At 45.7% G+C, this 60,948-nt stretch overlaps 1 protein-coding gene and 1 long non-coding RNA gene across 2 annotated transcripts in view; both read right to left on the bottom strand.

Annotated features, from left to right (window-relative positions):
* Positions 1 to 391: 391 nt before the first annotated feature.
* Positions 392 to 46,162, bottom strand: tspan18b (tetraspanin 18b). The gene is made up of 9 exons (XM_035416928.1): positions 45,840 to 46,162; positions 22,639 to 22,723; positions 9,772 to 9,867; positions 4,763 to 4,957; positions 4,474 to 4,548; positions 4,259 to 4,357; positions 3,788 to 3,964; positions 2,171 to 2,254; positions 392 to 1,636 (listed from the first exon to the last, which is right to left on the bottom strand). Exons 2-9 carry the CDS (start codon positions 22,639 to 22,641, stop codon positions 1,589 to 1,591), a joined length of 777 nt encoding a protein of 258 aa, XP_035272819.1. The 5' UTR covers positions 22,642 to 22,723; positions 45,840 to 46,162; the 3' UTR covers positions 392 to 1,588.
* A 14,120-nt stretch (positions 46,163 to 60,282) lies between these two features.
* Positions 60,283 to 60,948, bottom strand: part of LOC118228331 — a 12,969-nt gene continuing 12,303 nt past the window's right edge. The window contains exon 4 of the long non-coding RNA XR_004765456.1: positions 60,283 to 60,346. This is a non-coding gene — a long non-coding RNA (uncharacterized LOC118228331). The remainder of the gene's footprint in view (positions 60,347 to 60,948) is intronic.

The following is a 60,948-nucleotide window of genomic DNA, read 5'->3' as shown; positions in this document are numbered from 1 at the left end:
CCTGCTGGCTGAAACATTGTGAGACACAAACCAAACACCACCTGTGGAGTATTAGACTAGTGTATGCAGGGCCAACTTCTTGTATTCACCATATGCTTTAGATCCTTTTAAGAATGTATGTGCAACATTTCCTGTGGTTTTCTAATTGTTATTGTATTTTCCACTTCATATTCTACCTTTCATTTCAGGATCACAAACTCCATTACAGAGAAGTGGGGAGGGACCTAGCTGATGCAGGGCAGCCATTTTGTTCCAGAACGCCGTTACATGTGACTACACATCAACTGAAGTGGGGAGAAAGAGTTATTAAGCCAGAGAGACCAGGGGTTGATTGGATGGCCAGCCTGAGAAAGCCAGGGATTTGGCCAGAAGCCCAGGGAACACATTGCTCTAAGTGCCACGAGCTCTTTAATGACCATAAGACACATTAAAAAAACACTGATGGGACACAATGGGGGAAATACAGAACGTGGGACCAAAAAGACCCTTTTTCCCCAGTTGTGTCAAGAGCATTCCCACAGCCTTATTCACACCATAGAAACCAATATACTGTATGGATGTACTGGATGTTTGTAATTGTGCATAAGGATTTTAGTTATCAGCTTCCAAGGGTAGATCTGTAAATTGACATTCAATTTTTTTTTTTTTTTACAGTACAATACATAAAAAAGCATAGCATTTTAACAGCATATATCCAGGGTTAAGGGTATAAGTTACAAACATTAAAACTGAAAACTGTATTTACACAATTTTGTTTAAAAGCAAGGCCAAAAACGCAACTGAATAGGTAGCATTTTAAAAACCAAAGATGGGAAATCACCATGACAAAGCAACAAGGATTCACTTTTATACCTTTACACACGGAATCCATGTGCAAGCACATTACATAATCTTTTTTTAATTATTATTACCATCATCATCAATATCTTTTATACATTCTAATACAAATGCATGACAATACATTTCAGCTAAAATCACATATCATAATCACCATGGCAATGACCATCACAACACAATAAAAAATGCACCATAAGTCGGCTTCCAAGCGAGAGGGGAGCAGGGGAAAGGAGACACGCAGCACCCTTAGTAAAATATCTCTGAATAAGGGCAGCATTAAACAAGTGCGGCTCTTAAAAGGGGGTGAGTGGGGCAGGTAGGAGGAGGGGGATACAGCCACAGGTTGAGGGGCTGGGGATGGGGGGGGGGGGGGGGTACATCCAAGTTATACATAAACACAAACCTTTATACAGCTAAGCCAACTTTCCTCAGTATAAATATTCTTCATCCGAATGTCAGTGCAGTGCCACTCTCCAATCCTGCTCGGGAAATGCAGTAGTTTCCGGCGTCCGTTTTTGCCCTTGTTTTATTATTTGTTTTTGCTCTTTGTTTACAGTGTGCCCAGTACCTCAAAGGTCCAGCTGAGAAGTACGAGTCATTTGGTTGTTGTCGAGGTTCCCGATTTGCCAGTATAAAAAAAAAAAAACAACCAAAAACAGAAAGAAAACACTCCTTTATATTTTACAAGCCTTTTTTTTCCCTTTTCCTGTCCTTTCCTTTTGGAAAAGTCCTTCCGTACTGTGAGCCAGACCTACTGGATCCCTCTGAACAAACACATAGCGAACACCATGGCGAAGAGCTGGAGACCAAAAGGAACAGAAACGGTTAATCAGTGTTCAGCCCAACATTAGTAAATACTATTCTTAACACATGGCATACATGTTAGGGGGATTCAGACTTGTGACACGCATTGCATTTCTGAAGCATAAAACTAACATGCAGAACAAAAGAACACAATCACCATACTAGACATAAACTGAAGTACAATATCTCTGGTCACCACAAGGTGTCTCTCTACTATACTGAGTGGGGCACAGGAGTGCGAATGATGCCTTGGTAGGGAAATGTGACATTAATCCTCACTATTTGTCACTTTAAAAGAGCGACTAGTTGACCTACCTGGTTAAATAAAGGACGATGTTTTAAATATGAGACATAGGACACTTGGCTAGAGGAAGAGCTCAACCTGTGTCATTTACATGAGCTGATAGTCATTATTTCACTGGCGCATGATTTGTCTTTTTCATGCTTCGATCAGGGACTTGTCCAACACACTGGCAAACATGACAGCAAAAACAAAAGCATTTGTTGAACAAAAACAAGACAACCGTACTTCAATAGTCAGGACCACAATGGCGAGCGCTCCGGCCACGTAGATGTACATCTCAAAGTAGTCGACCACCGCCGAGTAACAGCCCTATAAAAACACAAACATTTTTTGAGTAAGCATTTTTATTGGACCACTGAAACAACCAGCAAGATCTTGGCAGACCACCCAGATAGTTCACTATAAACAAAACATGTATATTTAAACGTGCAATAACCACAAAATTATTTTGATCCTCACTGGGATGCGGGTGCTTGCAGTTTATTTGAGTCAAGCCTTGTAAATTCAACACACAAATAAACCAACTTTCTGTATGTTACACTGCACTACCAATGCAATTAATATCAAATTCATAACATAACATAACACCCACAAGCCACCAGATGAGCAATGGTCCACTGAGCACAGTTTGAAAACCCCTGATGTAGAACATTTAACAGTGGACTTAAATGTGGATAAAACAGTGGATAAAACTGACACAAAGCTATGCTCAGAAACCTTGCAGTCCAGAATCCAGATGGTTCCCAGAACCGTCAAAACAGGTTGGGAAGATGGCAAAGAAAAGAATGCTTCTTTTCACTAAATTCTTAAAACTCACTGAAATGCTTTTCACTTTTGAATGAGGACACTCTTCATTCAACATCACACGCATAGCAGCAGACAGCACAGTGAGACCGCTCTTCAGTGCTCAAGGTTCGTTCACCACCGTGCAGTGAGAGGATTTCATTTATGAACACAGACGTAAGGTCATACAAATGAATAAAGGTATTCAGCGTCTGAAACAAAGGCAAAGAAACCGAAGAGGGTGATTCAGTATGAACGCAAATCAGGTTGGCCTCAAGCCTTTGGATGGGAACCCAAATGCCTTGTTATGTTGCTAACGCAACATAAGTGTGTTTAGTTTGAAATAAGAGTACGTTGCGCAAGTTTGGACTTTACATAACAGCGCCTTCAAACAGTTAAGGGATGTCAAGACGAAACAGCCTGTTTCGATTGGACCGAATTGCCTTCTGGAACATCTACGGCATCGCAGTCATTAACTCTGGACAGATTTTTCATCTCGCAGGACATTATTTCACAAGCGAAATGCAGCTCGCCTCGGGCCGTCCATGTCTGAATTAATACAGCACATAAAAGCTCTGTGTTTCATAGAGAGTGGTCCTGCAGTTGACCCCGACCACAGGGAACACAGAAAAGCACAGAATGGATTTCATGGAGCGAAGCTGTTCCCAAGGTGCTGCTCAAGCCACCATTTTCCCCCTGAAGCTTTTACAGATATTAAACAAAACGGCAGGGCCAACAGACCTTCAAACTTACCTACCACTCACTCTCACGAGCTGCAGTGGCCAACCTATACACTCGGCGTTCTTATCAGCCCAAGATAACACCATTCAAAGAAGTGTGGTAATATGGTTTACAATGCAATATACACAAAAGATAAACTGAGTGGTTTGAGACGTCTCCTTTATTTTGATAGAGTGCAGTCTGGATATAATAAACCTTTCTCCATAAATGTCTTACAAATAAAAACAATCTCAATGGGAAAAATGTGGAGCTTTGATGTCATCGGGCTCAGAGCTGGAGAGCCACAAAGAGAGGCATTTCGGCGAGGCAGGTTTTCACCTTATTGTGGCGGAACAGCATACTGCCCATTAGGCACTCCTCTTTGCTGATGTAGGCCACGTCTCCAGGGTGACTGTTCCTCTGGCAACAGGCCTCGGGCACCATGTCGTTTGGGTTGATGAGCCTGAAGAGGCTGTCCTCAAAGTCTTCTGGGCTGTTCACCCCACAGCAGTCAAACTGGGGAGAGAGAGGAGTCCGTGTACACTTTCCAGAGCCTTAATACAATGTGCTTTTACGCTAAAACCCAATGATAAACACCCTCAAAACCACCCATAATGACTCAGAAAGCGTGCCCATTATGAGCACTTCTCTGTGACATCACTTTGATGGCGAGACCTACCTGCTCTTACCACACCACCCTGAAAGGGACATAATACTGATGAGTCAATGCAGGGCCCCATTTTGGATGTCACAGGGAATGCAGGCCACCTGCTATTTGCCGCTACAGGAAGGGCGCGGCGAGGGCCTTACCGTGGTCATGATGGCGTTCCAGGTGGAGGTGAAGACGTCGGTGTTGTTGTAGCCCTGGTAGTGCCTCTTCAGCTCCCGGGTGAAGTATTCTCGCGTGAGCTGCAGAGACAGCGCACAGAGGCACAGGTCAGAGGGAGGGGGCGGAGACGCCGTTGCGCGAAACCCACGGCGGTCCGCGGCTCGGCCGCCTCCGCTCGGAAAGGCCAGAGACTCACGTGCTCACGGAAGATGAAGGCCAAGATGGCGGCGGCCAGCTCTGCCAGGAAGATGATGAGGATGAGCATGAAGAACTGGACAGAAAGAGAGAACGTGTAGGAGAGAAGGAATCAGAGGCCAGACTGAACCCATTTTGCTCTACATTAAAGATTCCTGAAGCTCTGTGCGCACAACCCTCACCGTACAAAAACGACAGGATTAAAGACAACCCCAGGAGTTTAATAAATGATTTCCCGCTGTCTAAAGCACAGCGCTCGACAGGAGGCCCGGCCCATAGGGCATACTCACGAACAGTAATAGGCACTTGTTCTCTCGAATGGCCCCGCAGCACCCCAGGAACCCCAGCAGGAAGAGCATGCCGCCCATGGCCAGGATGACGTAGACGCCGGTGAAGAGGAGGGGGTTCGCCGCCACGATCTCTCGGAAACCCGTAGGGTCTACCAGCACCCACACGCCCACGCCCAGCAGGAAGGACCCGCCCAGCTGCCAGACAGACAGACAGACAGACAGACAGAGAGAAGGGATCATACCTGGGGCACAGGGACTCCTCATACAACATCGGGGACGGATTACTTTGGAGTACACGGTGCAGAAACCTGTACAGAAGCCCTTCCATTTACATTATCCTTTCCTTTCCGGCAAAGACTGAAATGATAAATGCGCTTTAGATACAGGATGGAGAAAGATATGAAAAGATTGGATTTATTTAAGCGTATCACATCATCCACTTCGTAAATGTGCACCATGTATTAAGCCGACACTGAACTATTAGGCTTGAGTGGACATTAGAGGTTGCTCAGGAGAAACCAGGAGAGAGAAAGGAAGGGCACTTCAGGTGACAAATGGCTCCTTTTGGGGGATATTGTGGCCCTGTAATTCCCTGGTCCTCTACCTCTCGGAGCAGACAAACCCTTCAGTTATGATTAAGAGGCTGCCAAAAGCTTTTAGGACCCCCCCCTCCCCCCCCCATCACACCCTCCCACTTCTCTGGGCCCAGCTGGGAGAGATTGAGTCTGATTGAGTTGCTTGAGGAAACTGTGGGACTGTGATAAGAGCTTCTGACTCTCACTCTCTGTCTCTCGTGTGTGTACACACACACACACACACAGACACACACACAGACACACATTATCTCTCTCATTCTCAGACTCTCTCTCTCCCTCTCTTGTTCTCCCCTTGCTCTTGCGTTCTCTCTCCAGTTTGTTAAACCTGAGGAGCATTTTCCAAATTTTGTCCCAGCTGCTTCTAAGTCTGACAGCCTCCCTACACCGATGCGTGTGTCTGTTCTCAGTATCTCCTTTCTTGTCAGCCATATTGCCTGCATCTTGAGTATATGAATATATGGTAATAACCCAATATTGCCACATATACTCAATCCAGGGCTGTGGTCAGGGGGCTTTGAATTAAAGCACATAGGTTAGATCCAATGCTGTGAACAATGCCAGCACCAAGCTGACTGCAACGGTTTCTGATTCCACCGGGGCCTTTAAGTAAGCCTTCAAAACCCACTTTTACCATTTGACCTTTTTAGAATGGCCCACCATTCTTATCTGTACTTCTCAGGATCCAGACGCTACTCTCCGTGATGTGCTTCTTTTTAGTTTCATTTTTTATTCTGTAAATATTATGTGTCCTGATTTCAGGAATTTGTAACTTATAATTACTGACTTTTTATTTTTAGCTCAACTTGAGCACTAGCTATGCGATTGTTATGCAATGAAAGGTGCTCTATAGATAAAATGCTTAATAATAATAATAATAATAATAATAATAATAACAATAATAATAATAATAACAATAACAACAAAAATAACCATAATAATAATAATAATAACAATAATAATAATAATTTAAACTGGATGCACACACACATTCAACAACAGCGCTGCATGACAGAGCCAAGTGCAGTAATTGATTATTTAATAAGGTAAAAAATAATGAACTCTTCTTAATGAGCTTCTTAAATTCAGCCTCAGCACAGCGACAGCTTATATCAGAGGGTGGTTGTGATCTTATCTTGTCAAGGTCTGCCTTTGCAGAAGCTCTGTTTCACCAAAGCACGCTGCGCTGCTGTTATAGGTAACACCCGACCATCTGCCCGCCCGCGCTGCGTACGCAACGAGCTCCTCCGACGCAGACTGCGCAGTGCAGCGCAGCTGGAGGCCCGAGGAGGGGGAAATAAAGGCAGCTGGCAGACTGTGCCTGAGGACGCGTGTGCCAGCCTGCCCTCTCCTCAGATCGTGGAGGGTGCAGCAGTGAACGAAACCGTAAAATATAATTAACTGTAAAATGGCGCAGAAGTAAAAATGAAGGATAAACGACTGCTCCAAATGTGACTGTCTCATCGTCACATTTGGAGTGGGTTACCTGTGGAATGGAAGTAGAGCATATCACGTATCGGTCTCAGTACAGAAGCATGTTCTCTCTCTCTGTACAGTGCCCACCTACTTGTACCTGTGCTGATGAGCCAACACTGTCCACTCTTCTGTACTCCTATACTGATAAGAGAGGCAGTGACATTCAACCATTCGCTGAAGAACAGCTTTCAACAGTGTCACTGTACGAAAAGCTGCGGTGTATTAGAAAATGCATCTCTGCTGGGCCTTGAGGGGAGCACTCACAGCACGACAGCAGCCTGATTGAAATCTATAAACCCTCGGGGAATTTCATCTCTCTGTGTTTTACTTGCAAATGGTCAATTACATATATCCCACCAGCTCCATCCATCAGTTCTTATCTCAGTCTTTCCAATAATAAATAACCCCCCTCTCTGCACACAACTACAGAGGCATGGCACTAAATGGAGATGAGAAGATAATTCACAGATCATTAACTTCTCAAACAGAAAATGCCCTCCAACAATCCAGCCAAAGAAAATAATGAAAAATAGGCACTCTACAGACAATAGAGGTCTATTATTCTATTTTATTGCTGTGCACTTTTTTTATAAAGCTACTATAGCTGTCACAATGGATGCTAAATAGGACTTTAACAGTTTGTCTGAAAGTAATCAATAGGAGTTTGGTTTTTCAGACTACATCATTAATTAGATTAAGCTTCGCTGTGATTCACCCTGTGCCTCAGTCATCACCATGAACACAGTCTCTACACCATTTTAAATCATTCTTAGGAACTGTGACAAACTAGGCTCCGCCCCCCATTGTCTGCTTGGTCACCCACCTAATAAGATGTCCTCACTTACCACACTTACTTTGTGCTTTGTTAACAAAAGGTGCTGCGTCTTTCCATCATTTCAGGCGTTTGTCTTTTTTAAATGAGAGAACATTAACCTTAAAATACTACATTTTACTATTATTCCAATATGAGGACACTTGACTGCACCTCAAATTAAATTTAAAGCAAGTTTAAATTTGAAATCTCAACCTACAATGAACTGGCATAAGTATGAAGTCCTCCATTTCTATCAATATAACTGGAACCACACAGATAAAAAGCTTTCCTTATGATAGTCCCCTAAAGGTATTGAACATTCCAGAATTTAATTATCTCCCTCATATGACAATTTACATAAACACAATTAGAGTACATTCCTATAAAGGCACTGAAAGACTTATGCAACTGAGTACAAGAACATTCTTGAATTAATAAATTACCTAAGATCAATGCTCCATGTCTACCTACAGTGCACTGCTAAAAGGTTCGATGCTTTAAAACAGCCAATCCTGAAGGTCAACCTGAAACATAAAATTAACTCCTTTGAAGCCATCTACTTCACAAACTTCCAAATCTGAGAGCGGTTTAGGCACCCTTGACTGTCTGAAATATTTTTGATCTCATAATAATCAACGTATCAAATTGGCTTAATCCACAAGACCGGTATCCCCCAGAATGAAATGACCTGAATAATATTCATCTAAGAACAGCACTATAGAAATACAGAATTTTTTCCCATATTTTTTCAATATTTTCTATGGTGCCTCTATAAACACATTATTACAGTGATACGGAAAGCCTGGTTTAAGATCCATAAAATAAACAGGGCCAAGTTTTGACCTTCAAGGATTTCACCTCTGTGGGACAACGCACACTTATCTGGAAGAGGCTTTGGGTCTCTTTGTGGAGGGAGAGGGGAATCTCCCATCTACATAATCTCTTTGAAAGTGTTGAGCTCCTACCATTAAGGCCACTAAGAGATTTTAATCTCCACAGCTCCATCACTCTTCCCTGCGAGTTCACAGAGTTCCCCTGGATAGCTCTCAGTAAGCTCTCCGTAAGTTCTCCAAGCAGTTTCATGTTCTTGTTGAATCTCTCACCACCACTAACACCTCTGGTGTGTCTTGCCTACTTCTTTTATGACAAATTTATAAGTGCTATCAATCCTCATCTATGAGTTACTTTTGTTGGGTCAGGAAGCTCTGTAATATCTTCTTAGAGAAAATATTGTTTTATCCTACAAAAGTTTCTCAGAGAAAATATTTTTTTATCCTACAAAAAATGAGCTCAGCATTGAATGCCATTTTGAATGGTAAATAGGGATTATTTATTTTCCTCCCATTGCCTGTGGTAGTTGCTCTTGTTCTGGGAATTTCTTGCTTATAATGTCTTTTTTATAAGTTGCACAGATGGATTTTGGGCCCAGATCTGCCTGTTTGCCTGGGGTCCCACATTCTTGTAGATGACACCCAAATCCAATTAAAGGTAAACAAGACATTTTTACCTACAGCTTCACTTTAAAGGAATAAATCCAAAAGAGATGGGTGAAGCATGCCGTAAATGTAAAATATTCCAGGGTGCTTTTGGTTTGGGGAGATTTTTAAAACACTTTGGCAGGGCCCGGGCCCCGTTGTAGTGCTTGTCGTTAACGTTTGCAATGAGTCCTCATGACGGGGCTTTTCTGCAGTGACTTTTCCCCCCTCACCAAGTTCATTTAACCAAAAACAATCTTAAAAATGTGTTCACCAAACAATCAAAAGCAAATTACTCCCCCTAACCACCGCTCTTCCATTGGCCTTTGCCAACAACCGCCCCCCCTCCCCCCCCCTCACCATATTTGGAGAGGCCGTCCAATACCACAGTCCAACAGCACTGTCAGTAACAGAATAGTAATGGCTTTTCTCTGCTTTACACAACTATTCCCTAATGGCAGAAAAATGACAAACAGACCAGAATCCTTAAGCTCTCAAACCCCCAGGAGGCCAGATTGCACAAGGACTATATCATAGAAGCTCTAAAAACTGCTTAAACTACAGGAAATGTATCCATCACAGCCAGACAAGGAAACAAGTTCCCACTAATGTGACAACGGGCGTGGGACTGAATGCTGGGAAAATACTCACAAAGATGAAGAAGTTGAAGACGAACATGAGGTATTTGATGCAGCTGAGGCAGTCCCCCTCCATGGCCGTGCCTCTCGCTGAAGCCTCTCCGCTCCCCTGGGGAAGAGACACAACTGTCACTGTGCTACACATACACACATAAGCGTTAACATACACACACACACACGCACACGCACGCACGCACACACACTTGCACTTTACAGCATGATCCAATGCGATCAGTGAGCTTTGTGTACAGGGTATGGCCTGGGGTGGGAGAGAGCATTGAGGTACTTTATCATTCCGTCCTTTAATTAACAGAGTGAGAGAGAGAGGGAGAGAGAGAGAGAGAGAGGGAGAGAGAGAGAGAGAGAGAGAGAGAGAGAGAGAGAGAGAGAGAGAGAGAGAGAGAGAGAGAGAGAGAGGCCGCTTTTTTCAGACTGCATTGATTTTGAACTATTAATTCACTTAAGCATCTGTAATGGTGCTGACAAGGCATAATGTTGCAGGGCTATGGCAATGACTGTCCCTTCTCAAATGTCTTTGCACAGACCTGAATCATTTCAATGCAAATTAAAGGGCGATGGCCCTTTTTTGTGGATATTTTGTCCAACGCTCTTACACAGCACTGCTGCTGAGGACCAGAAGAATAGAGCGGAAAGTACAGTAAAAACACAAAGATCTGCAGCCTAGCAGCTCAAACAAAGCGCGCGTGACAGAAAGAGCAGCGGCGGCGGCGGCAGCCCCAGCGTGGTGCCCCGTGCCCTAAGTGCCGCTGCATTACGCCTTTTATTTTCGGCTCTGCCACCATGGACCCGAAGTGCCTCTGACTCCACGGCACGCTGTGTTCCCGCTGTGTCTGTGTGATGTCCCAGATGGTCCGTGTCACGGCCCCTGCTGTTACCTCTCTGTCCGACGGCAGGGTGTTGCCAAAGGGTGACAGATCGCCCCCCCCCCCCCCCCCCCCCCCCCCCCCCACACACCCCCACCCCATTTCCCCCCAAAGGCCCAGCAGAGGACAAAGATGTTCCCTCTGCTGGAATCCATGCTGTCACCCCCTCCGTGTTTGTGTGATCTCGACCCAACATTGACCCTGACCTCAGAGCAAATGCGAATCGCCTCGGAACTACAAGCAAACACACTGTACCACGAGACAGCCATTTTACAGTCTCCATACCCTGTGCAGCCAACTTTCCAACACCCAGGCTACAGTGCAGGTTCGGTCTTATGTTGGAAAAGGGCCATTTTTACTGTGCCCAACTGGGTGTCTTAAAAAGTATTTACACAGCAAGGGGGGACTGTGGTTGTTTCCTTTTGAATAAAGTGAGTGGTAGGTGCTCGGTCAACAGCAGAAGGCAATCTCTCTATCTGACAATGCACTCTACATAATTGAGGCCCATTAGGGAGCATTTAGTTAAATGAAGGAGAAGATCTTTATTAGCTCTGGGAGCTCAATGGTTGCCATGTCTGTAGGCCGCAGCACTGCAGTCTCCCTCTCCTCCCTGCTGCTGTCCCATGGACTGCCCATAGGGCTGGGGGAGTTTCAACCTGAGGGTGCAGCCTGCAACCAAAGCAGTCAAACAGCCTTGCTCACTCTGCAGAAAGCCCAGATGACTCAGGCGGAGGAAGCTCTCCACAGCCAGGACAGCCATTTAAAAATACACCAGTAGCAGCACAGCAGCTGAAGGGAACACCGCAGAAGCTAAAATGGCCTTTTATTTTACATCTGTGCTCACAGATAATCCCGTAATCCTCTGGCAAGCTTATCCCTCCTGAGTAATTTCCTGTGAAATTAAGAAATCCAGGTGCTGTGAGGAAGAAGCCCTGGGCTCCATCAACCCACACTCTGATACCTGGCTCAGAGAGGTTTTGGGTTTTACACCCCGCCCCCCCATGCCCACCCCCACCCCCCGCCCCCCAGAGACTATGCCTTGACTCATACTCCCATGTTCTTTGTGTAACTTTTAGTGTCTCACCTGAATCCTGACCCCTGACCCATCCTGTTTTACAGCCCTTTGTCAGTGTATTTACAGCAGGCAGAGAGCTCAGGGTCATGCGTTTGCTCCCACAAAAGCCCTTCTCTCAGCTCGTGTACAGACATCTAGAGTTTCAATTATGCACTGCACTGACACCTAACAAGTGCTTGAGAGGTATTAATTGAGGATTAGTATAAATTACAACTCACAGAGCAAGTGTCAACGGGGCTTCTTCTCCACGCATTCATTACAGTGGTTGTGCATGTGGGGAAATAAAATGAAAAAAACATTTTGTGACAGGAGGGGGAATTGGGAACGCTTTTAGAGGGGGGCTTGAGTCTGAACTTCAGAATGTCTGATTTCCCTTCCAGCCCTCTCCCAGGGGGAATCCCAGGGACTGAGCACGCTGAAATCCAGGCCAAATTCTCCTATTTAGATTCAGAGACATTTGGCATTCATTTCTTCTCACGGAGACAAAATGTTTCATGCGGCTGAATCCAGTTTTGGTTCCTGCGCACGGGAGAGATTCTCTGGCCCTGTAACTACAGCACCAATAAATATCCAATCGAGTGAATCCCTGCAAAATAAATCAACCTGTCACAGGAGAGGCGAGAGCCTGGAGAAAAAGCAGAGTACAGGAGAGAGGGTGCTCTCTGTCCCCCTTACAAAACACGGGATTCAGACAGGCCTCATCAATCAGAGGCACAACCTCGCTACCGTACCGAGTCAGCAATTCGGCTTATACAGTAACTGCTAACCCAAGTGCAATCAACACTTAAAGAGTGCTTAAACATGCGCAAATATATTCACACCCTTTGTGACAAAGTAAATATATGAATATATGCATCATGTTTAGATCTTTCATCCTTTCTCGCTCTCTTTTTCCATCCTAGTCCATGGCTACTAGCATCCAAATGTGCACATATGGTAGGAAATATTTGTTTTCACTGTCTGTCTGTCCGTCTGTCTCTCTGTCTGTCTGTCTATCTATCTATCTATCTATCTATCTATCTATCTATCAGAAAGGGAACCCATGTTGTTTCTATACTTTATCCACTGTGGTCAATGATTCAGCCTGTGAGGGAACAGAGCAGCAGGGAAAAGATGTGAATGTTGTAACTGTTTTAAAAACAAGTCGAGCGTACACCCAAGCTTAGCTGCGGCTGCAGGACTCAAAAAATGAGTATGAACAGAACACAGAAATAAGGTCCGATAAGGTCTTACCTTCCCTAGAGAACAGTGCATGAGGAAGTTTACCGTGGAGAGGAAAAAGCAGTGTTTTCACATCTCCACTAGTGTTTTCCTTTGACTGCAGAAAGCGTTCCCTGCCCCTTCAACCCCGGGGTGAGCAGTGCATCACATGACTGCAGTTTCACATGACATCACAGTGCCACTCCACAGCCTCGGGGCTGGTCTGAAGCAGAGCAGTACGAGGGCTACTCCATCCTCCCGCTGAGTGCGCCTTCAGTTCTTCGCTCATTTCATCAATCTCTGTGACAGCCCCACTCATGGTTTCATGTAAGTTATGGTACAAGTCAAATGCGGCTTTAAATCAGAGCAGGAGGCGCCCAAGGGTCGCGGCTGGTGAAGGCACCCGCTACACGTTCAGTCTGGGCCCTACAGCCTAGCTATTGGCTATGACAGGGACTCCACAACTGTAAAACACAATAAGCTGTATCCAGCCGGGGGAAGGGTGGACTTAAGATTGTTAGGATTTCTTAGGTTATTGTTGCATTATCTCCTCCAAACATGCGCCCAGAGGCTAGAGATATGCCTCATCTGACCAGTGCCAGCTACAGCTACAGTGTAGTTTAGCCCGCGGAGTGGAAATGTGGGCTTGTGAGGGAACTGTACCAGAGGAGGGTGTAAATTATAGCTGTAGCGCTGCTTCCTTCCACAGGTACGGGAAGCACAGATGTGACTGGAGGCAAGAATCGACAATTTTAAACTCTTAAAATCTTTAAAGCAGGAAGGATGAAGTGCTCCTACTGTCTCGATCTGCTGGAGAATCCTGAACCCCTTCTCTGGCTCTCAGTAACAATGTCCTTCAGGGCATTGTTACTGAGAGCCAGACCGTGTATACAGTTTCATCTCAGTACCTCACTGTTGGTGAAAACGATATGAAGGCTAGTATTATCAGCACAACGGAGCACAGCCCCAAACTCCAGTATGAAATTAATGATATTCCAGTTCATGACCAATTGGATTCTAGCAGCACTGACTGCATGCCTAACAGAAAATGACACCCAGACAAAAGCAGTCTCGTCTCAAATATAAACCACCATCCTGCGTCTCCTACCTCATCTTTAACTGTGCCTGCATTTCACCGCCATGCTAAATCAAAAGAATCATCCCGCTGACCTAGAAAGCTACAAAAAAGGAAATGGAAAAATGTAAAGAGTATATTTGATTCTGAGAGTATTTTGGGTACTTTCAAATTCTACAGTACAATGCTGCTCGGTGGCAATCAAGGCAAAATCCTCCTAACACACCGAGCTCTAGTGTGTGTGGCTATGCACCATGGCTTGGTATCAAAGCCTGATGGTTGCCAATGTTCCTGATTCATTGTGCTCGTCTACCCTGAATCCTGAATTAACAGAGAGCATCACAATTATAAGGGAGCCCATTCACATGAATACCACTGAACTTTCAAATTTGGGAGAACATCGGAATTAAAAATCTTTGAAAAAAAAAAAAAAAAAAAAAATGTGGCATAAACAAAGCTGGTGTTTAGGAGCCTGTGCCCGAGGCATTCCTTGGTTGCTTTGCACTGCTATTGGGTCTGAACAGCTCCTGAGTGTGCTCAGGCTTCAGCTCAGCTTGATACCTGAGTGGAATAAACACGTCTGCCACAGCACTGATGCACCGGCCGACTTCAAAGGCAGAGTTCAAGTCCTGGCGCACGCACTCCACACTTCTCTCTCTCTCTTACTTCAAAATATCTCCTTCTAATAGAAAGAACGTCTCTGAAAGCAACGCTCTAAGCCAAACATTGTCAAACAACTGCCACAGAAATGAGTGAAAAACACAAAACAAAATCACTCATCTGAATTCAAAACACGGTTCACACTCCACATAAACAACTCACTTCAGTCTGTTGAACTTTTGATACTTATGTGCACAGTGTGATGGGCATAACAATTTGAACACCAACGGTTTGGAACTTTGGATAGATACACTACCACTGAGATTCATGACCACTAACATCTTATTTCAATGTTCGATCAACATATTCTAATGCTCTCCATATTATACACACTCTATCACTACATCTGTTCCCTGTGCAGTTTACCACAGCATCTAATTCTTCATCAAAAATGATTCATTTTTGCTTTCACAATCTCAATTTTTAACATTCATTTTTTTTGTTTCAAGGTTCATATCATTGTTATGAAGCAAGCCACTCCAACAGCGCTGTAGCACAGAGATCGAAATTCTGAGATCAGAGGAGCCGTGATGTGTTCATGCACGACAGCCCCTGGATCAACACGCAGTTTGGACGGCCACACAGCTGGGATAAATCAGGTGGCGGGACTCTCCAGCTTCTGGAGGGCCGCGGGGTTGCAGGATTTAAGACCGCAGGGGCCGATGGCTTAGGTGTCTGGGGCTGAACGGGACCCTCTTACGCACCGATGACCCATAAATGATCACCTGTAATTGTCCCAGGGGGAGTTATCCTCTGGCCCCTTAATACCTTCCCCCTGCGCTGCGCCGCGGAGGAACCTGGGGCCATTGTCTGCCAGGTCGCCCTGGCGGCAGCTCCCTTTGATGATGAAGCGTCGCGCTAACGCCACTAAAATCACACACAGCAGGGAGCTGTCACATCGAAATTACCCTTTTTATTGGGTGGCGGTGGGGGTTAGTTGGGGGGGGGTTTGCGCTGATTTGTTCACATTTTATTTTTAAAAAACCCCCACTTGACTGCTTTTCTGGTTATCTTAACGAGTCTATCAAATGTGTGATTTGATTCCCCCCAAAGAGAAAAAGAGAGAATTTAACCCGAAAATAAATAAATATTCTGAGAGAGCAGGCTCTCCGCTCCCCCGAGGCCGACATTGTCTGTTAATGAACCCGCAATTACGGGGAATGGGGAGCGTGCTCCACCGGCAAGCGGGGGTACCTTTGAAGTCGGCTGAATCTTAAGCAGTCACATGACCCGGTGTTCTTCAGGAGCTCAGCCCCAGCCTCTGAGGGGACGGGGGAGTGAATGAGAGGGGGAGAGGGCTGCAGATATGTGAGCCTTATCAGCCTCAGTGTCAGGGCTCCCTGGCCCCTCCACACCACTCCAATCATGGAGGATTTCACATCCAGCCTCAAAGCCCCAAAGCTCACAAGACTTCTGGTGCCAGACCGATTGTTTTCATTCGACAGGAAAGATACCATCCTCAAGAAACAACAGAACAGGCACTGGAACACACTGTATGATTTGGTGTCCAGTCTGTCCACCACGGAATTTTTAAGCAACAGAGTCAGGGCTCCTCCCGCCCACAATACAGCCATATATCACAGAAAGTCACAGCCTCTGAAACGCTGTACCCTCCATAAACTGTAAAAGGAGCTATCTGCAAAGTGTCAGTTTACCCATGCATACAGTACATATTTTTGCACAAGCTGGGTCCAATTAGCTTCATGCGAACTTTATATTTATTGCATAACAGTGTTATTATCTACTCTATTTAGGCATGTACTTACCCTTGTAATTTTCACTAGCTGTTGTTTACTATAATTGCCAGATGAAAAAAAACATACATGCAGATCAGCAAAATGAATAAATGTGAATGTAAGAGTACAGGAATGACAGAATCAGACCCTGAGACTGTAGTGCTGGCCAGATACCTCCCCATGTCCGGAGATATACAGGATATATTCTCAGCTCAGCCACAAAATAAATTTGTATCAAACAGCTAACAGCTTGAGTTAAATTTTAAATTCACATATTTCTTGAGTCTATTCTTCTATAGGTAATTAACTGCTCTTTAGTGTGTTCTTCTTCGTAAATAGTCATTTATTGTTTTAAATTAATTTATTTAGCACAAAACATTGCTGCATTGCATTCAAAAAAGTATCAGATGCATTTTTATAAAGTATTTATAGCCAAAGGCTTATTTCAAACACCTGCCACAAAAGGCAACACAAAAGAACAATAAATACACAGAGACACAGGCTACCACAGTAAATAATGAATAACCCCCTATTTGATATGCACGACAAACTATCACAAACTCCCAGGCCAAAAGGAAGGCCAGAACACTGTCAGCTTTTAATTTAATCAAAGAGGCAACACAGCAAGCACAATCAGCAGCGTAAAAAAAAAAAAATCCAAGTTTACAAGGAAAATCCCCTGTGCATCCATGCATGCATTAATCCAAATTAACTGAAGCTATTGGAAGCTTGCTGCCCAAGACACAAATGCCCTTTCTAGTGATACTGGCACAGTAATGAGCCATGGGTCCCCCTGGCATGAAAAGCAGCCATGGCACCACTGCTAATGCGAAGCCAGCACTCTGTACCGAAGGGGGGGATAGTCCAAAACAAGCGTTATTTGTGTGGAGTAGAGGAGGCTTCAGTTCAGTGCATATTTACTCACAGCAATTATAATTGATTTAGTCATGGCCAAAATGTCAGGACGAAAACCATTTCACCAAAGAAGCTAATGCATTACACAGACCAAACAAACAAACAAACGAATAAATAAATAATGAACCCTTGTTTTTTTCCTCACAAACCATCTCCATGTTTCAGGTATGACAGAAGCTAAGTTGTGTTGAGAATCCATAAGAATTGCTAGAAAATGGCCAGATTTAGCCAGAGAGTGGTATTAAGATTTTGCATCAAGTTAAAAATATGAGACAAGCAACCTTCCACCTCCCCATAGCTAAATGGAGTTTAGCAATTAGGAGGTGGAGGGGGGCTTGTCTGCACTGTAGGAATGAGCGTCAAGGGAAGAAAGCCTGAAAACACATCCCGGGACCACATAAACCAGATAGTGATTGACACCTGTCGCGAGCCAGCACGCCGACAGAGACCTGGGCTGGAAGTCGGCAGCAAGGACAGAAGACGATCACGTGTTTAATTGTGTCAGAGCCTCGACTCCTTTCCAAAAGAGGATGCTAACTGCTGCTGGGAGATACAACCGCAGGTCAATACATGCGGCTTGGGGCTGCGATCGATCGCTGAGGAATCCTGCGCAGCTCTTCCCCGTGATCTCCGGGGACCAACTCTAAGCCCTCCATCTCCAGAGGTCTTAACAGACGTGTAAACAGAGCTTCAGTCCGGCTGGTTAGCCGGGAGTGTGCTGAGCACCTCAGGCGGGTGGGGGGGGTGGAGCTTAGGAGAGTTAATAATGGTGACTATTATGGTGTCCGAGTGTTTTGAAAGGGAAACAAGCCTCTAAGACCTCTACTGGCCTTTCCTACAGCTCTGCCACATTTGGAGATGGAGTGGAGTGCAGGCTGGGCTCTATAGGCCGAATCTGCACGTTCAAGTTGCATCTAGTTCAGACAATGGGCTAGTTTCCCAGACATGGATTAAGCCTAGTCCTCGACTCAACTAAAATAGAAATTCAGTGAAGCACGCCATTGAAAACCGTTTTTAGCCTAGGAATAGGCTTCACTAAACTGTCTGAGACACCGGCCCTATGCAAATAAAGAAAAGTTCAGCATTAAAGGCATACTATGCAGGATTGTTTTTAGCCTTGTTGTGATCCAGTGTTTACAGTCCAAGAAGTCTCCTCCTCCGTCTTCAACCCCGCCCACTTACCCTGAGTACCCGACTTCAGCCATCCAGCAACCTAATGTAGCTAGCTGGACAGCTAGAGACAATGTTACTTACAGGTCCAACAGAAAACACGCCACCTCCACGTTGCTTTTAATCCCCTTGCAAACTTCAGCTGACGCCACCGAGGAAAAGCGATTTCAAGGTCAACCCTAGTTCTTGAATTAATCCTGTTGGCTTGTCATTTTGCTTCACTGTATCTGGACTTATACACTCCTCCGAAATTTGATCCCAAACCACAGGCTCTGTAGCCACACACCCCTCCCCACACAGAAAACAGTGACACACCCAGAAACGTCCCAAGCATATTTTAGAATAACAAATACGGGGAAGGTTACAGAATTTGGCAAAAGTGTGTAAAGACAGAGATTTCCAGTGCATCACTGATATGCCTTAGCATGGTTATTTTATAATATTCCCAAGCTAAAACTCCCGCATAGTATGTCTTTAAAAAGTAGTTCAATAATAAAAATGATGTTAGGTCTTGATTAGCCAATAGATGAAGCTGTGATTTCCCCAGGCACTCTCAGAGATGAAAGAGGAACAGTGCTCTTATGTACCCTGACAGCCCTTCCCTTCAGTCCTTTCATGCTTTCAATTCCAGACATAAATGAAAAGCAAGATACTTGTCTGAGTTTCCTCATTCTAAAAAGAAGGAATATAAATGAAAGTTAAAAAAAAAAAAACAAGAGAAAAAGAAGATGCAGTTTGAATAATGTTGCCCACCAGGCTAGATGTAGTTGATTTGAGACAGTCCCTCGTTGGTAGACAGTGTATTGAGTAGTGAGCCTGTTAAATTTAGTAAAAATACGGCTTCATTAAAATTTCCAAATAATGTAACAAAGAAAAATGGAATTTGTAAGCAGAGCTGAAGGAGAACTGCATAATGTATGCATAATGCAAATCTGTTTCCTGGAAAAATATAGGACAAGACTTTAAATGGGGAAAACAAACAGAAAGCCTCTGAGACCTTAATCTTTGACCTTGCGACTTTGACACTGATAGATTCCCAGGGTCTAATAAGAATGACATTTTATCAAAATGATCCAGGGGTCAGAGACGAGACAGCAGATGGACAAACTCAAAGCACAATTTTCTTATAAAATCCAGGTCTTTGTCATGATTTTTGCTAATAACAATCTTTGTTAATAACAACCTCAAAGGAAGAACCGGTGACACATTCAAGAGATCACACATTTTTAAAGTGATCATCGAAAAATTCCACTGTAACCCTTTAATAGTACAGAGCACATAAAAGACAGGTTTGAGGTACATTCCTTTTTCCAAGTTATTTCCCATTTTAAATTCCTTTAACCACACCGAGTCCTGTGCTAGTATTTATGCAGAAAGAAGAGGTGGGGTTTGGAGTTGTCTTTGGAAAAAGTATCATGGGCAGGGGCCAGCAATATTCTTGAATTTCACCTGCTTGTTGAAAGTTCCAGCCGCCGACTGGCTGACCATCTTGTCGGATACCTCTGCCCACCTTCCCACTACGCAGGTGGAAGTGGCATTCAACTCCAGTTTGAGGTTTGCGGGCCGGAGATAGCACTGCCCTCTCTTAAGGCCGGAGCCAAAATGACTGACAGTCACTTCGCAGGCGGAAGTGAGCTCAGAGGAACATTTGTTCTACCCTGCAGGCTTTTCACCCAAAACTCCTTCACGATGCTGTGCGCCGGGTCAGGAGGTCAGGCCTAAAACCTGATGCATTTTTTAGTACAAAAAGTCAATTTATCATTTACACATGCCCACTTGGTACCGAAAAGGCTGAAGAATTTACGAGCGGGTGGGTTTCTACTGGAATCCATCAGAGGCACGTTTTCTCAGGAGAAACATTGTAATTCCAAAACAGAGCGAGAGCATTTTATTATTTGGTTCTGATAACTGCACTGACTCTGTGGTAGAGAAATGGCCTGTTAGCACTCTGTTGTTATACACTTAACTGCGAAGTGTTTAAAAACGCCTCGTTCAGAGAGGTGACTGGGGAGTCAAAACAAGACTCCAGCTGGAAGGGTGGTGGGGGGAGGGGAGGGGGGGGGGAGGGGTTGCCCAAATTCTTTCAAACAGCTCTCTGTATGTGCACCATCTGCCCCTCGACAAACATGTCACCCCAAATTAGCTGTCTTGTACCCAGACAGAAGAGCCAGCTGAGAGAGAGAGAGAGAGAGAGAGAGATAGAGAGAGATACTCAATTATGCTAAAGACTCAACTGAGAGGGGCACTTTGTGGGCTTACTACACCTTCATACCTTGGAACCAACATGCAGTTTCTCCAGGACTTACATCAAACATGATTTCTAATTCATAAATGTAGCACTGACACCCTGGATGAACCGTGAGACAGAGCAGCTGTTACACCTGCATTGCATGGCACGACCGAGTATAATGGAATGCAACGGATTGGCGCATTCGTTGTTTTAAAGTCCTGTGAAATTGCCCATTGGGTCACGAGGCATGCTGTAGGGGGCTTGTGTTGCATCTCCAGGGAAAATGCATATAAGTTTCTGTATCTGATCATTACCATTCTGAGCAGCAGACAGAGAGATAAAAAGAGAGAGAGAGAGAGAGACAGACAGAGGGATAGAGAGAGAGAGAGAGAGAGAGTCTGAGCAAGCCCACAGAGCGGCCCGTGCTTCTGAGCATTCTGGCGGAAGAAATCAATTATTGAGAGACAAAAATACGGTGTCTAATAGATTCATGCAAACTGGGGGAAAAACAGAAAATATATCAGTTCTTTTGTGTATTGAGTCCTGGAGGCCTAAACAGGGAGAAGAAACAGTGCTCTTTCAGACTGAAGAGGACTAACACGGGCCTGGTTTGAGGATTTAAGAGCCTCTACACACGAGCATCTGTTAGACATTAGCAAATCCAGATTTTTTTTCCCCTTGTAAACCTGAAGAAAAAAAAAACATCAAAGAGAAAGTTCTGCTCTGACATGAAAAGGTTGAGTAAACAAAAAACATATCACCTACTTCCAAATCCAGAAAAATGTTCTTCGCCCGAACGAAAAGAATAAACTATTTCCAAATATATCCATGTATGGACATGGGCTTGCAAAGACCATATTTATAGCAGAATAATGGAATATAATTCAGTGGAAAAATGTATGCTTATACTGAACTGGACATCTGACAACTTTGTGGTTTAGATAGGTGCAACAGGCATGCGGCTGAAATGTTTAACTGAACAGCTAATGGGTAAAATTGCCACTTATTAGCCATGGAAACAAGGCAACCACAGCACTGTACCCGAATCCTCCCCTCATTCCACCCTGTGCTTTCGGAAGAGTGCTGCTGTCACTTAACACCTCCTAGAGAAGCCAACAGCTGAAGCCACACCCTGCGTCTTAACCAAGTCAAGCATGAAAGCAAAACCCCTCTCCCCTTTTCTGCTTTTCTGCAAGACATAAACAAGCGGGGCAGCCGCCATTTTTAAAGGCGCATTCATTAGCGGAAGAATGCCTTTCATGGCTGGATCCCGGGATTCCTCGGTGACAGTGTGATGTCTGTGTTATAGTTCCCTTTAACCTTTCTTCTACACTTCACCCGTCAATGTGCTCTGAATTTTAATGCCATGCAGGCCTGATGCAAATCAAGCCTGCATAAAGACCTGCACTGGGGTGACAAACAACAAGAAAGCCAGCTGGGCAGGCATGAAAACTGGGCAAAAAGAGAAAAAAAAAACCTGCTGACAATGGTCCCGAGGTCCAGCAGCCCCGTGTGTGACCACTGACCGAATCCAAGTTCTGTACGACATCTTCTCAGATTTCCCAAATTAAGTTCACACAAGCAATCCAAACCCAATCGATTGGCTGCTGACACGGTCAAGACGAGGCTGACATCGTAGCAAATCAGCGAATCAGTGGTGATATGAGAAAATAAAAAAATCACGAAGGAAGGTAGAGGTGATTAATCCATAAGAATATGACTTTGGATGAATAAGTGCTCGTTTGGGGCAGAAATGGCTACTCTGAAATCGACAGCACCCTCTCTCGGGACTTAAAGACGGCATCGAAAATCGAAAGCCATCTGGCTTTATGTTGGGCCGCAGTGCTGAGGAGGTCTCTGGTTAATGATTAGGAGTCACCGGAATTCACACAGTGATGAATTAGAATTGAGGAAAAAAAAAAAAAAACACCTTACCATGTGTGCCTGTAAGAGTCTCTTCTTTCAGCTGGAGGTGGAACGCGTAGACTCTCTTCTTCAGGCCCTCAGAACTGTTCATCAGCTGCAGAAGGAGCAAAAGACAGATGCAGGTCGCTTTTAAACGACAGTCTACGGAACGAGAAGCGAAAGATACGTCACGCGGACATCCCGCAGCGCACAGCGAGGGCGCACTCTTAAGAATTTAGCCAACACGCTCTGAAATCCATTATTCAGCCCGCGCTCGTCCTGGCACGGCGATGCGCGTTTACCGGGCCTCTTTACCTTCCTGAATATTTCACCACACAGCTAGAGGGGGAAGTGAGCAGGGGGGGGAGAGCAAGGGTTCGGCTCCTTTAATTGAACACAGCGGTGGAAGCAGGTAAAATATTTATGGCGGGCGCAGGATATTGGTGTGTGTTTTCTTCCCTGCGTGGGCTGTTAAACTCTTCGGTGGCTCGCCCAGGATTTAAGTACTTTCCTTGTTATCGCTGCCTCTAACCTTTATTTGCATCATTAATTTTTTTTTTTTTTTTTGCAAACAACATTCCTAGCTAATTAGCTCTGACTGTCTCAGCAGTGCGTCTGGAAGGCTAACGGGGCTAACGGGGCTAAACGCCTTTAACTTATCGCTCCTGTTTCTTCACCACAACAGTGATTCTGAACTGAATACAGGGCATTGGGGCCAATTAAAACCTCGATCCATGCAGTATGTCTGCCCCCGCTCCCCCCTAAAAAGAGATTTCAGCTCTTATTTTTTAAGTGAATGCTCCCTTGCCCCCTACATCTGAGAAATGTACTCTGATGCCCGCAGGAGTCACGTTATTGCAGATTTTCAAAAATAAATCTTGGACTGAGGGCAGATAAAACTCTAATTCAAGATTTGTACTCCCAGTAAAATGGTAGGGTGTCTTTACTATAGGGGGAGGAGTCCTCATGAAGAGAGAAAGCTGTAGACCATGGTATTCACAGGAGGGATGGGGCCAAATACAAATACCATTTTCGGCAACATTCAAATAATGCGTTCTGCCCGAATGTTTTCTCCTCCGGGAATTTGGCTAATATTATTTGGATTCGGATCTTTTTTCCCGTCTCTTTGATGTGATTCGCTCAGAGGTCAGCACCAAGTTCCTCAATTACACACATACATAGATCCTGTAGTATTTGCATACATGCTCAAGTCATTTTCTAGAACATGTTTGTTCTAGCCACAATTCAAGCCATAGCAGCCTCCAACAGAGGAAGTTACTTGTCCTAACTCATGACGTTGATACACATCAAAGGCAAACAGCTCCTGTGAGACCAGGTCTGTGGTCTGGCCCTACAATCATCTCCTTCCTCATCTCCCACGGCTTCCCCTTGGAGCGCCACTGTAGCGCGTACAGCTAATGGCGCTAATGTGCGGCATGCTGGCAGGGGTCGGTCACATTGTTCAGTTTCCATGACAACTGACACAGAGGAAAATAAAGCACCAATAAAATCCCACGAGTAGGGGGTGGGGGGTGGGTGGTGGGGGTGGGGGTTGGGTGTGGACTGGTGGCAGAGGGAACTGGGAACCCTGCACTCCAGATTGAAGTTCAGTTAGGCAGGATGCTCAGGAATCTCAGAGAGACACGGTAGAGATCAGAAAAGGTCTCCACTGCTGGTCAACCAGAAAGAGAAAACAATCTACACAGAACACGGCTCATTTGCTACGACTCCCAACTGAATATACAGTACATCTCACGTTCGTGCGCCGAAAGCACTCAAATTACAAAACAAACAGAAAATACGTCAATATTAAGATTGTTTTTCATCTTATAAAAGGAAAGATAATCGTTTTATATTATGACTATTAGTAATAGGATTATATTATGCAATTGCTCTGTAGTTTCATTGACACATTGAATCACAGCTGGCTAACAGTGCCTGTGGTTTTTGCTCTCAACCATTTAGTTACATATTCACACATCTGGATTTACAATCTGAGACCGTTAAGATTAGAGTACCATGCTAAGGAATACAGCAGTAGTGCCCCAGCTGCGATTCCCACCCCAGGGGTCAGGACCTTGTAAAAGATTTCCATGCTGTGCAGAATGGAATCACAGATTCTCTATGTTCGCCCAGATGGTCAGCTCCTGTGTTCCTCCTGTCCCCTCTTATTCTTTCCCATGATAACAGGCGTCTCTTGTGCTATGCAAGACAAAGAGCTTCTATTGTCACTGGTGCTGTCCTCGGATACTGCTCTGTTTCATGCATGTTACATCCGTAACATGCATGAAACTGGGATGTTTCAGCTGTCAACAGCAAGAGACAGTAATTTCTATGTACAAAAAGAGCATGCGGTTGACCATCTGGTTAGCCTAGCAAATTTGTGACGGAACACTGCACGTTGCATGTTTAGATTACTTCCTGATGTGCACTGTGGCCTTGTCATGTCATATCACAGCTCCACCCCCAACACCCGGCGACTCCATCCGTAAGTAAAACCCCAGATGGATGCTTGATGTTTCCTTCAGGAGGAAGAACAGCTCTGGGCAGCCGGGGGTGGGTGGGGGGGTAGACTGCACAGACTCTTGCCCAGGGACAGGTGCAGCAACCCACCCCCCACGCAAACTCTAACAGACCACCCTCCTCTCCTCTGCTGGATACTTCCACGCTTACTGGGTGGCTTTGTAACAATATCATTGACAGCCTAAACATGATGTACATTAGTAGTCGGTTTTTTGGCACGGATTTGAAAACACTCCCTCACAGAAATATACTACAATTTATTGTGAATATGTGAACTTTTTAGGAAATATTATATTTAATTAAATACAGCATAGTATATTACAAAGTCAGAAAATTGCAATAATTTCTGTATTTGTCCATATATTGCGATGGGTTGTACTATCCTAGAAATGTGTCTTCTTTAAATACATTTTCAGTATATTTCAGTTCCAGAGGAATTTTCTCGTTTCACAACTCATTCCCATTCATCTCCCTAAAACGCCCTGGCATACAGCGTCAAACCCCCCTCCCCCAGCTGGAAGGGGTTCGGTCGGGGGTCCGTCGGCTGCGTGGCACGACCAAGGCCCCGGCAGCCTCTGATACCGGGGGCGCCCGGCGGCACGCTTGCGGTCCCCGGGACCCGAGACGCTGCTCCCGTTCAAAGCGCGCTGCGCCTCGCCGCTCGGCGAGAGAGCAGAGGAGGGGGCGGCGGCGGCGGCGGGAGGAGAGAGAGGACGGCTGTTAGCGAGGGCAGGGCTTTCATCTCCGTGTCCCTGTGGACCTGCAGGAGCTCGGCCGTGTCCTTGCTGCTCCGCAGACTTCGCTCCATTGATGTGGCTGAGTGTGTGACAAACAGCGCTCCGGTACGCCACGACCGGAAAAAGAACACAGCCACGCTCAAGGTCTTGAAAGCGGAGCAGGGCCTTGGATTGATCTTTTTTTTTTTTCCTTTTTTTCATTCTTCTTTTGAACATGAGCTTTTTCAAAAAAAAAAGAAAAAAAAAGAAAAATCAAAACATTCCTTTCCTGAGAGTCTGGCCATTGTGAGGTCCATGTTAAACACCTTCGTTGTTTGTGTTCATATGAATTGCATGAATGCATTCAAAATAGGAAAAAGAAGAAAAGGCACTAAAGAAAAAGCAACTGGAAGAAGAAAGAAAGCACTCAACATTAAGTCTGTCATATTTGGGGCTTTTACTGGATATCAACTGTCATAACAGTGGCCTTGGCGACAATGATGAGTGCTCTGGTGGGGGCGGGGTATGCTTCAGGTGTGCTCCTGCAGGTGGGAGGGGCATGCTTCAAGTGTGTTTCTGCAGGTGGGAGGGGCATGCTTCAGGTGTGTTTCTGCAGGTGGGAGGGGCATGCTTCAGGTGTGCTCCTACAGGTGGGAGGGGTATGTTTCAGGTGTGCTCCTCCAGGTGGGAGAGTTGATCAGAGGAAGCTCATATCGAAGGTGCTGAGACATCACCACAGGCCAGATCATGTGTTACTGAACACACGGCGCTTGCTCCTCTTCCCCTTTCCTCAGACCCGCCCTCGTTTCCCAGGCCCCAAGGCCAAGCCAAGCCCCCCCACCCCAAATCGCCCCCATGCAGGGCCATCTGAATAAGGCTTTGAAGTGGAGCGATTAAAGATGAGGGAACAGAGGAAGAGAGACAGGTTGGACCTGCGGGGGGGAGCGCATCGCTCTGAGGGACAGGAAGAGGCAGTGAGCGCCGGGCCTTTGGGAAGCAATTAGGCGAGCGCCCACTCAGAGAGAGCTACGGCGGGACCACCAGGAAGCCCAGCTTCCCTCTCTCCACCCTCACATGCACCGGGAGAGGGGGGAGGGGGGGGGGGGGGGGGTGGGCCGGGTCAAATCCACGTTCTGCGACCCCGCCTTCACACCTCAGGGCTGGCGGGCCACAGCAATCCACACCAGTGACAGAGAACTCCCCAAGTGCCAGCTGTCGGCTAAATGGCAAACTACATACCTCTGTTTGGCCAGCTATGAGACATATAATTAAGGTTTGCTGATTAATTTAGTAAAAATGATGTCATCTGAATTTGCCTCCTTGCTGAGCTCACCTTATTGGACAGTGCGCTGTCAGTGGTTAGTCAGCATGGTGCTGCAGTTCCTGATTCAGTGGTGTTCCAGTCAATAAGCGGGAATATCACATGTAGCCAGCTATACTCTGTGAGATTTTTTAAACTGTTTGACATCCACAGGCCACTTGGAAGGCGCTCCTCAGCCAACTGTCATTGGTTGTTGGACCTAGCATTAGGAAACGAGATAAGGGATTACACGATCTGAGCAGGCGTAAGCTTGAAAGAGATTCATGGGAAACTCTTGAGGGCAGCTAAAATAGCTACACAGAGATGAAAATTAGGCAGTAGACATTAGTGAATGAAACACTAAGCTACATCTCAGCCCTATGTGGATACAGATGTCCAGGAGGTCTGATGTACAAGGACTACACAAGGGCTCAGAACTGCAGTAACTCTGACTAATGACACCAAAGAAAATTCCAGGAAGCAACTAAAGCAGTATTTTATTTTCTTACTGGCAACACTGCATTGTCTGCTTCTTGCTTTGATGTGCAGCCAGATACGGCAATGGCACAAGAGCATGCCTCTGCCTGCAGCCCACACAGGTGAGCTCCCACAGCCTCCCGCTGAGCTCACCTGACTGAACGGTGCGCATACCTGCTCTCTGGCCCTGATCCTGCTGGGCCAAGGCCAGGGTGCAGCACAGGAGAGGCGGTTTGATTATTCAGGGCTGACTGATTGCAGGGATCGAGGTGTGATGATTACAGGAAGAATGATTGCGCTTACTGAGCCTGGATTATTTCGTGCTTAAAGCCTGCAGGTATGAGGAACAGTCACTGTGCCGGTTTGAGTTGTGCCTGTGTGGGGCTTCGATAAGTGCGCACTGATTGTTTTGCAGGTACTGAGCGGGGGTGGATTATTGTGGACTGATTGCTGTAGAAAGTCTTATTCACCCAACACCCATGGAAACCAAGGCATTCCACCCCCGCACAACAGTACCTACCTTTGAAATTACCTGTAAATTTACTGTGAGATACTTCCTATGCAGTGATTCATGGTTCCAGAAGTTATGTGTTGTTTACATACATGAACCAGCACGTGTTCAGGCACACACGCAACACAGAGGGTGCTGTTCTTGTTCTTATCAACAGGACAGATGTCTGCAAGATGGTCTTTCAAGGGAGCGTGACTGCCCAGTGGGCTCAGTATAAATTGAGCTTCAAGCCACTATTTGTTTAACAATTTGCTTAATTGTATGCATTTTCTGGACAATCAATAATTTCAAATCAATTACTGCTGTCAGTCTCGAGATTAATGGCAACTCTGCGGCTCAGCAGGTTAGCATATAAGCGTCGTGTTTTGATTCCCACAAATCTCACGGAGGAAATCCGTCCGAAAGAAGCTGAGAAAGAATGGGAACGACGCGCAACGCCAGAGGCAGCACCGAAAACGCGCGGACCGAAGCGGGGCGAAGAGAGAGAGCACTGCGGCCACACGGAGCCCGCGTTCCCTCTCCCGCCCGCAACATCTCCCAAAGAGGATTTACAGCGAGGCGAGATTTATTTTTATCTGTTACTGCACCAAGGATGTTAAAACTCCCAGAGAGCGCCCGAGCCTGTGATTTATGACTGCAGGGGGGTCAGAAGCAGCGGCTCCACTCTCATTTCCCACAAAACGCCGCATGCACCTCCACCCCCACACAGCGCTGACCACCGCTGCTGCGCGAGAGCAGCACTTCAGCATTCTGAAATGGATGCTCTTAAGACTTAGCCTGCATTCCACATACACAACCGGTTCCTAGCATTTCTTCTGAAAAGGCAAACATCTGGCCTCAATTTTAGACTTACACACAAAAAAAAGGTAAGCACTACCGGAGTGGACTCCATTAGGTCAGGTTATGACAAACATCTCAAGGCGCTTGAAAGGAACACACAGTGCCAATCTGTGGAGATCCACTACCACGCTGTTGATTTAAAGGAGACCGCAAATGTTTGATCTCCCCTGGTCCTTCCTGGTCGAAGCTGCGTGGTCGTGGTTCTTGCCCACGCATTGCCTTGCCCCAGGGGGGGTGTGCGGAGCCCGTGACGGCTCCCTCCCTGATTGCCAGCGACGTTTATTGGCCTGAGATGATAAACTTTTCAGTGAGCGTTTCAGGGAGAAAAAGCAAACAAGGGAGGAAACACGCTGCGGGCGGACTGCAGCCCTTTGGGTTTTAGCTCCCTAACCAAATCCAGATGAGCCTCTTACTGCATGTGCTCTTTTTCTCAGAGTCGCAAGTCCCTGATGCCAACCCTCTGGAACAGCACACGCATGCAAGAGAGCACCAGTTCAATTACAGGGAACCAGGCTCTGACATCACAGAACCACAAGCTGTGATGTCATAATGGAGAGCAAACATTCTGTGTCTAACCACCAATGGGGGGGCAGCTTCCAGAATTACACAGCAACAACCCAGTGGCCATATTGTAGAAACGTCATATCTTAAGTCCAAAGTTGAAATCTGACAAGCCTAAAATTTTTCACACATTTGCATTTTTGACATAAATCTTTAAAATTTGAAAGTAAATTTTTTAATTCAAAATTAACTTTAGGCATTGCGTCTTATCTTACTCCATCCTATTGTATCTCAGGTTAAGAAATCCTAAATACTCAAACCGAAATCGAACCAAGGCCACATTTTTCATCTTGCGCACAGCTGATCTTTTGTGCAAATAAACAAACTAGCTCGTGCTAGCAAACTTTATCTTTTATTTCCAATGGCTAACAACAACGAAGTTAGGACACCAACAGGGTCATTCTAAAGTTAGAGCACTTTATTCAGAATTTTGGCAAGTTAGCATGCTTTGTTATGTGCTTTTCCTTCCTCGAGCAGGAAAATGGACTATTCTGTACTGACTGTTTTCCTAAATGAAGACCTCACTCAAAGTACCATGGTTACTATACAGATAAGATATGATGTCACAGTTAGGACGTTTCTGTTATACGGCCCCAGGTGAGGTGCGGAAACCTACAGCCACCGAACGACTGGAAAGCTGCTAGGATAAGCTCAGCTACATCACCGTCACTCCTAACACAAGCGAGCAGCAGGGGCCGGTTCACATTGTTCACGGTTCACCCTGCATACCATCCTGCACATCAACACCAGCCTTTTCATTGCAACACCACTCTCTGGCTGAAAAGACTCTTTAAGCCGAGTGCTGCATTATTTAAAGAATGTAGTACATAAATGAATAAAATCTTTGTTCGTTCACCCGAAAGCTTGCGTTTGAGCCTGGAGAAGCATAAACATGCAAGACATCGATCAACACATGCTACTAGGATAAAACAAATAAACGAATGGAAAAAATAATACTAATTATTCTTATGAGGATAGGCAGATGACACTGGGGATGATGGAGACAGCACTGCCATCCGTGAGGAAGAGACAGACAGGGAGGTATGGGCATTGCTCACTGTGCAGTAGCTCCATAGGCCAGAGCCACAGGAGTGAACCTGGACTCTGAATGTCAGGAGGGCCTGCTGTCTCCCCATTCACTCGCCCTGCCCCCTACCCCCCCCCCACCCCCAGCATGACGCCCGCTATCCCAGCATGCACGGGCACACCCACCAGGCCTCACGGCCAGGCAAAGGGGTTTTTGCGGTTCCGTGTTCATTTTCTGATGCCTAAACCACGTCTGTACTTCACGCATTCCATCTTGGTGGAGCTCATCCACCTCAGTGCGCCGAATTTGAAAGCCGCGTATATTGAAGGGCCTCAGAAGACAAGAAAAGGGAAATGAGAGCTCAGTGATTTATGTCTCCCGCATCCTGTACTCAAGCCATATTCCTGCTACACACTGGACGGCTCTGGTGATGCGCAGCCACAGCATATCCCTATGCAGGCCATGGAGTCCCATTGCCAAGTGACTTAGCTGAAAGCTCAAAGAGGTGAAATATACAATTTATTCACTTATTATACACTATAATATAGAGCGACTTACAGGACAGTGTGTACAGAAAGGCTTGATAAACACCAATATCGATTCAGAAATTGTGTGTAACAATCAAACTTAAATGGAGAAGGATCATTGTGCTGCACCTGTAGCACGCAGGGCATTCCCCCAGTGCCAAGGGAGTCTGGCCTGGTCATCAGGGCACCAGCATGTTCGTGTGAACTTCCTCTCTCTGCTGGTGTAATCGGCATTGTGGGAACAGGAAGAGAGTGAACATGCAGGAGGAAAATCAAGCCTGCAAATAGCAGAGCATTCCCCATGGCAGCTGTCCTTTATGGTTTATATCTTCTTTGCAATATCTCTATTATCTTTTTTTCCCCTCTGCATCCAGTTTGGAGAACAGTCAATCGTATCTGGAGGCCTGCGCATCATTGCGACAACCTCCATAAATCTGGAAGCGAGCGATCTAGTACAAGCATCCAACAGTACAAGCAGCACTGCCAGCTGAACAGCACAATGATCCAGCATGTGCAGCCTCTTTCCGCAGCAGAACAGCACAGTGCTCCAGCGTGTTCAGTCTCTTCCCACAGCTGAACAGCACAGTGCTCCTGCGGGTTCAGTCCCTCCCCGCAGCTGAACACAGTCTGGTTATGACACAGTCCCACAGTCCGTTCCCACCAAACCGACCACCCCGGAGGAGAGAAAGAGTAAACACATGAAGACGCATTCAGCTCCTCGGGGAGCGCGTGGGGGGTGCGGAGGTAGGGGAGCTGGGGGGGAGGGGGGGGGGGGGGAGTTAGGGAAAAGGCCATCCGCTCTCCACACTCTCATCTCATCACAGTGGAGGGCAATCAGCGGGAGGCTGAGAGCAGGCGCGTCAGGAGAGATCAGCCTCAGCATGAGGGCCCTCTGAAAACCTTATTTAATCACGGGCGGTGCGGAAGAGGCACACGCAAAGCACCGCGCCGCGCCGCCGCCGCCGACACCTCAGCCCTCCAGCCTCCGGCCCGAAAGGGCATTCGAGAGGAACGACCAAATTAGGGTCCTCAAGCTGAAATGTGGCTCTCTTTCCTTTTTTTACAAGCCCAGAGTCACCAAAGCCATCTGACTAGCATACACCATCGGGACCATTTTGGGAAAGAGAGGTGAAGGTCAACTGGGCTCTCTGCTGCCGGGCTACGACGCACTTGGGTCTGGATATGTGGGAAAAGGGAGTTCCTGTCATTACCCCGCAGCAAATCATTCAGAGAAGCAGGGCGAGGGAGAAGTCGTAACATGAGCCTCCTTGGAAGACGTCTAGACTGCGCTCCCTGAAGGAACGTCTGTGGGTTTCCAGCGCAAACTTTCGACGTGAGGCGAGAACAGAAATCGGTTCGGTTTCGCTCACAAAGGCAACGGCGATAACAGCTTTCATTCATCATTTGCAGCCACTGAGGCCAAAGGCTGTCACCCCGAGGAACACACATCCTCTATCAGTGGTCCAGTAATCTCTGGACTGCTGAAATCTATTCCTTCACAGAAATGGTAGATGAACGATTCTAGTCTAAAACTGAGCTCAACACATGTTGATTTTCAGGAAAAAAGACCAAGCATTTTTCACTGATAGGTACTGCCCTTTGAGCAAATCAATAACGTTGGTTAATTTCTATAATTCATGGATGAAAGACAAAAGAAAAGGGGAAAAATAATGAATAATGAATGAATCATTAAAATATTCGGTCTTCAAAGAAAGAAAAAAAATACGATACAGTCTTTGCTGCTGATCCAGAAGACCCAGCAAGGCCTGTAATTAAGTGGGGGACGAACAATGATGAAACATAATGCAATCAGCCAGGCATGCAGGTTACGCACCAAACGTTTCAGGGCATCCAAACGTGGAATAACAATAAGACTGCAAGTGAGCGGGGCCGTCTACAGTCCTTAACCACCGGAGAAAACCGAGACCACACAGAGGACAGCGCTCGTAGGGCACTTTCTCACACGAGTCATTTCATATGCAGCTACAGCACCTCTCCATCTGCCTCTGTGTTTTTTTGGTGGGGGGGGGGGCAACTTTAGTATTAGTACTTTGGGGGCCTGAGTAATCCTGTTTTCTCCTGGTCTCCTGGCCACACATGGGGCTTTGATTTACGTGCCTCTCGCGCGCGGGTGGGACCTGTTCCCCAAAGTCAAACGCGGTCCAGGCTCCGGCTGTACGGATGAACCCCTCCCCGCGCGGTCGGCTCAGAATTACAGAAGCGAATGACGCTGGGGCGTAAAATTTGATTGGGCTGCGCTAATTCCTGGCACACAGCGAACGGATTGAATCTCTGTTTAAAGACATTACGGAGTAAGGGGAGATTTAGCTATTATGGCTACATTATCAGATAGAAGAGGAGAGGGAAAGGCTTTCATCTCTCCATAATTTTAATGAAAAACCTGTCCATGACACGGCTTAAGAACGGACAAAAAGACAGAGGGAAAGCGATGCCGGACCATCTGAATTTAAGGCAAGTAAAATGGGTCTGTGCTTCACAATATCACTTACAAAATACACCCCCAAAATCATCATGCTCTAATTTATGATCCTGAATGAAAAATACAAAAATACAGGCCTTGGCTGCCTGGTAGCCCATCTTGCCAGGACACTGGGTTTGTACATGTGTGGGTGAAACTGTGGCAGTGCTAGATCTGTCCAGTAACCCCACAGGGTGGGGCTTAGCATCCTGTAGCACCACCCACTGAGGGAGGGGCACCGCCGGTGGGATGTCCTCTGTAAAATTCAATTCATGTAGGAAATTTCATTGACGAGGCCTACAAATACAACAGGGAAGTAACAGGTCTAGAAGTACATACAGCCCTGGTGGATTAGGCAAAGAATTGTGGGTACTCATTTCCAAAGCTTGTGAATGTGCAGTTCCACAGATGTGCACTTGTCTAAGCCTGGAAAAATGTGCGTGACTGCATATCTACTTTTGCACACACTCTGTGAAAGTTCTGCGTTTTATTAATCTCATTACGCCCCCCCCCCCCCCCCCCAACAGATGCTCCTGTAATTCCATAATCAGTTTGGAAGCCATTGACATTGAAGCATGGTCCTGTTTTTCGGCTGGCAGAGAAACTTACTTATGAGTTGATGGGGAATGCGGTCCAAGCGCGTTGCGTTTGCACTGTCACATCTCAGCCAGTGGGCCAGGACGCTGGGGGCCATCGCCCCACAATTATCATTTATGAAGGCAGAGTCACCAGCCTCTCCAAACCGCCAGCAGCTGAGGCATCACCACGTAAACGCTTTATTTGTTTCTCCGGTTTCTGGGCATCCGTCTCGCAAACAGGTGTTTACGATCAGGCCGAGGCTCGCTGGCTACGAGTCAGGTGACTCAGAGCCGGGAGCGCGTCCAGCCTTATCGCTCGCCCGACTCGCGACGCTTCGGCGGGGAGAGAGAGAGAGAGCCGCCGCGTTTCATTCGGCGTTTCCTTTCTTCCGACGCCGCATTTCGATTTAACCCCTCGCCCCCTCGAGCACAAAGCCACTCGCGAGCGAGCTCTCGCTTTTGTTCAATTTAGCACAATAAAGGGGACGGGATCCTTCGCCTGCCGGCGATGGAAACAATGGAGATTAAATCCATTCCATTATAGCATTGAAATTGCTGGTAAATGTATGGCTTAAACCATATCACACTCACCGTATATGCAACCTGAAGAGGCTGATATCTGAAGGTCATCGGTACATTAAGAACGCTGCTTTTATGGTCTAATTCACCCAAATTTCTCAGCTAATGGATGAAGAGTGCTTTGATTGCTGTAGCAACCCACCTTCACCCAAGAAAGAGGACGCAGGCTGGATTAATAGAGACCACGTTCCCTTTCACTAGTCCTTCAAACCCCAGTCCTCCAGAGCGCGCTACTGCAGGGCACCTCACTGTAAGCTGACAATCCCCACTCCGGAGTGTAACCGCTAAGCGCCGTCACGCTCCACAACCCGCGGCCCAATCATCCGCAAGCAGGGCAGCGCCCAATCATCCGCAAGCAGGGCAGCGCTCACGCCCGCAGGCACCAGGGAATCGGAGTCCTCTTACTGCAGCGAGCCTCAAAAAGAGGGGGGGGGGGATATAGGCCAGACCATGTGTTGATGAAGTGAGAGAACAGCGCAATAGCGTAACGTTTAGGGAATTGGGCTTCTGAAAGAAAAATGTCAGCTCTGCAAATCCATTTTCTGCACAGCCTCATCTACCCTCTCAGCCCACGCCGGGGCTACTCGGGCCAACGTTTACCAAGAGGTCGAGCTGAAGGGGCTCATCCGAAACTGGCTCGCACCTCAGGCTGGCTTTAGAGCAGTGACCTACAAACCCCCGCACAGCTGTATCCTTAAATAGGCTGGCTGAAATTTTTATGAAGGTGCAAGCAGCACTTGGTCTTGCAGTTGGAATCCTTTCATCCTTGAAGGAGAAAAAAAATAGGAGCATCCACCATACAGAATTAATCTGCGATAAGCTCTCAGACTACTACAGCCCCCACAGTAGAGCAGATAGCAGAAAGTCTGCTGAAAAAAAAAAATAACTTGACACAAGGCACATGCAATGATGACATAACCCCTCAGCTTATCCGTGAATGTGGACCAAGGCTGGTCCATACTGTTGGTCTTGGTTTTGAAGCATCGCCCTGCATGGATACAGCTGTTCATTTAGGGAAGCACATGTCCTTAGTGCAGGGCCCCCACTCCTGGAAAGCCACAGGATCCGCTGCTTTCATTTCCTACATAGCATTTCAGCGATCCATTAAAACAGCTGACTGTAGTTAATCAACCTGGCCTGGTCTTGCTTGTGTTTTCTCCGCAGGGCCATGGCTGGGGACCCCTGCATCGATTGAAAGGATGAGGTCGTCTAATGCTCCCAGATCCAGCACTCATTGGATGTGTCATGAAAGCAGGGCTGAGAAATAAAAGTGACAGGTGGACCCCCAGATGGGCCCCCCCCCAACCCCCAGGTCATGTGACAACACCCCCCCGCACGCACACCTGCACCACTCCGGGGCACAATCAAGCCAGACTTCTCCTTGCAGCTCGATGGCCCTACACCCACTCAAACCCACACTCCGCTGCAGCACATCACTTTAATTAGCCAGCGCACAGCATGGCGTCTCTCTTAACAGTTACGCCGGGCAAAGAAAATGTGCATTCTTCGAACGCGCGGCAGCTTTGCACCAATCCGGTAAAAGGTTTCCAGATGAGCCTGCTCCTTTTTTCCTCCACGCCCTCGCCAGCATTTCCTTTTTTTACGAGCTGGGATTGGTGCGTTCCCGGGGCTAGGCATTGATCCTGGCTGGGCAGGGACCATTAACGCTGCCCCCAGGTAGAACCTCTGCAGCAGAGAGTTTTAATAAGACACTTATCCTTCCCCCGGCTGCCGCGTCTTTGCTGGAGAAGGCAGACAGGAAGCCGGCTTCTCTAATAGGTACAGTAGCTGATGAAAGGCAGCTTGGGAAGGCAAGCCTAATCAGCAGGCTGAGGTCGCAGTGGTGAGGGACTGGCATGCAAAGGGAGGGACTTCTGGGGGAAATAACGTGTGAATTGCTTGTTTTTTGACCGCCCAGTGAAAGGATTTGAGGCACTTTAATTATCGCAATAAAAAGTGATTCACTGCACCTCAAAAGTGTTTAGTGTTAAAATATCTATGACTGTATGAAGCAAGAGTGTGTAAGAGTTGCTCACAAAGACGTGCGGAGGGAGCCCTCAAGCTAGTATTCGTAATCATTAGAGAGAGGCCGATTTCCCCTCCAAAGGCCAGTAGCTCTCTCCTCTAGTACCCTGTTGACGGTAAGGTGTCACTGGTTCCAGCGTGCATCAGGGCAGTGTACACACTTCAGTGGCACAATGGTAACTCCATTGCTGATTCCCAACTGCAGGGAAAGAGACCAAAAATCTAGTGCAAAAATCAAATACATAATAACATGATCTGGCAGCTGAAAAAGAAAAATGGCAAACAGATGAAGCCAGATGGAGCAGACTACTCATGTGTTGTGACATGAACCACATTTGACCAATTACAAAACACAAACTGAACACAGGCTGTTTGAAAAACATTCAACAGTTTTTTGTCCTTCTCTCACAACAATATTTCAGGAGGAAAGAAAGGTAAGAGGGGTGAATGATTCTGGCATACCAGTTGTGTTTTGTTCGCATTTCAGTGAACTGCCAGGCCTTCCAATGTGGCACAGAGGGAGTGACTAGACACAGGCAAAAATCACACTTGTGCTGCATTTCTAAACTGCCCTCTGCAATCACACCGCTATTCTCCAACATCACAGTATTCCATAAGGCTTGATGCCTGTCATTTTTGCTTAATGTAACTGCTTCCTTTCAACCCCCCCCCCCTCCCCACCCCCACTCTCCAACTCACTCTCTATTTTTCTCTCTCAGCCTGAACTGAGAATGTGGAGCACGAATAAAAGAGCAACAGGGCAACGACAGCCACGGCATAAAAAATATACTTTGTTTATTTGGCTCTCTGGGCCAGCGCAACCAGAGCACGCCAAGCAAACGCTGAGTCGTCTCTCTCCCACAGATGACTAAAAATGACTCCGTTCCCCTCACCCCCTTACCACGAGCCCAGTTTTCACTTGGTGGAGTGACTCAGGCGGCTTTTGAAGAGAGGGTGCCTCCCAGGCAGCTACCCCTTCCACGCCAGCAGCGCAGGCTGGGTCCAATGGCTGAAGGTTCGAGCTTTGGGATATTTACTTGGATATGCACCTCCTCTGACCGATGTGTGCTCTCCAACATTAGACAGAGTGGACTACAGGGTGTCCAACAGTCCCTGGCTCACAGGCGAGTGCGCTGGAGGAGTGTTTACACTTTAGCTGCAGCGCTGTTTGAGTGTGGGTGTGGCTGACAGTGCAAGAGTAACAAATGATGAGTCCATATAATGAAGAAGAAGGGTAAAACAAAAAATTTATGAAAAAAGGAAAGGGTGGGAAAAATCCTTGCCTCCTCCAGCTGTCCAACCATTCTGTGCCTACACTTTCCTCCAATCATGTTGGTCTCAGCTTCTAGCCTCAGGGGCCCAGCATGTTCAAGCCATACCAACCACGGGGCACTGCACAGGCACGCAGACGCGCACAGGCAAACAGCGAGAGCTGCGCAGACACACGCGGCTCTCACACACCGACGGAGGGCCACGCGCAGAGGGTCGTCACAGCAACCGCAGGAGAAACAGAGAGAGAGAGAGAGAGAGAGAGAGAGAGGATGGCCCGCGATGTGATGACAGTGCTCATCCCCTCTCAGCGAGCGTGCGGGCCGGACACAGAGCTACAATCACACAGCGGTGCGGCCGTTTACCGAGAGCGCACGGACACCCAATCACTGCAGCAGACAGAAACCTGCTCTTTCTATCCCTGCCTCCTCACATTATCTTTAAATATGTGGAGCTCGACGCAGCCAAGCTCCCTGAGCCAGGGCGAAAAAGCCTGAGAGAGAGTGGGAAAGAGAAAGAGGGAGAACAAGGGAAAGAGAAAATAAGGGAGAGAAAGCGAAAGAATCAGGGAGAGAAAGAGAGAATAAGGGAGAGAAAGTGAGAGAATAGGGGAGCGAGAGATGGAATAAGGGAGAGAGAGAGAAAGAGAGAGAGCAAGGAAAAGAGAAAGAATAAAGGAGAGAGGGAGAATAAAGGAGAGAAAGGAAGAGGGAGGGAGGCGGAGCGGAAAGAGCAGACCCAGGCGAGCCTCGGAGTGACAGCGTGAGAGTGGGAAAGCAGGGCTCGGGCTGCACAGGCCCTCCGCGGGCCGAGCCAAGCTGCTGAGAGGCAGCGGGACGGTGGCCAAGCGTCCGCAAGAACATTACAAACGTTACACGCGGGCGTGGGCCAGCCGGACGCCATTGTGTTCTGTGACAGACAAAAAAAAAAAAGCCTGGCGCAAGACCAGCACGGCCTTCCCCGCGTTCGCAATACTGTTCATCCACACGGCCGTTCCCACCCCTCAGCACACAGAACTGAGGTCAGAGCTAATCAGACCCTTTTAGAGTCCATACTCCGGTTCTGGTGGTGATCTTCTTTAAAAGAGAAACATTCGCCTCTCTGGGGCGACCTGGCAATGCTTTAGTTTATAAAGCATGACACAAGCACTACATAGCACAGCGATAAGTATAACAAAACATCTGTCATAACCAGTCATGACAGCGTATTACAAGTTGCAAACCAAAAAAATAATTCTGTCATAATGAACTTCAGATGAACTTAGCTGGATAAGGTTAAAAAATACAGGAAACCTAAGCAACTGTTTTACACCAAAACAAACAGACATTCTCTCAGCCCAGGCTGTACTGCCATTACTGACTGCACATTTCTTACTGCATCACTCCTTGTTTCGTTTTGGTGTGTAACTGATGCTTATTATGCATCCTTAGACCCTCTAAAGTGGCCCATTGTCCCAGAGGGTGAAAGGGAGACACAGGTTCTGAAGCAGACACACTAGGACCCCATCTCACACCCTTTGGGCGTGTAAACACAGCTAATTGGTTTAAATGCAGAGCAGGAGCTGTGGCTCTGCCCCCTCCCCTCCCCTGCCCTCCTCTTCCATACGTTCTCAGGTAATCCCACATGGCCCAGTCCCCTCCACTCACCTGTCAATCAACCCCTGCCCCTGCCTCCCAGTGCCTTTCAGGCATCTCCCCCCCCCCCCCCCCCCCCCCCCCGCCCCCCATCTTAGGCAAGGCCCAGGGATCCAGGGATGAATGACAATGAGCAGGCCGGGATAAAGCCTGCCGCTCTCATTAAAAGGATCTCGCCCTGCATTCCCTGTTGGACGGGCAGTGGGCCTTGCACAGTAGTGTTTTCATGGGCGCATGAGTGACATGGTGGGTTAACCTAAAAAAACAAGCCGGTGGGAAATGGGGGAAGGGTAGAGTGAAGGAATGAAGTTGGGGGAGGGCGGCGGTGGTGGTGGTGGTGGGGGGGTTTCAACAGTTCTGCCACGTGGCACCGTTCGGTGAATAAAACATACCGCCAAGGTTTGGCTCTGCTCTGCCCTCCTTTCTAAAAAAAAACACACCCCTTTACTCCATTACCTATCCAGAGAGTTATTCATGGGGAAGCCAGCAAAGTGCAAGATAAGCATAAAGGATCCTTGCCTGACCGCAAACGAGCGGGTCTGTTTCCTCCTGATAAAGAGGATGTGTCAGCGAGCGCCGGCCCTGGGACTCCCCCCCCCCCGGCAGACTCATTGTTCAGCCTCCAGCTGCGGACCTCTCTCAGCTCAACAGCTGGGAGGAGCAGACGGGGGGGTGGGGGGGGGTGGGGGGGGGGAGGTGGGGGTTTTGGTGGGGGTGGAAGGATTACAGAGGTGCCCCCCCACCGCTGGGATCAATGTCAGTCAAACCCCAATATCGAAAATCGGGCTCTGGGAACTTTCCTTCTCTCCTCGCGATCAGACAGAAACAAGTTGTGACTGAATCTCAGCAAGCAGACGTAGTGCTGAGAATCAGAGGCAGTGTTTACAATGACGCAGCCTTTATCTGTGAGATACACAGTGAGCATCACAGGCAACGGGTGCCTTTGCTGTCAGGAGGCTGTGTGTTCTTTCATTTCTGAAAATCTAGGCAGGATCAATTGGATGATCCCAATCTTATCTAAGACGCAGATAAGGCCAAACAAATATCAATATTTGCTTAGATGGGGCTTTGTATTGGTGGTGGTTAAAGGTGAGTTTCCCCCTTCACTGTACCACAGTTTTAGTTAGGCTACTGCATTGAAAAAGTAAAATAAATGCAATCACTTGCATTTTTATGCTTAATAATAATAATACCATATACAGTACAGGTAATGTAGCTATTTCCATATACAGCTAATATTGAGAGACTTCAGGTGGATTTTGTCAGGTGGAGGGAATTTCTGCACTTCATAAAGCCCACTACAAATGCACATTTTTGCCCCCCTAAAATAATTCCACCACAAAAAAAAAACATCATTCAAGTTTCTCTGTGGTGAGGAATGAAGCCCAAATAACCAGGCTTATTACAGCCATTACAGGGCCCTGAATCAAATTCATTAAAAGAGGCCCCCCCTATAATCAAAAAAGCAATTTTTCCCCCTCACAAAGCTAATAGCTCTTCTGTTTGGGGCCTGGATCTCCATGGGCCATCCATGCAGGCATGCATGGGCTTAATACACCCAGCTGGCAGATGAGTTATGGGACTGGCCTCTTTAACTCCCTCTTCTCTAAACCCATCGATATGGAACAAGCCAGGGGGGAGAGAGGGGGGGGGGTGAAATACAGATGGAGGGGGTGTGCGGGAATGAATTCCCAAAGTTAATCGGAGCCGTGGAAAAAGCGGATCGTGAATCGAGCGAGCCCTGGACGCTAGCTCATTTGCCGAAGGCACACCAGTGAATATTGTTGCCAGGGGAATGGGGGCTGGAGGAAGGGGGTGGGGGGGGGGGGGTGAGTGAGCCCTCTTTCTGAGACGGAACAGCACTGCTCTCCAGTGACACGGGACCTCCGTTTAATTTCACCAGGCTCAGGGCTTAAACGGCCCTGATTGTGCCCAGCCACCCGAGGGTGGCAAGGAGCTGTGGGGGGGGGGGGGGGGGGGCCTCAGCCTCTCCCTGCTGTGTAATCAAAGAACAGCGCAAGGAGGGTGTCAGCAAGGTGGGAAGGGGATTGCTGCCTGGCTGCTAACTGCTACCTGTGTACAGCTAAGGTTAAGGTATAAACACACTTCAGAGAGGAAAAGAGGAAAGCACAGCTCCAAATGTGTTCTCCTGAAACAAGATAGCTCAAGTGAGTGGGTGACATGTTTTGCTTCATTTAAACAACTGTGTTTGTAAGCCGCAATAGACTTTCAACAAGGCTTTATACATGTTAAATAGGCTAATAATAATAATAATAATTATTATTATTATTATTATTATTATTATTATAATATACCACCTCATGCAATAACAGTAGAACCAAGTAGAACTAAGAAACACTGATGCCATTTTGGGATAACAGCAGATTTCAGTGATGGATGAAGAACAATGTAGATCATATTATGTGAATGGCACCTCCTCCACAGGGAGGTAAACACACTGGGGAACACACGTCCATTGTTGGTGAATAAGGTTCTTCTGCTGTATTCTGGTCACTTCTGTTCAGATTCTCACAAATTTGATTTACAAAGATTTCATATGTATATTTCAGTCCAATACAGTACACTGCATTAACACTGAACATTTTATCGGGTACACAATATGCTCTGCAACCAAAGCACTGATACACAGCTCATGCAATCCCTCACAGAGAGAATGTTAACGCACAATATGGGGCCAGCGCTACTGACTGTAGCTTCACTAGCCTGAGGCCATGGGCATCTCAGTGAAAGCACACTACAGGTCACCGTGAGCCTTCGTTTCATCTTAACCACACCCCCCCTCCCGCGCTGTAGTGTGCGCTCGCCAAGGTCAGCTGTCTGCAGCAGGGGAGGCAAGCCTGGGGCCTGAGAAGGAGCGGACAGCCTGTTTTCCCCAGATGATCCTTAAACACGCTGTGCAAACAGAAGGCTCCGGGCCCCGGCTCTCCACGTGGGGCCACTCTGAGATTTCACCGGTCAATCTCATTTACCAAGGCTTCGGATTCAGGAGAGACTGTCAGCACAAACCACACCAAACTGACCCTGGACACACATTCATATTACTATAACACAGTAACATTCATATTATTACCATATCCATCACTGTCCTGATGCACTAACAATCCATACATGTACAGTGGACGAGCAGAAGATCCTACTGATATAGCTACCATACAACTGGTGCAGGGACAAGGTCTTAGTGAAGCTTAGAGTGGGAAGAGACATCTTCAACCTCAGCTTTTGTCTTTTAGCATTCATGCCAAAGAATGCTTTTTTTTAAGCTAAACTACAGCTTTAGAAAAGATAAACTGACATCCATACTCTTGATAAATGCCAGATCCTTTCTATCCTACCAATATATGGTCCAACCCCTGGGATCCATCCCTCTGATAGCTTGGCATGACAATGTATGGTACAGGATTACTGGCTTTGGCTTTTTTCAACCAAATTTGCTGAACAGTCGCTGATTTCATGCTTGTGGGACAGAAAAGCCAGCAGGCATTTTTTTCTTTTTGGATCATTTCCCAAAATCTTGTGAATTTAATAAAACTATACATGTTGTCTTTCTTTTGGCTGTGTAGCACGATCGTTTTTGGTCCTCAGGCACATAGATGATGTCACATATATTTTTAAATTGGCCTAGCAATCCTGTGGATTGGAAAGCTAGAATGACCATGAAATAAATGTCTGGTACACCCATATCTAGTGTAAATATGTTATTTAGTTATATGGTTTGTTTTTTTTGTTACAAAATAGATTAATTACAGGACTTCATCAAAGTCCTTAAATCTCCAGTACTTAAGTTTGAACACTTGTTAGAACTGAGGCTTTCGGCCTCTATTTTGGGGATTCTGCCATCCCTCATGGCAGCTGCTTTGCAACCACCAATAATTATTTGCAGTGAGGCTAAATCTAACCATTAAATTGAGAACACATTGTTTTTTTTACATTTACTTTGTGCTCCACTGGGGTAAAATAATTTTTAAATTGTTTAAAAGATTAACCAACAATCTGGAATTCTTATGAGCAAGCCTAATGATCAACACAACTGGAGGCCATGATTATCCGCAGCAGTTCCCATCATGAAAAACAAATCACACCGATTGCTTTTCCATCCCTCTTTCAACTTCTATCCATATGGCTAGCACATCAATCAAAAAATTGCACAGTCACTTAAAAGAGACCCATTCAACATGGGTGGATTGTTTGGCACTCCTTAGCGATATCAGGCAGCAATAATTCTAACCTTCCAGTGATAGACCAGGGCCGTGTGTGCTAGTGACGCCGTCACATTAGGCTCTGCAGTCCAGAGCACTCCACCCCGCGTGAGTCGCATTGTTAACGACTCCCTGGAGCTAATGACCTCGAGCACAAGCGGCTGGTTAATTGAAACCCGATTTTACTTGGAGCCAGAACTCTAAACAAGTGCTGCATACTTTGACGCTTATCCGAGGTCACAAGTCAAAACATAGAACTTAAGCCGTTCATTAACGAGCTTCCTATTGAACATTACCCAGCCATGATAAAACATGCTTGTTGCTCGTGTATTTATAAAAGACAATCACACTGCAATGTCCGCCAGTGTTCTACTTACAAACAATCAGATCTAGTTGTTTGTAATAGCGCAGGTATGTAGCCTATATATAACCTATATGTAATAAAATGCTAGGCTGTATAAAACATTGCCCATTGCGGGATGGGTTAGTCTACTATTTCAACAAAAATCTGTTCTCGGTTTAAACCACACGACCTTGATAAAATACAAGAATATTAAATTGGGAATATAAAATAAACAAGTAGATATTCTGAATAAGCAGCACAATAATTGTTCATTGCAGCCAGCAACTGGAGAACCACGGTCCCACGTGACTATATCCTAAATTAATGTGGCACTGCATTTTGCTACCTTAAAAAGGTGTTAAGACAGATAATCATGTGTCGGTGTAAACAACCCGATATGACTGCGACAGCAATTCTCCCTGTCACCTATCTGCCTCCCTCGTGCCGGAGATGCGCTTCTTGGAGCACATTAAAAGTGAGATTCGCAACCTGAAGAGCAATTAAAATGTGTTCTTTACTACTTAATATGCATTATCCACGCCTATACGCTTATAAAACGTGACACTTAAAATTGGTTATAAACGGTCAAATGAACAAGTAGGCTATATGCAGGTCCTATCAGCCTCCTCCTTTTTAATCTCTAATGCAAAATGTCAAGAAACGTAAAATTCAACTAATCAAACTGACCAGGTACACTTAACAGATACGGTGGAAACCGTAAAAAGCAGAACAGTTCTGGAAGCTTCCAAAACTGTTTTAACGAGTGCACGATTATGTTTTTACACCGCGATAAACAGAAAGTCTACCACATAGCCTATATGAATGTTACGCTACCCTGGAAATAATGTATGTTAGGTGCAATGGCGCCTTTCTACTAGGCTACCTCGTACCTGCGAATGGAGAGGAGATTATTATTTGTAGGTCAGTGTTTGTAGTAGCACTTAGACTAAGTCACGTTCCTGTCAGTCACTGTTGTTTTGGCTTGGCAGTGTAGCCTAATAGTTATGTGTGTAGCCATAGCATCCATTCGCGACTCCGAAAGTGCAATAAGTAATTTAATGTGTTCAGGAAAGCATTCAAATTCAGCCAGAGATGTCGATCTCGATTCTTATTTAAACTGACATGCATTCATAGTATTTGAATTAGTAGCCTAAGTTACTTTCTAATGTTACAATAGCCTAAATCATATTTGCAGAAGTGGCACAACGAAATGAACTGGAAAACAATTTGAGCTAGCAAATTAGTAGAATCAACCATCTGGATTATTGCGATGCGCACAGGCGTTAAAATGGCATGGGTAGCTAATTTGTTCATTTGGTTTGAGTGTGGTTTACACGTTGTAGGCTAGCCTATCACATGAAGTAGAATTGCAAAGTTGCGGCAAAAGTCACCCTTTTATAACTAGGCGGCATATTGAGTCACAGTTCTCTATAAAATAGGCTTGTGTAACGCTTTTCTTCATAGAGCAAATGATAGACATAAATCCATTAGGCTACAGGTTATGATTATAGCCTACACAATTTACGTAGTCCAATTTTGTCGTTCCGCCTCAAAGAATCGGACTTGAGATTTGAACACACGTTCAAACAAAACCAAACGGAGCTACACGAAATGCTGCCTCTTACCTCAAAATGCAGCTTAGTCCACAATTCGTGCGTGAGCTGTAGCCTACTGTACTCCAAAGTGAGGAATTGAATTATGTTTTTGTTTGTAGGCTATTCTTTTTATTACTAGATACACAAAACCAAGAGCAAAAGATACAATTAAATGAGAGATAGCCTATCGTACGGATAGAAACAACAGGCTTCAGCATTCACCTAATAAAATCCAGAGCCCTTAGAATTTACAGCCCGCAATTTGGTCATGCCTTCTTTGAGGGAGATTGGTATGCAAACAGCTTTCTTTCCAACTCATGCTCGATACGAACATCCAGGCTGTTCAGCCCCCGGGGGCGGGCACGACTTGCATTCACGCCTACTGTTAACCCCTTTGTCGTATTTGTGGTCCGAAATACAGATACCTATTATTAGAAATCTTTAAATTACCTTAGGTCAGCGCGAACCCTGTGCATCCACCGTGGTGGATAAATAAACGTTTTCTTATAAATATTCTGATAGAATTCCACCCTGTGGGGAAGAGCGGACTTTACGCTGATGGTGGAACGCGAGGGGGCTTAAGTGTTGTCTTTCTATCTGGGCTCTCGTGCCGCGAAATCTGCTCCAGATGGAAGTGTCCGATAAGACGAAAAGAGGGGGCTGTGATCTTTGTACCCTCCTCTCTGCGGGTCGTGACACCGAGCGACATTCCCAAACCGTCCTGTCGCCCCCCCCCCCCCCCCCCCCCCCCCCCCCCCCATCTGGCTATCAAAATGATTTCGCTATAAGAGCTCAAGAACTTAGAATAGAACGACAGAACAACATCTTTTTACCTTATAGTTAATTAATACTGTTGGTTGATAACTCGCTTAAATCTTAAATAGTAGGTAGGATGATTTGAGTTACAAAACAAAACACTTAATTAGAATTATTGCTACCAAGATGTAGCTAGATTACCTCAGAACATAGTGTTCAGTATGGACAATGCAACACGTAGATCTGTGTTCTCTTTCTTAACCAGTTTGTTCTTCTGGACAATTTTGCCTCTTCCCTATCTCACAGATCTCCCATGGCACTTCTGTTCCATTGTGTCTGGTAGATTTATTCTCTGCCTGTCTGCTATAACACACACACACACAGGCTTCCCTGAGGAATGTTTTGTGTATGTTGATGCTCCATTTTGGAGCATTTTGTTCTGGAGCCATCTCGCATTAAACACAGACAGAGATAGACCCAGGAGCGCTGGTGTCGTCCCAGAGTTTGGACCTGCACAGGCACAAAGGCACTTATTTGGGACTTTACGGCTTTGACTAATCACATATCTCAGTAAATCGCGTACCCTACAGTGAAACATGATTGATACATAATTATAATGTACATTTCTTATAATTATGGCCTCAGGTTCAATAAGTACTTAAAACCCTTGAATAAAGAAACCATGAAAGGGTTTCAGTTGTTTTTTTTCCCCTCTTTGCAATCTGCAGCTTATTGAACTTGTGTACAACACCGCTGCTGGCTGTAATCCCAAGATTTTACTGAGGTAAAACTGCAGACAGTCATAGTTAGCAGTCAAGGCTGGCTGTCTCCACTTCGCCTGGGGCCAGGCAAGCTGCATGTGGTACTGACGTGACAATGGAGAGCTGTGTCTCTCTAATTAAACTATCACAGCACATTGTGCAGTGTGGAGAATGCCAAGGGGGAGTCAGATAGCAGCTGTAGCCTGGATGTGCTGCAAGTGCTGTGACTCTCGAGTGAGGACTGGGTGGGGGTGGGGGGCACCAGGGTCGCATTTAGGCTCTAGAAGAAAGCACAGATTAAGCAGGTCTCTGTCTGCCAAGAGGTTGTGTTAAAAGGATTTCTGTGCTCCACTAGGAATGCAAACTGTTCACACAGTGACTGCTCAAATCCAGAATGAACAAAGCTAAAATAAATAAATAAAATAAAGTGTCATCTTTGGTCATTCAGCGGAGGTGTAACAGAATCTACAAGAAATAATCTACAGGGATGTCATGTGAAATATACAAATAAATTGTATTGACAGCTTTGCAAATAGGGACAGATGAGTAAGGAAGATATCTGAACTGAAATGTGTTTTTATCTGTTGGTATTCACTCTGTGCAGGCATCAGAAGGCACATTCCTTTAAAGTGTGAGCAAAGGGTTATGTAGTTCATTCAGCTTCACATAATACTGACAGTATTCCATTTTTGGTAATAATGATGCAAGACTTACGACTACCCCATCCCGGGTTTGAGGGAGATTAAATTGGAAACAGACATTTCCCCCAGCTGTTGATGCCAGAGCCTGAGGTTTTTATTGAAGAGTATGGATGTGGTGTGCTCAGTGAGAGGTTGTGTGTGAGTATGGATGTGGTGTACTCAGTGAGAGCTTGTGTGTGGGTGTGGATGTTCTGTGTTTAGTGAGAGGGTGTGTGAGTGGATGTGATGTGCTCAGTGAGAGGTTGTGTGTGAGTATGGATGTGGTGTACTCAGTGAGAGCTTGTGTGTGGGTGTGGATGTTCTGTGTTCAGTGAGAGGTTGTGTGTGGGTGTGGATGTGGTGTGCTCAGTGAAAGGTTGTGTGTGAGTGTGGATGTGCTGTGTTCAGTGAGAGGTTGTGTATGAGTGTGGATGTGGTGTGCTCAGTGTGATGGCATGTGGGTGTAGATGTGATGTGCTCAGTGAGAGGTTGTGTGTGTGTGGATGTGATGTGCTCAGTGAGATCTTGGGTGTGAGTGTGGATGTGGTGTACTCAGTGAGAGGTTGTGCGTGAGCGTGGATGTGATGTGCTCAGTGAGAGCTTGTGTGTGAGTGTGGATGTGGCGTGCTCAGTGAGAGCTTGTGTGTAAGTGTGGATGTGGCGTGCTCAGTGAGAGCTTCTGTGTGAGTGTGGATGTGGCGTGCTCAGTAAGAGCTTGTGTGTGAGTGTGGATGTGGGTGTAGATGTGGCATGCTCAGTGTGAGGTCGTGTGGGTGTAGATGTGGTGTGCTGAGTGTGAGGTCGTGTGAATGTGGCGTGCTCAGTGAGAGCTTGTGTGTGAGTATGGATGGGTATGCTCAGTGTGAGGGCATGACTGGATCCTCTCTTACACAAGTCCAAATCTTACATCACCTTTGAGCCATGTGCACTCTGAGGTAGCCTCAATCTGTCAGTGGGTATCAGACTGCTCCCACTGGATGGACACCACATGTTGGACAGGCAAAAAGGGGCGGAGGAGAGCAGGGTGGCGTTGCTATGGAACAGCACGTCGTGTCTTATGCCACCTCCTCTGACACAGAGGCAGGCTCTGAGAAGTAGAGTGGTGTGGACTGACTGTGTACTACAAGTATAGGAGAACTGATACACTGTGAAATATCACAGTAGAACAGCTAAAGAGCATAGATAGAGAAAAGCAAAGAAAGTGAAATAGACACATTGTGCTGTAGGACAAGCAAGAGAGCAGGTACATTGAGTAGTATAAGACTAGGAGAACAGGTGCGCTGAGGAGGGCCAGAGTTGAACAGATATAATGTATAGCATGAGCGTAGGCACAGACAGGGCTGCAGCCTAAATCTGGGAACGAGCCTGGATTCAGCCAGCTTTCAGTCACAGAAGTAAATGCAGTCTGTTCTTCTCTCGCTCACATCACTTGATTCTCATCCAGCTCTCTGACACCGACTCTGCTGACATTAATCTCCCATGTAAATAGTGAAGAACTCTTTACTTATGATGGCCAGTAATGGGGAGAAAAAAATTGACCACAAGTGCTGTTTTTGACAGGAAAATGTCTATTGTCTCTTAAAGAATGTCTTTCTATTCATTTACATGGCTCTTACTCAGAGTATTTGTTTAGCTGTAGCTTAGCAACCTGCCAGGCCTCTGGTAGAGACATCCAGGAAACTAGTTGGAGTGCTGTTATTAGTTGGGCTGTAGGAGAAGACCAGGAAAATATGATGATACAATAATCAGCATGTAAATTAGTACTATTGCATAGGTTGTATGGAATCCACATTTCTGCATACAATGTGTGAATTGAATTAGTATATTTCCATTTTAATATTAATAATGAAGATAAAGCTAATGAAAATTGGCTTTCATTAATGAATGTTTCAATTAACTTTGTTGTACCTAATATGCTGTCCTTTTTGTGGAGTCTGTGCATTGTAATCCATACATTTTGTGATCATCAATGAAAAGTTAGCCTGTCTGCTGACCTGGTGTGCAATGCGTTACATGTGTGTTATGCATGTTTTCAGACTGTAAAGCCTGATAAATAAATAAACAAATAAACACTATTATGTCATATGGCAGGTCTAGATGGGATGAGTTGTGTTTTTGTCATCAGTTTTCTTCTGTCCTTTTGAAACAACGTGTACGTAGTTCCTACTTCGCGGAGCATAAGATATGCCAGGCAGTGGAGTGCATATGCACTGCAGCACTGTGGAGAACGAAGAACTGAGGATATAAACGAAGGAATCCAGAGAATGTGTGAGTGCGGGCCCCTCATGTCGGAGGACTCTTCCTCGTTTCGCAATGTGGACGCTGACCGGTGGAAGTCATGTCGGCTGTGGCGCCCACCTCATCCCGTGGGCTCTCCTAATCGACTGATCTGGGACCTGTGGGATCCTGAGGGAGGAGTATGAATAGGGCCTTCATGCAAGGTGACCCTGACCTACGGCACTGCATGTGTTGCTTGAGCCGTGATGGATGTATTTATAGACAGGACCACATGTGTGCCGCTCTGGTGTCTACGGTTGCCAGAGCAGCACCTCTTTCATCTCCTATCATAATCTAATGTGTCCAGACTGAAAAAAAAAGATAAAAATGTCTAATATTTCTGACGATGAAAGCTTCTTTTTTTATCTTTAAAAATATTGGGTAAACGTGTGAAGCAGTTGAGTTTAGTGGAGCACAGGATAGAGGCACAAGTTCAAATGACCCACCTCAAATTCTTGAGGAATCCCAAAACTTAAGGGGGGCACAGAATGGTTCCACACACCTCTCATGATTCTTTCTGCTCACCACTCACTTGTCAGAGGCAGCACTGAACCCACAAACTAGAGGCCAAATTCCTTCCTCTCCCTCCACATACACAAACACAGTGTGTAGAGAGGAGGCAAGGGTATGTGAGTCATTAATTTTGGGAATTAAAACTACCCATCACTCAGGCCTGTATTCACACACACAATTGCTGTACATAGCACTGACTTCAAAATGGAGACAATTTTTCCTTACCCTTCATGTTTACTGACCCTATTCTGCCTTCACCTCCAGAACTTTATCAGACTTTATTTTTCAGACAGTAATATTATTTGTCTAATTGAAAATGACAACATTTTGAGCAGTCCACCGAATGTTTTGTTTTACACCTCAAATATATATAGTATGAAAACAAATCCACATTGACTTCAAATTTTGGTGAAATATGTCTCAGACTAGGGTTCGGTCAGCTATAACCTTGCTGTGTGATTCAAATCAAGACCAGGGAAAAAATCTTCTGTTTAGGTTGACCACAAACAAATGTTTTTGCACTCACAGACTTAAACAACAATTTCATAAACCACATGTCCATTATAATCCTGACTCTGGGGACGACTATGCCTACGGTTAGGATTTATTCTGAGGCTCCTGAGTTTCTTCCTGGAGGAACAGCATCAGTATTCACGTTACTGAAAACCACAGAGTTTGAAAACAACCGTTGGTTTGTGGTTTGGGTGTTGAGGTGGACCACGTGCGAACTGTACGTACTGGGGGTGCACAGTGTTACTTGTTTGCACTTTTCTGGCAGCTGGCCCTTCCCAGCCCTTTCATGTGAAACCTGTTAACAGTGGGAAGAAGTACTATCTACACACTGCTGTGACTCCCAAATGTGATCTGTTTATTGTACATTCAGGTGACCCACCTGCTACAAATGAAAAGCAGTAGTGCTGTGGACATGCAAACATAATTAGGGAGCAAAAGCAGTTTACAGGTACTGCTTCTCCTCATCATTCGCATCTTTACCAGTCTGCACCTGTAATTGTGTAGGATTTGCAAAACCTTATGTTTTTCAGGGAGTTAATGGGCCAGCAGTGAGTTCTGATGAGCCATATGTCACCACTGCCAAATAGTCCCCCTGATGAGCCCACTCTCATCTGGATGTGGAGGGCCCAAAAATGATGTGTATTGAGGTTAAACAACACTGTTCTGTTTCCTTACTGGTTTTAACCCACCAGGCATTTGCTGTCTCTGTGGGCTCTTGTTTTTGTTGGACAAACGCATGAACAAAGGTACATTTGCCCATTTTAAGACAGATTTGGAACATATTTGTCAACAGTGCCAACACACACTTAGCAACCACATGTGTCTGGTCGGAGGAAAACCACAATATACCTGTGCACTGACATCCTGTTTGGCCAGTGAAATGTATCCTCCCCAGGTGATGTCATTTGGGATTCACTACCAGCCGAGTCAGCGTTTGCCACAGAACTTGCCAGGTGCCTCTCGTTCAGCCATGTCTGTCTGACCTAATGGAACTTAGAGCAGAAAATGAAGGCCACTATTCAGTGCTCAGGGGAGGCACTTCTGGGACCTTGCAGGGATGTCAAATATAAAAAAGGTTAATTCCACAAGGTTGCCCATTTCACCAGGTGAGAAGATTTACAAACATGAAACGCTGGCACCAAGCACCAGAGCCAGACATATCTGCTCTCAAAGCTGTTTCGGAATACACTCAGTCACAATGATGAAAGAAACACAGCACATTAACTGTGGGGGGAAATGGAAACAGCAGGCGCTGCCATTCTGAAAAGCACCTTCAGCAATTGTGACTGGAAGAAAGGAAAAAAAAAGTCTTACAGTACAAAATAGAGACTGCAACACAAAAGGTACTGAAGCACAAAATACTAAGCACAGCACATTTTGTTGTGGTCCTGAAAAAAGCAAGAACTTTCCACATTATGTTTCCATTCTCCTCTTCTTTTGTGAAAGATAAAAAACTCCCAATTTCCTCATGAAAGCTCACTTCTCATTTTATAAAATTACTGTAATTAATAAATACCATTCTTTTGCAGTAGCATGCATTTTTATAAATCGAAAATTGATTTGAGTGACATTTCCTGTTCAGCAGCAACAATTTCCAGCGTCTTCAAAAGATTTTTTAAAATTGTTGTTACCCAGTGATTGATATATTTCAGCATGAGTTCTGAGTTTAGGGATATGATGCCCCTCCAACACTTAACAGTTTGACATCAAGAACAACAGAAAATAATTCAAGCTGAGAAGCTGCTATTCCAATAATAACCGACTACTAATAGCACTTAAAATGAATAGCTTGAGGGCTTTTATCTAAACTTTCCTATGAAATGATCATTTAAAACTCCCAGTTATACAAATGAGATGGTAGCACTATGGAGCACAATGCTCATTACAATTCACCTAAAATGGAGGATGAAAGTACAAAAGTTTATTGGAGTGGACAATGTTGCTAAGCTCCAACAGTAACTAAGGCACAGTCCTGGCACACCGGCATATGCACAGCTGTCAGGGTTTGAGAGGACTGTTTATTCTAAAAGTTCATGTCTGTGTTCGTTTCTTTCAAAAGAAGTGACAGGACTGACATGGGGTGGTAATTACCATTCCAACACCCACAGGCACAAAAGAGACCTCGCTGTCTGTTAAAATCTGCCTCCCAGGCTCTCAGCAGTTCACCTGGACAGATCTGCAGATCTGCTTGACATGTTTATGTTATGATTGGATGGAAGAGTCAAAGACAGATCCCCCTGTACAATACCATAGAGTGCTGATGAGGCAGAGAGCCAAATTTGTTATGATCTGTTCTCTCTCTCTCTCTCTCTTTCTCTCTCTCTCACACACACACACATATTCTCTCTCTCTCTCTCTCTCTCTCTCTCTCTCTCTCTCTCTCTCTCTCTCTCTCTCTCTCTCTCTCTCTCTCTCTCTCTCTCTCTCTCTCTCTCTCTCTCTCTCTCTCTCTCTCTCTCTCTCTCTCTCTCTCTCTCTCTCTCTCTCTCTCTCTCTGTCACTCTCACACACACACAGACCTGCTTGACTTTGGGTTTTCAATCATTGTCTTGCTGCATAACCCAATTATGCTTCAGCTCAGCTTCACAGCATAGCAGAGCCACTGGAGACCCTCATTGTAGGCCTGTACCCATCTCTTGGTGTACACTACACATACATTCGCCCACTTGTCAAGTAAATGGTGAAGGATGACCATACCACTCTTTTCCACATCTCTGTAGACCAGTGCCTATGATTTTTGCACCACTGAATTCTCAAATGTGCATTCAACTTTGTAAAGAGGGGTTTATGCACTGCAACCCTACTATAATATCACTTTCTATGTAGTTGTAACTGTTCTAGCTGACACAATCTGATCACATCCTCAAATGACATTCTTAGTCACCTGAGGAAGTGTTGCTCTTCTGCTTTTCCTTACATAGTGAACTAATACATGGGCATCATGGTCACTGAATGTATGCTTTCGAACACAATATCCAACCCTACTTAAATGCAATGTCACTTTAGTCACTGTTCGTATTGAAGCACTAGCCAGTTCAGCAGTCTTTGTGACTGAAGCTCCTGCCATCCGTGCCACAATAATGAATCCTCTTTCAAAGTTACTTAGATCTTTTCCTCTTGCCATCTTGATCCAAAATCGAGGTAAGCTGGGCCTACTCAGCATTTTTATACATGCCACAGAGCATGATAGGATGCTAATTGCTTAATTGTATCACGCAGTACGCCTGTATGGAAGCATCTGCATTTGTTACGCTTTTCCACTCATTCAGGTTTATCCCGTAGTTTGTCACCCACCTGTACATTTCCTTTCTTGTGTGGTTATAAACTCTTTGGTGTGGTAAAACCCGAATCGTTCCTTTACTCAGGAACAGTGAACATCACAAACAGCAATAGCAGCTCTACCTGTTCTGCTGTTTCATTCAAGCAGTCACACCACCCAGTCCTATTCATACATTTTCTCAGTTCGATTATTACTGACAACGGTCAATTGCAATTTTATTTTCCATTTATAGTTTTTACCCAACAGCTAAGACACATTTTTTGAAATGAGGCTGTATTTTCCCAAAACACTGAACAAAAAAAATAGTTTTTACCCAACAGCTAAGACACATTTTCTGAAATGAGGCTGTTTTTTCCCAAAACACGGAACAAAAAACACACGCTGATCTATGTAAACCTCAAACTTCTATGACAAGAAAAAACCACTCTACTCAAAAACATTATCTTCCTACTAAATCAGACTTTGCCTTCAGGTGGCACACAAAAGCGATCAAGTACCCTGATGCAACAGAATACCCGTTACACACTGGTGAGATCAACTGGTACAGAAATGATCTAGTTGTAGTGTAGTTTCCCTTTACTCTCTTTGTTAAAAACATCCCTTTCTCTTCGACCCCTTTAAGGTGCTTACTTAGGATACTGGCCCAGTTGGGAAAGTGGCCCAAACCAATCTCATAGTGGCCCTGGGCCAGCAGGCACTTAATATCAAGCCCTGCCCAAAAATATTGGATCAAAACTTAGTACATATTCCAACCGCTGGTCCTTGACTCTTTCTGAATTCCTTTCAAAGGAAATACAGTAGGCTTGTTTCTTGTTTCTGTACTCTTCGTCTTACAGCACTTCAGCACTTTCTCCATTATTTGGATCCATTGTTCCAAAGGATATGAACGCACCTGTGGGCCTTTTTATTCATTCTGGGGTTCTGATTGGTTAGTTAACAATTTTGCTTCTTAGTGTCTGTACCTTGAGAATTGTGTGTTAATTGAGTTCAGGTTGTGATTACTTGAGTTAATTATACAGAATGCAAGTGCTTCCGAAACACATGGTGCAACCTGTGTGTTGAGTTTTGCACAAAATGTTCAACAAATATGCAACATGTCTGAAAACAGGTGAATAGTGTTTATAGTTTTTGGAATTTAGTCTCTTTTGGTAGCTGACTGGTTTGGGGTGTTTTGCTCATAGATGCAGTTTCACTGTGTAAGTGATTGAGAAAAACTAAAAGCAACGACCTCTCGTCGCTAGTCGCTAGTATATAACCCACTTATCCTAGTCAGGGTTGCGGGAGGCGCTGGAGCCTATACCAGCATGCACTGGGTGAGAGGCAGAAGTACACACTGGGCAGGTCAGCAGTCCATCACAGAGCACACAAACACCATTCACTCACATACTCATACCTCGGAGCAATGTTAGACTCTCCAGTTAACCTAACCTGCATGTCTGTTGACTGTGGGAGGAAACTGGAGTATCCGGAGGCAACAGTGCTACCCACTAGACCACCATGCTGCCCTGGTCTCACTCATCTGATACATATATTTTTTGCTTTCTTCAGTGAGACTTTGTGAAATTCCCCTAGTCTGTTGGGAAAGTAGACACCAGTGTTCACCACTTGTATAATGGGGGCATAGGGCATGTCCTTGCCCCATAGCCTTGCTGTCATCATAACCATGGAAGGAAGCACAGGGTCCTTACTGGGCCCCTCCAAATTTCAGAGGGATACTGGCGAGTGTGTCCTGCCCACATGCAGCCATAAACTGTAAACAGCTTTCAGAGTCTTCCTCTCATTCTCTCTCCGCTTCAGCTGAAAGAGCAACCTCACATCCTCCCATTCTCTCCACCTCTTCACACTTCCTGGCAGAGTGATGGACAGCAGGAAGCACCTTTTTGTTTCCCTCTCATTTCACCCCCTCCACCTCGCTGTTTCCCCTCATAAACGAAAAAGCTATTAACCGGCTCCCCCTCCGACTACTCTTCCACAACACCCAGCGCGCTTTTTACTGACAAGGGACAATCGTTAGGATTTTTTTTTCACATCGACACTAAGAAACAGCTCCTATCGCGCCCGACTGTGACTGTGACTGTGACCGTAGAGTGGGAGGCCGACTGTGCACTGAACTGTGATTGACCACATTTCCTGATGAAAAGGCACAGTGGCACGCATGATCTCCTCAAACCCATGTACACATTAATATGCCCTGACAAGGTCATTTGTATCACACCTGCCCCTGATGGCAGTGATGTCATTTACCTGGGGGGCGGGGGGGACCAGTACTCACTGAGCCAGAGTTCTTCAGAAAGGGGAAAACACACATGTTCAGTTTCACAGTAAAGAGACTGCTATGGTTGAATTTTCCAGGAGGACGTAATGAGGAAAATGTTTCACGTAAGTGCTTGAATTATAGCACCTTAAGTATGACAGTTATTATGGTGGTGATGATGATCTCTTGTGAGGCTCAGGGGCAGCTGTGCCATATGGGCAAACCAGGCAATTGCCCAGGGCTTCTGAGCAGGAAAAGAAGTGCTAGTGGTTGTGATGGCTGGATTCCCTCTGCACACATTGAGTTAGCAGAGGGGAGTTACCCATGAAGTCAAACTGGCCATTGCCCAATAAAAATGATCAACTTCGGGCAGCTGAGCCGCATTTTTTTTTTGTGAAGTAAAGCTGTGGGTCTGTACTGAGGTCTGATACCCGTGTGTTCCTTGCAGCGAGGCTGCTCCATCAACGCGGTTGGGGTCTGAATCAAAAATTCCAAATTAGGGTGGGAATTGGACATACACAGCCCTGCATTGGGCACCAAATTAATAAATAAAAAAAAAAAGAAGAAAAAAAAAGGTTGACTTTGGGCTAGTGGGCATCCAAATGGAATTTTGTCATCCTCAGGCGCCTGACGGAATTGTATTTCTTTGTGGAATCTGAGCACTGATGATGTTAGATAGAATAGACCCTCTTTTTAGATGGACCGTGCATATCAGATGAGATATGAATCAGTCCCACACAGTGGTGTCTTGTGCTCCCATTGTTCCCCTTCCCCCTTATTAAAATGTTTACCTCACAGAAAATATGCTGCTAATTACTCCCAACAATACAGGTGCTGCTATCGGAGGGGAGCTTTTAATTATTAAAGCTGTTCTGAGTCTCCTGGTGGCAAAGTGATAAGCCGCTAGGAAGCAGAAAACAAATCACTGAACATGTCTCTACATAATACTGGTAAGATTTTCATGCTTTGTTTTTTTTATTTTCATGGATTTAATATCGTCACGGGAAATGTGTTTTACCAAAATAGGTTTTCTAAAGCATGTCAATCACATTTATTTAAATAATTTAAGAGGTTAAGCTTCAATTACTGTAATATTTGTCCTTAAGACCTTACATAAAAATAAAAAAATTCTAACACAGTGGTAGATTAATTGAGATGATAGCTGAAGAAAAAACTCTCAAATTTGTGAATCAAGGACAAATGCCGATTCAAACAAGGGCTTAGTCTCACAAACTAATGTAATTGTTTTTAATTAAAAAAGGAATTCTAAAATAAATATACATGCTGTAGAGGTCTGCCATGAGACAAACAAAAATGTTGTATTTAATGCTGGAAAAGGTATCTAAACAGTGAACTACAGAGGTTACAATGACAAAGCTTACAGAATATTAAAAGAGTTTGAATTAGTAAGCATGGTGTGGATGGACAGTAAAATTACTGCACCCAATTACTGACCCACAGGAGTGATGCATACAGTACCTGCAAAAGCAAGAAGCCTTTTTGCCCCTGATAGATGATAGCACCAGGTAAGAATGATTACTCTCAGACTCAATGAGCTCTGCTTATAGTTTAATCTATAGAACTGGACACAGTGTGGAATCCCATGTGGAATAGGCTTCTTTGCCACACTTTCCAGGGAAATAATAAAGCGTACTGCACTGCATTAGAGAAGGATGGAGATAGGGAAGGGGGGATGGAAGCAGGGAGAGGAAAGGGGGGAGGGAGGGAGGGAGAAGGAGCTTGTCTGTTGTACGTATAAGCTTTATCTATATGCAATATGGAGACAGAGAGGGAGTCAGGGACCAAAACAAGGTGTGTGGCAGTGTGTATGGGGCAGAAATCTCCCTCATTCTCTTCCATTTCTGCCTCACCATTCTGAATAAATTGTCCTGTGACACCTCAGAAAATTCCACTGAAAATCGAGCCACCCAGCAAACGCGGGAGAGCCTCAGCTATAAAAATGTCCGCCTGTCTCAGGACACAGGAGGAGATGCAAGTGTAAAGAAACGACAGGTTTCTCAAGGTCTAATAAACTAAAGGCTGTCAGCTCCTTGTCCCCTGCCCGTCTGCCGTGTGTGTTCTGCCGTCAGCCCAGCCGTACCTCCAGTCCTCCCACGGCTGATAGGCCACTGATATATGAGTTTTGACAGGAGCCGTGGAGGCTGAGGGATTCTGGGAAAGGTCAGGCCCTCAGGTGGCTTGTACCTTTGCTCCCATCTATAATTGAAGACGTTGTTGCAGCAGACTGCTGTGAGGGGGCGAGGCAGGGGGGTAACTCCAGGTCCCAGCGCTGCGGGGGGGTATGAGAGGGGGCAGGTAGAACAGCAATCCCAGGCTCCCAGCACTGGGGTGGAGGGAGGGAGCATATCGGCAGGGGGTGCGGGGGCAGTCATAGCTACCAACACAAGGAGGAAAGGGAGCAGTCTGGAGACTCAAGACCACCCTCTGCAACATCCCCAAACCAGCCACCACCCCAACCCCCGCACCTCATAAATAACATGGACACCACAAACTAGACTGGAGATCATGATTTGTTAATGTGCACCGAAAGAAATATTTATCAAAAGGTGTTCAGCATCCACAGTTGGCAAAAATATAAAAACGGATATAAATATTTATAGCTTATCGATATGGAAACCGGTGGCATACATTTTCAAAATAGTGGATCCACAGAGTTGTTTCGGAGGATAATTGCCTATAGCAGTCACTGACATCTCCGTAACTATGACAACGAAGTCTTCAACATCGACATCTAAGGGGCCTCTGCAACTCGGATTTCACATTGATGCACACACATTAATGCCAGGCTTGCGCCTTTTGGTTTTGGTGGGGTGGTGGAATTGTGCACATTAAATAAGAACAAGCAGGTAACACGTATATTTATGAAGCATATGTGCACAAATTTCAAAGTGTCCTAAATATAGTGATGAATACAAGATCTACAAGGCAGTACAGCTGGATGTCTGCTGTACCCTATTTTACTACAGTTACATTAACTCTGCAAATTTAATAATAGTGCTGACATAATCACTTTCAATTAAAATTATATCAGTAATCAGTTTAACAACTGATAACAGCGGATATAATACAGCAGCTACAATTTCTAAAATGAATTTTTCCCAGAAATATACGATATAGCTCCAAATACTTGCCTTCTGTGTATGTGCATGCGTGTGTGTGCATGTGCGAGTGTGTGTGTGTGTTTGTGTGTGCATGTGCGCGTACGCGTGCGAGTGTGTGCGAGTGCGTGTGTTTGTGTGAACGCATGCAAGAAAGACAGATTTATTCCTGGCAGAAATGTGGTGCTAGAAAAATGCTGACAGCAAAGTGCACACAGAACACTGAATTCTTTATATTACATAGTGCTGGAAAAGCAGATTGAATTTTTCCCCACAGTAGGATCTCCTCAGGGGCTGAGGAGATATTAACTTACTGCGCATCATTCTGGAGAAACACGGCAGCCAGGTGAGATGGGCATCCGTGGGACGAAGAGCACTCCAGAGCTGAAAGGAGAAAGATGCGGTCTGAATAACACCTGTGTAACTGCGCCATGTGCCAGAGGCTGAGCAGCAGGCCTGTTCCTGATACAGACGCGGGCGTGGCACCCACCATAACTTCCACTGTCGTCAAGCACCGTGCTCCCCCCGCCCCCGCCCCCCCTCCACACACCCAAACAGTGAGGGGAATCTGGGGGATTAAATGCAGTTTGCCCTCTGAGGGAACCAAATGAACGTAAAAGCCAGTCAAAGGTACAATCATAAAATTTAGATGTCAAATATTGAACAAAAAAAAAAAATCTTGAATTTTTTTTTTTGCGCTCTGATAAATCTTACATATTTTTATGCTCCACTCTGCGGAGCTGTGCTTGTCTCGCTCCTGGAGTTAAAAACTGCCAAACTGCTGCAGTTCAACAGATCTATTTCCCTACAGGGCCTCTTTATACCGAACATTCTCTGCAACAGACAGTCGATCGCTCAGCTTCCCTCCTCTCTCACCCCGACGGTGCTCAGAAAGTCTTTTCCCAGTCCATAGTTAACTGTTAAGTTGTTTTCTCGTACGAGAAAACCCCCAAACCCCGGGAACGCAGGTGGACTGCGTCTCACAA

This window comes from Anguilla anguilla, chromosome 5, assembly GCF_013347855.1.
Source record: "Anguilla anguilla isolate fAngAng1 chromosome 5, fAngAng1.pri, whole genome shotgun sequence".
NCBI lineage: Eukaryota > Metazoa > Chordata > Actinopteri > Anguilliformes > Anguillidae > Anguilla > Anguilla anguilla.
Note: the sequence above shows the minus strand (reverse complement) of the source record. Positions and strands in the feature narration are given on the sequence as shown.

Bases quoted from the DNA above. Each gene is read 5' to 3' on its own strand.
- tspan18b (XM_035416928.1), bottom strand. The intron at 4,358-4,473 runs GTGAGTCTCTGG...CTGTCTCTGCAG, and splicing joins CCTTCATCTTCCGTGAGCAC to CTCACGCGAGAATACTTCAC. The intron at 3,965-4,258 runs GTAAGGCCCTCG...CTCTCTCCCCAG, and splicing joins GGAACGCCATCATGACCACG to TTTGACTGCTGTGGGGTGAA.